Source organism: Hyalella azteca, unplaced genomic scaffold (assembly GCF_000764305.2).
Source record: "Hyalella azteca isolate HAZT.00-mixed unplaced genomic scaffold, Hazt_2.0.2 contig3273, whole genome shotgun sequence".
NCBI classification, from domain to species: domain Eukaryota; kingdom Metazoa; phylum Arthropoda; class Malacostraca; order Amphipoda; family Hyalellidae; genus Hyalella; species Hyalella azteca.
Genome location: NW_025933525.1, coordinates 219,601 through 271,053, shown reverse-complemented (window position 1 = coordinate 271,053; position 51,453 = coordinate 219,601). Strand labels below are relative to the sequence as shown.

The window sequence follows — 51,453 nt, the reverse complement described above, 5'->3', positions numbered from 1 at the left end:
GCTACAGACTGACGGCTGAACATGTCTGCGGTGACAGTAAACTACGTTGTACTGCTACAGACTGACGGCTGAACATGTCTGCGGTGACAGTAAACTACGTTGTACTGCTACAGACTGACTGCTGAACATGTCTGCGGTGACATTAAACTACGTTGTACTGCTACAGACTGACAGACTGAACATGTCTGCTGTAACATTAAACTACGTTGCACTGCTACAGACTGACAGCTGAACATGTCAGCGGTGACAGTAAACTACGTTGTACTGCCACAGACTGACAGCTGAACATGTCTGCGGTGACAGTAAACTACGTTGTACTGCTACAGACTGACAGCTGAACATGTCTGCGGTGACAGTAAACTACGTTGTACTGCTACAGACTGACAGCTGAACATGTCTGTTGTAACATTAAACTACGTTGTACTGCTACAGACTGACCGACTGAACATGTCTGCAGTACTTGCAGTGCTAAACTGTGACCTATATGCATGCGGAATGAAAATAATCTTTCCCTGAAGAGACATGATAACTATTGGAACTTGTGATGTCACGACTGTTTAATCTAATTTCACAGACATAAGAAATTTATCATATGCAAACAAGTTTTATTGTAATGACGTATTTACTACCTTGAATGAAACATTTGTGAACAGTTGAAGGCACGAAAAATGTATAATTCGAGTTGAAATAATTATATTCATCGAGGAATTTATAAGAGCAGCGCATTACCAGGACAGAAAGCATACAAGCAAATTGCTCTGCACATATCAGACGCACTAAATAAGTCAGGAGAATATATCGACATCAAATTGATGAATTCGCAACACACTCGGGGCACGTGTAAATTGTCTGATGTGGATGGAATAACAGATGTGGATGGAATAACTGATGTGGATGGAATAACTGATGTGGATGGAATAACTGAAGTGGATGGAATAACTGATGTGGATGGAATTACTGATGTGGATGGAATAACTGATGTGGATGGTAACTGATCTGGATGGAACAACAGATCTGGATGGAATAACTGATGTGGATGGAATAACTGATGTGGATGGAATAACTGAAGTGGATGGAATAACTGATGTGGATGGAATAACTGATGTGGATGGAATTACTGATGTGGATGGTAACTGATCTGGATGGAACAACAGATCTGGATGGAATAACTGATGTGGATGGAACAACTGATCTGGATGGAACAACTGATCTGGATGGAATAACTGATGTGGATAGAATAACTGATCTGGATAGAACAACTGACCTGGATGGAACAACTGATCAGGATGGAACAACTGATCTGGATGGAACAACTGATCTGGATGGAATAAATGCTTAGTATTAAATCGTGTACAGGAGCTAAAGCAAAGACAGCCCTGAACAGCTTCAGCAGGACGACAGACATTACAAGTGTTGTGTTAATATAGTGTTGTGATATATATAGTAGTCATTATTCTGCTTGCTTGTACATACTGTATTTCCAGCGGCACGGTGAACAAGTGTTACAATAATATAGTGTAATGGCTGATATTGTAGTCATTATTTACAGGTCTGTACTTCACTGGGAGAAGGAAACAAGTGATAGAAGAAAAAGGAACGCACACTTTACCAAAACAAAATAAATCGAAAAAAAGTTTGTGAACAATTCTTCGATATAAACTCATATTTCCATGGTAACTTTGATTAATAACCAGAATCCGCTGAAGTTTTCGCACCGTCAAGCAACACCCAGCCCCACAAGTCATAGGCAGAGGCATTAATGCATATTTTGTTCCTAATATTTTGTTCCTTATATTAATTAATGCATATTTTGTTCCTTATATTGTGCGAATATTTGATTAATTTTAGCATCAAGCCATCTGTGCGAGCTCAGCAGGTACAACTGAACATGAAAAAACTCGTGTTGTGGACCATCGATTTAATGACAACTAATTAACATACTACGAAAAAATTACACCAATAGCGTAGTTGCCCATCAAAATTCAAATACATTTGCCAAAAAACAGACAAATTAATATCACAAATAGTGATTAATAAACTATCATATTTTTGAACTCGATTGACGATTTCGTGACATCAAAAATTAATTTTATTACGCGAACGAATAAAAAACTCATCATGTACATGAGCTTTGAATATTTGTAGGAATGATTTGACACTTTGTTCAGAACAAATAATGTTCAACAACGGCCGTGCTGTCGCTGCGAGTTCATTGATTGAAACTTCAAGAATTTTTTCAGCGAAATCAAATCAATGATTTTTTTCTCGTTCTATTGATTGTCGATAAGACGCGAGTTCAGGAGTCTAGAGAAGTGGAGCTCAGTATCGAAATTAAAAGTTACTTCAGCGGCATTTTCTGCCCTGGACACACATCATATCATATATCATATCACATCATATCATATCAATGATATCATAGTGTCATGATAGTGATGTCGGCGCTGAAGAGTAGGCCTGATGTGGCCTGTCGCCGATTCTTGTACTTGTCGTGACTTGTTCAAATGAAGTCTAAAAACAGGTCCTTTGACCAGATCTTTTCATGACTGACGATAGTTTGAAATAGCTACTAGACTTCCACTTCGATATGGTGCTAGGCATTACAAGTCTGAACATATATTTTTCCATAGCTTTATCTAGTCTGTTCTTGAACGCGTTTATACTTGGAGCGCCAACGATGTAATTTCGGGGAGGCTGTTCCACATGTCGGTGCATCATTCTATGTTCAACTGGTCAACTTGAAGGGAATAGCTTGAAGTTCAACTGTTTTTTTTATTTGAATCACGATATTCTTGACTAGTTTGAACGAAACAATTATGATGATTATTGGAGAAAGTCGTATGATAAACATGGGAATATACATTGAAACTGATATTACCTGATATGTGATTACTGGCGAATGCTCATTAAACCCTTGCAAAATAAGAATTAACAAAAATAATAATATTATTTTTATTAATATAATAATAATAATAATAGTAAGACGTGGGGTAAAATTTCAAACGTCGCCATTAAAATTATAAAACTAATGCGATATAAATCTGCTGGAGCCCAACGTTCAGATATGAGCCGCAGGACAGACGTGATTACTGTCACAAGCCGGCGCTGTAAACACAGCTTTTGTTTCTCACAAAGAACTTCATACAAAAGACCGAGCCTCATCATGCCGCAGTGCAAGGTGATGAAGACATGAGCTGGCGGCGTCTTTAGTTTAGGTTGGGGCAAGTATGATATATACTTGGACTGCTGGACCAAGTATCAGAATGTGCATGGTATGTGGAACAGAGTGTATCCGAGCTCAACAGCAACAACCAACACCAAAGGCCATGGTTACAAACTAAAAACCTTCGGTGCAACTCACCCACGCGACAACACTTCTTCTCTCTTCATGTCAACGACAAGTGGAACAGCCTCCCTGATGAACGCTCCGAGCATAAACGCGTTCAAGAACAGATTTAGACAAACTTATGCTGATGCACATATCTTCAGACTTGCAGTTCCCCTTGCCTCACGGACACCGTTACATACAGTCGCATTCTAATTCAGCCTTAGTTTCGAAAAGATCTGCTGGTCAACAGACCAGTTTTTTATCTCCTGTTCACGAAAACAACCAGAATGTGCGACAGGCTAAACTTGGCTTATACTTCAGCACTGACACCACTATACTATACCATACTATCAAACATAACAGCTAAAAAGAGAATACTTTACAGAATAGCATAAGCTTCTGAAGGAAAATTTATAGGTACCTATTATACATAGAGAAGGTACCATCACTGAGGTGGAGATGATCAATGTCTGAAGAAGGTCAGCTTAAGTACGAATAGCTTTGACAACGGTCAATTTATCCGTAGACAAAGGGTGAAACTGAACGCGTCACGCCGTAACGCAGCTACTTCTTACAATTTTTTAAGTCCTCCATTTCCTTTTTTTGCTTATCACCTCACAAAATTGATAAGCTCAGATTCCAATTCTTATCAATACCGAGGAATATTATAGACCCTTGACGCATTACACAAGAATATAAGAAATATCCTGCGGATCCAAAGACCACTCCAGAGTCTGGAGTGATTTTATATATTGTTTTATTTCAGTCAAACTTCCGGAGTCTGATCATACCAGAAATACACCAGATTTTAGCAAATATACCAGATCAAAAACATACATGCCAGACACCATCTCAACGTACCAGATTTGTGAAATATGATATGGAAATATACCAGTTGCCATCGCTGCTTAAGACATGTCAGTCTTGGTTCAAATAAGCCTCACTGGAGTAACTAAAGAGCAACTGAAATTTGTGTAGACAGATTTAGTTCAGAACGGCTGATTACTTCTGAACAAAATAATATGCGTTTAATAATTATTTTTTAAAGACAACACTTCAGAACAATCCAGTGACTAGGATGTTACACATGTACAATGAATTTCTAATTTTATTTTCAAATATTGCAAAAAAAATATTTTTCAAAAATTTTTTAGGATATCAAAATTTTGTAAATTATCAAAATTATCTATTCTGTCAACTGATTCATGCATTGTCTCTGACTTTATGCAATTGTGCAAAATTTCAGATCTTTTGGACAGGTCAAATTGTGTCATATATGGATTATTTTTCAAAATTTTTTAAGACATCAAAATTTTGTAAATTTTCAAAATTATTTATTCTGTCAATTGATTCATGCATTGTCTCTGACTTTATGNGACAAAATTATTTTTAACTTTTTCAAATTGAATTTTTTTAAATAATTTATTCTGTCAATTGATTCATGCATTGTCTCCAACTTTACGCAAGTGTGCCAAATTTCAGACAGATTGGGCAGGTAGAAGCGTGTTAAATATCGATTATAAGACTTATAGCAGACAGGCAGACAGACAAACAAACAACAAGAAGTGAAGTTAAAGAGAAGTGTTGTAAAATAGTATGCATCCAATATAGATAAAATAGTTTATTCGGTCTTGGCTGGTAATTATAGGGAAGATGAGGTCTGCAAGCAACATTTTAAAAGCCGACAAGAACAGCCCATTTAGAAAATACTTTATTACCTCTGTCATCTGTCCATTGCTACTTTCCTCATCCCATTTATGGTGATAAGCGCATTCACAAATTCTAAACTATTAATGTCGTTTCAACACCAAGATTTGCTGAGCGACTAGTCGCTTAATATAGAAATGACCTCGTGATGAGCTTCTACGATATTAACGACGACAATAATTGACTCACCTGACGCGGGTCAAGCTCTCGGAGATGCGGCGCAGGCTCCACGGCCGCGGCGATGGCGATGTAGAGGACGGCGGTAGAGAAGGCGAGGGCGACACAAGGCGGCACCCGCAACGGCAACGCCACGAGCGCCAGGAATCCCCCAACGATCACCCAGATTAGGCCAGCGGGGTTAGCGGGGGTCATGATATGGGGGCCCGGATTAGGGGCAGTGGGGCCAATAATGAGGACTAAGAGGATTTGTATCGAGATGGTCAGCCAGACAAGGTAAGGTAACGCTCCCCATAGACGTTCGGGTAAGGTGATCCTGGCGGCCAGACCTGAGAAAAGCATCTGAAGGCCTCCTAAGAAGGCACCAGCAACGAGAGCAGGCACGTGCAAGAGACATGCAGACACAATGCACGTGTACACGGACAAGAAGAGACCCGCAGCAAGCAGGCAATTGAGGTCCTGTCGTCTCTGACGCCCGTGGTACACTTGGAAGAGTTGTTCGACGGCAGAGTCGACAAAAGTGCGGTGTAGACATCGTGGAAGCATTCTTGAAACCCTGCGCTTAGACAGGGCAAACTTTTCGAGGTGAATTACTGATAAAGAGGCTGTCAATACGTCTAGAGCGGCGCCCACGTTGCTAGATCTACCTCCGTCGGACATTGCATCGTCTCCCTCGAATTGATCAGCGGGGTCGCCTTCTGGATCTCCGCCCTCGCGGCTACCGCCATTCAAGGTGACGCTGCCTTCATCCATGCCTGGACATCGCGAGAAGCTTTTCCTGGCCCTCTTGAGTCGCTCACAGTCCATGGGGTTCTTCTCCTCCCTGGTACCCAAAAGACCATCTCCCTCACCTTCTATAGCCGTCGGGCCGCTGGCCTCCACATCCGAGGCTTCTTCAGTCATTGTGTCTTTTACGGCCAACACTTCGCGACGCGATATTGAGGAGTGAGTCCAATCATAGCTTTTGCCACTTCACATTTTTACACTGAGCTTTTTCTACGTTGCTCTTTTGCTATCTTGAACATAGCTGAATAAGTATTGCACGCAATTGCTTATGCAAGCACTAAACTTAGATGCCTAAAATCATATCATTATTAATAAGAAACATCCAAGTAGTATATTCGGACGCCACTTCTACTCAAATTCCCTTGTGAATACAAAAACCTATTACATCAATTTCGTTAATCTGCTAACTTTCAAATAAAAATTAGCAGATTAACTAAATTGGGCATGCAAATCCTTTAGAATAGCGGGGGGCAAGCTGCAGTTTTGCGGCATCGACGATCTCGCGACGATCAGAATAGAAATGCTATTTCGGTAGCAGTGAGAGTATCGCGGCGGCGTTTGTTGCAGACTAAGCTGCTTCTGTTTCACTTCTTAGCGGTGCACAGATGCTAGAAATCTTTGCCAACACCTGAAAGCGATTCAACAGCTTTCATTCGATGTCGAAGTTTTTTCTGATGAACGCGAATATAGAGAAGGTGAACACAAACCATGAAATGAATGCTCAAAACAGCTCACTTCGTGGGTGGCTAGCAAGCAGGTTGCGAGGACAGAACGAAACCCACGATAAAAATACGACTGTTAAGCCATAGAAAAGTTGATGAGCATGCATTTACTTGCACAATCCTACGTATATTTGATGTATTCTTAATCTATGGTCCTGAGATGATGCGCTTTTCAATAGAAAATTAAAACTCCTAGTCATATATTCTTATTTGTTGGCAGTGAGTTAAATAAAATTGTGTGATCACTTTATTCCTGAACATGTTTTTAATAGATAAATGAAAATACGCCGATAACCTCATAACTGTCAACAGTTTGCTTCTGTTGTTCGTTTTGTTAAGGTTTAAAAAGACGAAAATTAAAAGTTAATGGTAAGATGCACGGCTAATGATGGTCTGGCAATACTAGCACATAATTTTTCCCTGGCAACAAGTTGATTTGAGCCGCAGCACATCATGCGCTCATTTAGACAGGAAGTACATGATATGCGACCACAGGGGCCATACTTTCAAAACTCACTAAGTGAACGTAAGTACTTTCGTTCTATTTTCTTGTCTATGATTGGTGGATTTTGCTTGAAAGCCCGTCAATGATTGGCTGATGAACTTGCGATTTCTTAACTTTTTTGAAAGTATGGGCCCTGGCAGGAGAAGAAGGCTCACTAAAATATTTGTACTCGGAGTATAAATGACTGGCAGCGTTGCGCCGCACACGAAGTTCGTTTCGTTCAGTGGCACTTGGAAATGGGATTTGCGAGATGAAACAAAATTTACTAATATTGAGGCAGACTTACTTTGAGAAATATCATTTTGTTTTAATCCATATAGAGATTTAATTAGTTTATGTCCTCTTCCAACCAAGCACTTGAATATGATTATTCTGTAAATGTGGTGCAAGACAATGACAAACCGTGCACTATATTTTGCTTCGCGATACCGAGCTAGCGTAGTGCAGAAGTAGTTCAGTTCTAGTCAGTAACTAGTATCGTTACTAGCCAAAAGAGACTGTAGAAAGAAACGCAATTCATTGTGTGGTAAAGAAACTTAGTGTAGAGTTATTATATTAATTCATCGGTATAAAGTTTCTTCTACAGTATATGCTTGCGTATAAATAGCACGAGCGGCATGCAAGGCTAGCAACAACTCGGACAGTCTAACGCCCCAGACAGCGTTGTGACAAACCTGTACCTCCAATAAAGATGAACCGTGCCACTTTTATGTAGGTAGTGCGGTGATCTCGGATACTGGCATGCATCCGATAGTAAACTATCGTGTTCTAAGAAGTACCGCTATGCAGGGTAACTATCGTGGATAATATTTTCATTAGGTGAACAGTAAACAATGCAAGAGACGGAAGTGCATCTCATATACCTACTCTCTTGGTGTCATAAATGTCACCTAGATTTATTAAGAAATACGCAATGCGCGCTTAATTCTAAATTTTTGCATCGTCGAATGCCATAATAAGTAACTTGCAAGCATTCATGTATGAGCCCTTCGACGCCAAACATCCACTGGAAGTCATGACATGAAGCTGCGAACGTAGCCTATCCAAACCAATTCAAAACCTTCATTTCAACAATAGAATATTGTACATATCGTGACAGAATTAAAGCTCAAAAACAAGGGCAAGCGAAATTCGGCAATACTAGCTACTCTCTGTCACTGACTCCGGGCATTTCCAGCATCTCGACTCGATATCGCTACATTTGACTTGAAATTTAATTCTCAGAGCACAACTGTCACATCACCACTAACGTGGTGGCTACTGACAGTTACATTCCTAGCTATAGACGGCACAATCACAGCACAACTATCACAATTGCAACGGGGTATTGGACGCCGAAAGTAACCAACTGAGAGTGACGCACACCATGCCAGCCGGTGCCAAGAGGACTACTGCTAGCTGCTTTCCAAGCCTTGGCTCTTATGGAGAGCAGGCAAGAAGAGAGGCATGGCGCCCTCGGGAGCAGCTTTGATTAAAGAAACCTGTGCCCAGCTTCCAGCAAGTTCCTCGGTAGCTTTATACGAATCTTAACAGGATTATTTTATTCCAATCTTAACAGGATTACTTTCACGCGCATCCAAACTTTTATTTAGAATTCTAATCCGACGCCTTCATCAGCAATTCAAACTTGAGACTGGTTCTATAAGGCTAAATCATTTGGCCGTTCATCTTTCACCGAGTCTATATATTGCTTAACGAATTATGAAACAACAATTCAGTTAATTTTAATTCCGACCGAAGCATCCTTATGCTATATTTACAATCTCTTGCCTTTCTTAATTACAAGATTTCTTAAATGCCTCACTTTGGAATAATGTGAGACCGCCTCATGTACATAGTCTGCTTGACTTTTCTCTAACATTCCTTCCAATAGACTGAATACACTATAAAATATAGATAATTTGTAATACAAAACATGTACATGAGCTATTACAGACACCTTGTGCGTTATTTAATTTTTTTCCTTTACACGTAAATTATCAAAAACAGATTAAAAACTTCTGACATAAATAATAAAAAATAATAAAGAACGATCGTGTTCATATTGTAGGGAACGTTTTTCACGGTTGTTGACTTAGCGCTACCTTTCTCAAGACATTGTTACAGATGTGTTCAAGTAGTAGCTTATTCTGCTCGCAAATATACAGATAAAACACACAACAATGAACACAATACGCTTATCAAAATTTCCACAATCACTTGGCTGTATTGGTAGAATGTGTGTAAGCGAGAATATTGGAACTTTTCCCCATTCCGCTAACAGTTTATTATAAAATAATATAATGACCAAAACTGAAAGGCACACAGTTAATACAGATAAATTTTAAAGAAAATCTCTTAGCTCGCTATGATTTAAGAACGCGTATGTCTTTCCACAAAATTTTGCAGCATGCTGTTGTTTTAGCAAGCTCCGTAATCAATTCAACTAGCGGTTTAGACCAGTTATAACTCGCCTTATTATACATAGAACAATGAAATCCCATTTGAGTTCCATTACTAAAGGCGAAAAACTTCTCATTTGCCTCTCCTTCTCTCGTTCATATAAAATTTTTAAATGCCTATACAAAATCACAATACAATGTTTGTCCACCCTTCGCATTCTGTATGCATTTCTGTACCTGCACTTTGAACAGCATTTCAGCTCCCTAGCTCCAAGCGAACACAGAAAAAAATAAACACACGTACTTTTACACATATGCATAAAATATATGCAGATTGCCAGTCTTTAAACAATCACACTAACGGCAAACAAAATTAAATAAATTCCCAGTATAATTGGGTGTTAACTGGGCTAAATAGGTTTGGAAATCTGAGAATAATGTTATCTATCGTAAGTCGCGTCATATTGATTTATGCCACTTCAATTCAGTCATTTCAAATTTATTTAATATTTTGAAGCTAGAGTACGGTTACTAGCACCGTCCCGTTACATTTCACATTCTGGAACTTCCATTCGAATAGTAAACAATATCTTACATTCAAGGGAAGGATGTATTATATTTTAACAGCAATATAAACATGTCATATTGAAATAAGCTTTAAACTTATTCGAGTTGAAACTAACTTTATGTTCTTCTTCCTTTTAATGTTGTATTATTTCATCATGCGATGTTAAGAATCGGCGACAGGCCTACGGCCTAATAAACGCTGAAACCGCTATTATTATTATTATTATTATTATTATTATGAAGGTGAAAATTTCATGCACACGTTATATCCCACACGTATTGAGATTAATCGCTCTTTGACTCTTCCCCCGTTATATGCATGAGAGTTGTATGGCTACTAGAAGATGTCCAACTAAAATCGCCTAAAATTGATATTAGTTTATTGCTTAGGTTTGGTCAAGTTTAAAAATACCAGATAAGATGCATATCAAAGTTACGAATAAGTTTATTCAATCAACCGTGCGTGCGAAATGATTCAAATCAACAATTGTTGCGTGAATTCCGCGACCTTTTCGCGAAATGATAGGCGCAACGGAAGTTTGAGGTGGATGACATCATGCAGACGTCATTATGCGGCCTCTATTAAGCAAATGATGAAGATTGCGTTAGTTAACTGAGGAGAGATTAGTTTATTAACAGTTATACTTTTAGCCTGTTTATCTATTATTAAATATCTGTTAAAAGTCATTCCGCGGAAATCGGTAATTCATCAATTTTACGAATATCAATCATTTGGATCAATTTGAAAATCAATTCATAGCGTTTGTTCCACTACCCAAAAATTATAAATTCGGCCCCACATCTTTATTATAAGTCAGGCCGTGAAGCGGCTTTAGATCTTCCACCCAACACCATCTTAGACATCATTCACTGTCTCTGCCGGGCTCACAGTGCACTGAATGAAGTCCTGGCCAATGTGGTGAACTGTCCAGTTGAGTGCTCGAAGAAAAGATCCACTCTCCCGGGGCGGATAGCGTAGGGACTATACATTCAAAAAAAGTTAAGAGATCGTAAGTTCATCAGCCAATAATTGACGGCCTTTCAAGCCAAATCCACCAATCATAGACAAGAAAATAGAGTGTAAGTACTTACGTTCACTTAGCGAGTTTTGAAAGTATGGCCCTAGGTCAGGATTATGGACTCACGAGGTGTCTGTCCACAAGTCCTTAGAACATCAGTTGGAGGAGGTATCAACGTGGACACCAAACGGTCGTCGCGAACACAGGCTATCGCTCTTCGCTGCTTCACCGAAGTAGCAGCAAATTTGGATCGAGATCTGCGGCCTCCAATAAAAAAAACACGGAGTTTTGATTAATAAATAGAAAAATAATAATGACCTTCTCACTCAACTGCAGCCAAAGCACCGTTGTCACTGTCGCACCCCGGCATTCCTTTTCTTAGAATTTTATTAGAATCGCGGACTATTGAGGGCGAGAATTCCAAACTCATATACTGTAGATGTTGGGTTTTATCTACGGTATTACGGATTTGGGGCGTGTTTTAAGTTAACGATCACGCACGATAATGGAGCAATTTATTTGACCTTTTTATGTATAATACCCTTCAAATATCAAGCCATTTGATATCTGTTCAGAGCTGTTAGTTTGTTCCTTACTAGCCTGTGCGTTCTGGTGTACTAGTGAATTGCATTGTCTGATCGTTACTTGATTTAGTTTTTCTTGTTTTCTTGTTTGCACTGATTTTTCTACATTTATTGTGCAGATTTCCTCAATGGTTACAACTTATTATTCCTTCACGATCATAGCCAATGAAGCAAACCTAGTACAAAATTATTGATCCTCCTGTAATCACTTACAGTTATAGCTCAGCATGATAAGAGCCGGAAACATATGCTGACGTTCTGAGCGTACCGAATGTCTTTCGAGGAAGCCGTAACACAGGTGGATCAAAAATTCATTGTAAATTATTAAAAGCTTACCAGTTCAGTTTTCTAAAACTAAATATTTAAATTGCAATACAGTATTTACAGAAAGTCTTTACTATATTTATGTTTTGTTTTAATTCGTTGCATGGCATTTTCAGAAATGTGATAATTAAACAAGGGCACATATTTCCGTAGATTTAATTGAGCGTGATAATCTTTATAACATAAGTACATAATATACATAGTAATAGCGGTTTCAGCGTTTAGTAGGCCGTAGGCCTGTCGCTGATTCTTAACGTCGTAGAACATTCACAGCATATTGCGGTCTCGAACTCGCAGCTCACTGCCACAATTCTGCTGTGCTTATCTGCCGCGCCTCTGCTTAACCGCCCGGCTTCCTCGCCGATTCTAACCACGCAGAAAATGGCTCACAGAGCTGTGGTCGAACCCGCGCCTCTCTGCGCCAATCACTGTACTATGAACTGCAACCACATAACATAACATTGTGATGTCGGCGCTGAAGAGTAGGCCTGATGTGGCCTGTCACCCATTCATGTAACTTTTCCACAGTAGACCTAATAGCATGTCCTTTGACCGGTTCTTTTCAAGACTGACGATAGTTTGAAATTCCTACTAGACTTCCACCGGGTTCGATATGGGGCTATGCATTTCAAGTCTGAACATACATTCCTCCATATCTTTATCTAATCTGTTCATGAACGCGTTTATACTTGGAGCGTCAACGATGTAATCGGGAAGGCTGTTCCACAAGTCGGTGATTCGAAGCGCAAAGAAATGTTGTCGCTTGGAGGAGTATCAATGCAGTTTTTTTAGTTCATAGCCGTGGCCCACGGTGTTGAATCATGTTTCAAATTTTAGTAGCACTTCTGGGACCTTGTATAAACCATGGGTATACTTGTATACTTCAATGAGGTCCCCACGCAGACGTTGACAACATATAACATAACATAGTGATGTCGGCGATGAAGAGTAGGCCTGATGTGGCCTGTCGCCGATTATTGTATTTTTCGTGACTTGTTCACAGAAGATCTAAAGCCGTGTCGTTTGACCGGATCTTTTCAGGACTGACGATAGTTTGAAATAGATACTAGATTTCCACCGGGTTCGATATGACGCTAGGCATTTTAAGGTATATGGAAGCTTTAGTATCTTCAATCTTTCTTCGTAGGATTTGACCTTCATGCCAGGAATTAACATTGTTGCACGTCTTTGAGCACTTTCTACTCAATTTTTGTCCTTTTCAAGTTTTGGTGACCACACGGCGTTTCCAAACTCTAGGTTTGGGCGCGCGGCAGCAACAAACAACAGCTTCATCGCTTTTGCATCTAAACGAACTCGTAGGAGCGTCTGATCAGTCCAAGAAGTTTGTTGGATTTATTAGCTTGCGTTTCAACATACCTAGAAAAATTCAGCTCCTTGTCAACATAAACTCCCAAATCTTTTTCCACACTAGACTTTTAAAACATTACTCTCTCGTTGCAACCTTGTCTTCTCATACGGTAATCATGCTCTTCTTTGTTCTTTCCGATGTGAAGTATTTAACACGTGCCAGCATAAAAACGCAGATGCCACGTCTCAGCCCAGTTAACTAAACTGTCAAGATCATCTTATAATTGCACTCTGTTTGACGCATCCTTCACTGTATTATAAACTTTTGTGTCGTCGGCTTACATGGAGCACACGCTTGACACTACTTCTGGCAGATCGTTTATAGAAGCAAAAAACAAAACAGGCCCAAGAACGCTTCCTTGTGGCTCGCCACTGCGCAGCGATGCCCAGTCTGACACGGTTCCGTTAATTCCCAAAGTCTTCACTTTACGCAACAGCCGCTCATGCGGAACATTTTCGAAGCCTTTTCAAAATCGTGGTACAATGCATCCACTGGTTACCTTTCGTCCAGCAGGCGAGTCCAATCGTTCAACGTAGACAAGAGGCTAATGGTGCCGGATCAACCGGCGATTAAGCCATGTTGACAGTCTCATAGCCTCATAGGAGATGGTGAACAGTCAAGTAATCGATAATCCTATTTCTCACAACATATTGCATTACCTTACAAACAACACTTGTCAGACTTCGAGGTGACTGGGCGCTCCTCACTATCTGGAATACTGTTCAAGCCCTCATCTGTGAATACAGTGCTAAAGAACTGATTAAGAACGTTAGCCTTGCCCTCATCATAGGATATCTTTCGTTGTTCTACTTTCAAGTCAGAAATAACGCCGTTTGCCTTGCAATTCGAGCTAGTGTACAACAATAAGGTTTTATTTTTTTTTATTTTTTTTTGGCAATATTTTTTCGAAGTTTTTAACTGTAACGCGACAATTTTTTAGCTTGATTTCAGGCTTTTGCATACAGGTTATAATCAGCATTGATGCGAGTTCGCAAATAACGCTTGTAGGCTTCCTTATTGGTTTCCAGCTTAGCTAGAACTATACTATCCATCCATTGAGTTTATTTTGCTCTACCGAGCTTAATTTTAGGTCCATAATTTTTTGGCTCAAAGACATTAACAATGTCCTTCAGAAATGACCACGAATCAGCCACATTTATGTCTTTAATACAGTTCGAAATATTTACTGATCAGACGCTCCTACGAGTACCTAGATATAGAAATGATGATGCTGTTGTTCACCTCTGTAGTGCGCCCGAACTTAGAGTTTGGAAACGTTGTGTGGTCACCGAGACTTGAAAAGGACAAAAATTTAGTTGAGAGTGTTCAAAGACGTGCAACAAGGATAATCCCAGGATTAAAGGGCAAGTCTTATGAAGAAAGATTGAAGATTATGAAGCTTCCCGCAGTCTCCGTTATCGTCGCCTGTGTTACGTGTTTACGTATTGATCAAATTAGAGTAGAACTACTATGTTCGGGTTCCAAAGGCCGGATCCCTTGTGAATCAAGTCACGAAAAGTTCAAGAATCGGCAACAGGCCATGGGCCTATGTCTTCAACGCCGACACTTCTATTCTATTCTATTCTATTAAAGGGCAAGTCTTATGAAGAAAGATTGAAGATTATGAAGCTTCCCGCAGTCTCCATTATCGTCGTCTGCGTGGTGACCTCATTGAAGTATACAAGTATACTCATGGTTTGTACAAGGTCCCAGAAGGATTACTAGAATTTGAAACAAGAACCAACACCAGGAGCCACAGCTATAAACTAAAAAAACTGCGGTGCAACTTATCCACGCGACAACATTTTTTCTCGCTTCGAGTCACTGACATGTGGAACAGCCTCCCTGAAGATATTGTTGATGCTCCGAGTATGAACGCGTTCAAGAACAGACTACTGAGACTAGACAAGGCCATGCATGAGCATATGTTTAGTCTTAAAATGCCGCGTACCCTACGGAACAACTGATATCTAGAAGCGATTTTTAATCTACCGTCCGTTGAAAAGATCTGATCAAAAGGCCAGTCTAGCCAAGAAAAGTACATGAATCGGCGACAGGCCTATCCAGGCCTATTCTTTAATGCCGAAGATATTATACTATACTATACTATACTATACTATACTATACTACTTCAAAAAGTAAATCATAGTCACCTTTCGCAAAGTTCAAGCGTTTAAACATTGAACTTCATCGCTAAGACAAGATGTACGTAAGCATTATCGGTTTGAAGCATTATTTGTACTAAATGGATTTGGTTTGAAATATTCGACTTTATTTCTATAAATTTCCACACACTTACCTCCGTTATTTGTAAAAGCGGAAAACGGAATAAAAAGCGCGCGAAAATCGTAGCAGGATGATAGAACTGATTCAGTCGTGATTGCGTGAGTTCGCAGCCGTATACTAGTAGACCCAGCAAATTAACTCTCAAATCAGCCCTGGACCGGCCTGGAGCCAACATCAATCTTCTACGTGCTTTTGATTCCGTGAACCACTGTCAGCATATTAATGTTGAGCGGAGACTAGAGGAAGGAGCTGGGCCAGCTGGCTGCTGGGCCTGGCCGAATGAATGGTGAGGCTAACCATTCAAGTTTCAACTAGGCTAGCTCATTCCTCCAGGTGAGCTCCAGCCTTCTTTTCAAAAGAGAGAAAGTCTACATTTTTTATACTCTCGATGCTACTTGTTCAATCAACTGAGTTCCTAATAGAACCAACTGCCGGTAAGCGCCGGCGGCGGTCCGCCGTTAGAATTAATTTTACTCTAATTTGAACACTCATCTGAATCTGATGAGTGAGAAAAAAAATGAAAATTTAACCAAAGTAATACGTGACGCAGACTACGCCCATTGTATTACGGTGTACCGGTTGCGTGGGGTAGGGGGTAGGGTAGATTTGGTTTGATAATTGATTATTATTATAGGTATGTTTAGATCTATTGGCTAGGGTAAACGCGGTATATTCCGACATCGTAGGTAATTCCGTCACCTCTCCAGCTTTTCCTTTATATTAAGCTTTGTTTTAGTTCCATGCGNAGGTGATACAAACTTTGATCTTTGATGACCAACAAAATATAACTTTTTAATAGGGAGACTTCATGTTTATTATACTACAAGTAATGATCTTTATTTAATTAGAGCCGTATTGCCGCGCGTCCATATTTAAACTATTTTAGCTTTCTAAAGTACGGCGCACGGCGCATTTTTTTTACCAGGATAGTACGGCGCACTGCGCAGGTCGTTAAAATGATACAATAAATTCTCGTGCACCTGGCACATCTTCCTGACCATGGCATCAGTATTGATCATTGGGCATCGGCTAAAACGATCGTAAATCGTGTGCGCTTGTGTCGAATGTCGATTTTTATTCATTAGGCATCGGCCACTTTGATCGCAAAGAGCGCACATCAGTGTTGAATGATCATTGGGCATCGGCTATATAGATCGTAAAGCACGTGTGTTTGTGATGATTGCCAGGCCTCAATCGTAAAGTACGTGTGCGGTGTGCGGGCCGTGTGCCTGTGTCGATCATGCAGCATCATAGCATGAGGGTTACACTTCCGTTTTTAGCAAGCATATTGGCAGCTTTCTTCCCTGGCGTACTGGCGTACATCCGAAAACGAACCTCCGGCGGCGGCGTACACGCTGCACCTTCCTGACCATGGGCCGGACAGGGAGTTCCATATTCAATGGCCAACCACCAAAGGAAAGATTTGGATGTCAGTTTTGCTGTTTGGGATCTGCAGGTTCTGTTGGTGCCCTCCTTGCTGTGCATCAGTTAATCAATATTCAAGTATTAATGTCACTTATTTGCTTAAATCGCAAGTTGACTAAAAATTTGAAAGCAAAGAAAAGTCCACAAAAATTCATATCTATATAGAAAACGTGCTTTGTACCTTGCTCTGTACAAACTTTACAAAGCTAAGTCTTAGACTTAGTATCAATAATTGTTCCTACCCAATTACCCAAAAGTCCCAAAGTGGTAAACACCATCTTGGCCATCCTTGAAAGCAATAACTTCCCTTTTTAGCCACCCATTATGATCCATATACTGGTATTGTTATTAAGCTTATAATTATAACATAAAAAATAACATTTCCAAAAGACAAAGAAGCTGAAAAATTAAATGTTTAGAAGTGTTTAGATTAGATTAGATAATTTTAGATTCTATCAAAAGCTTTTGGACTTAATTGAATGATTTATCTTCCTTTTTCAGTTGCTTGCTTTCTGGAAATGCTAAAGGTCTGGCTTCCGTACCAGCTGAGCTTGGGAAGTTGGGAGCTTCAGTAGCCTTATACTTATGCATTATTAGTGCTCATTTAGGCATGAGGATGAGCTTACTGAAGTAAACATTTGAGGACTATATATAATCAATGAAATGAAATAATCACAATCAGACTAAAGATTTAGGCAGTAGAGATAGAGTATTAAATATCTTTTAATTCCTGTTTTCCATTTACTTTTTCATCATTTCTAGGTATATTAAACTAAAAATGAGCAGTAAAACTCAAATTAGTGTATTTAATAATAATAAAAAAATGTGTGATAGTATTGATCCTCAATACCTGAAGTTGAATGAAGATGACGTCATATGCCCCATATGCCTATGCATTTTGGTGGAACCAGTGACAATGCAATGCAAGCACAGTACATGCAAAAAATGCTTCCTACAGATCTTACAAGAGTCTACTCTCCAATGTCCAGTCTGCAGATGCAGGTATTTTTCTAAATTAGACCTTTTAGATGGCAATGAATATTTTTAAAAATTCAGAGTTATCAGTTTATTTTTTTAACTATCAACCAATTGGGTATGGAAATTAAAATGAAAATGTGAAAGTGATTTTTTTACAAATTTGCTATATATCTCAAAGAAAGGCCTCTTATTTTTCAGAGCATCTGTATAATAAAACCTTATGAATTCATAATATATTTTTATTTATGGTTCCTGACACTGTCAGATCTTCATTAATTTATGACCTCTTTTCAGAATAGGAAATTTTGCCCGTCGTTCAATGAAGTCAAAAGAACTTGTCAATACAAGACTCTGGAATGCTATTAAGGAGCAGTTTATGAAGAAATTGGACCTGGAACAGTCAAAGAACTCGCCTAAAGTTTTGTCTAGCAGTGGAACTTGTGAGTTACTAATTTAGAAAATATGAATATGTGCTAAATGTGAGACGCAGAGTGAAGAATTGTTGATGAAGTATTTATGTACTATCAAGTAAACTGAAAACTTATTTGTTACTGTACTTAAGTGGAGGCGCTCCAATAAAAATGATATTCCTTGTTAATAAACTTGAAATGCAACTTTTTAGTAAGCATTAAACTGCTGTGAAAATGTTATGTACCAATATTCATAAATAAATTTATTGCTGCTGGTAATCAATAATTTTTATTGGATGTGTAAAGTATTATCCAACAATAATATTTGATAATATATATCCTAGCAGCAAATCAAGCTACAATATCATGATGATTTATTGATTAGAGCATCAGAAGATGCAGCTATGATATAATTTTTTTCTCGGTAGTCTTGCAATCATGTTCTTTAGTATTTATTTTTCATAATTGAGCACATGTATTTACCGAACTCACAACAGGTGGATTAGAGTGTGTTGCAGTGAACACTGCCAAACCTGGAGAAATTTTGAAGGAGTTTAAAGACCAAGCCCTGCAGTTATTAAAGCTAAATAAGGTATGAACCGACAGTTTGAGTTTATGGAAGGATATGGAATATACAAGCATCCAGTACATAAAAAAAATCTCTTGTACAATTTTTGCCGATTGCCAGTGTAAGATTTGCTTGCTCATTTTTTGTAATTAGCCAAAACTTTAACTGGCTTTTCTTCCATGTCACCATTAAGAAGAGCATACATTTTTTTATTTGAATTTTACTCTTATGTTCAATGTTGAATTACAATTTATTCTTGACATACTAGACTAATTTTAATTCCTAAACTTATCCATGTATACATCTTGCACACAATCTTCTGTAGATCTTATTCATGACAGGCAATGGATCCAGGCCGTCTAGAGCAGGAAAAAAATGATGAACACTTGGCTGCCTCTCTCAATAATAACCTCAACAGCCGTGCCTGTATAACTCGCAAAGCTTCCAAGCAAAAGAGTATAATAGACAAAAATCGATACAAGGTCGGGACTCCAAATGATAATGAAGCTTTAGATGCCCTGAAAAGAAAGGGTTTTTTCACTCCTAAAAACTGCATCAGTTCACCTCCAGACCAAGAAGAAAGTGATGTTTCTGATGGTATGAATATTGAATTAAATTATTTCCTAGCATTACCCATTACAAACCTGACATATTAATCTTTCAACAATCTACTTACTACAAAAATATGATGAATGATATAATTGTTTCTAAATTTTATAATAATATAAGTTTTTTTTTTTCTTTAAGAAAATTGCTAGTTCTGATTTTTAATTGAATTTTAAATCTAAGGAAACGCATCAGAGACAGAAATGCCTACTAGAAAGTCTTCACGACAGCTCTTCAAAGAAAGAAGCTGCTCTTCAGCTCCAGGTAAATTACATTATCAATTTTAATTGTCTTAAAAATAATTGATGCTCACTAGTAATGACTCAAAGACAATGCATTAAAGATAAATTCAAGCTCCTTGGATCATCTAAAACCACCACCAAACATTTATCCTAATAAATGTGTGAAGGTGATCTAATTTTCTTTCATCAAACATTTTGATTCCAGGATGTCACTCTCATGAGAAGGTTTAGACTTTGCTGCATAGTGGTGATAAACATCTTAGATAGATCATGATTGCCCATAAATTTTCTGACTGATTCCTTTTAAAGTATTTTTAAATTATTTTTTGACAAATAAAAATTCAATCTAATGAATAATCTATCTTTATGTATGAAAATGTGGTTAAAAATTCATCTGTTAGTTAAAGGAGACCGTCGGAATACAACAAAAGGAAGTCTGAATGCTTGTCACTCAGCATCTCATAGGACCAAGAATGAAACATCTTCAGATAAGAGGAAATCTTCTACAGCAAGCCAACAGTTCCCTGGTCTCCGCAAGCGGCCTAGACTTGCCGGCACTAGCAATTTGTCCGTCTCTTGCCATGAATCGAGTGGTGATGAACTATCAGCATCACAAAACTTACGCTCAGACAGCAAGATGACATCAGATAGAAGTATGAATAACAGCACTTTGAATAAAGCTTCTTCGTCAGTTAGAAAAACCTCTATTACATTAACAACGAAAAAAACAGCTACTGTGAGTGCTAAGAATAGTAACCAGATTGGTGAAGGAACAGCTGGAGGACCAAATGAGTCTCGAACTCCAGGCGGCGGGTCGAGTAGCACCACCAGCAGCCCTGGGACTTCAGGCCATGGCAGTGACGTTGGGCCTCTTGCTCAGCCGACGGCTACAAGCCCTCAAGACCCACTGTCTGACGATGTAGAGGACATACTAGCTCTCTTCCAAGATATACCAAATAATGAGGTGAGTTTTCTTTTGATCTTTTAGACTTTTCCAGCAATTAGATATTGGCAAGATGGGGTATATAGGTCTTTTTACAACACTTTGCTTCAGCTTCACTTCTTGTTGTTTGTAGGTCTGCTACAAGTATTATAATCAATATTTAACACACTTCTACCTCTCCAATCGATCTAAAAGTTTGCACACTTGCGTAAAGCTGGAGACGATGCATGAATCAATTGACAAAATAAATAATTTTAGAAATTTGAATTTTTTTTAACAAAGAAAATTGAAAAAAATGTATATTTTTTATTATGAAAATAAAATTTGAAATTCACTGTACATGTGTAATATCAGAGACACTGGATTCTTACGAAGTGTCGTCTTTAAAAAGTAAATTTTAAATGTAATTTTTAAATGCATATTGTTCTTCTGGTATTTCTGGAGAAAATTTTAAATGCTAATGCTTTTATTCTGAAAATCCATGTTTTGGTCTCTTTGCTTTGTGAGCTTGGAGTTGATAATAGAACGAACTATAAGGATGATTCTAATCAATGAAATGTTTTCTTTTATTTCAGATCTCTGCCCTAATAGCCGAGCAAAAGGCTCTTGAGACGCAGCTCAGACAGGAGGCCGAGGATGCTAAGCTTGCGCGACTGCTGCAGAAACAACTGTCGAGAATAATAGTGAGTCTTGTTTACTATTTTGCTCGTGTACAGCTATACATATTGGTATTCGCTATGTTTATTATTTTGCTCATGTACAGCTATGCATTTTGGTATTCGCTATATTGTCTTGCAAAAATCTCTTAGACGTTAGTTGTATCTCTTGTCATGGCCAGCAGTTTCTGCTCGCCAATACTGATCAGTATTCGCTATATTGCCCTGTAATAAACCCTTTGACACAAGTTTATAACTCTTGTGTTTGCCAACAGGTTATAATTTGTTTTGTGTGAGATTTACATCTAAGTAAATAATTTATCACTCTCGTATAGTTTATGCGATGTCCACACCATTGGACTATAGCGTGTAGCCTGCTGATCATGCGCACTCTTTAATGCTGCTCTACGACCGTCACTATAGAAGGTTTCGTCTACAATAGCGAGGTATTGTTCCAAATTTGAGTAATAATTAACTCATGATCTGGAGTAATATTCGAGTCTTCTCTCTGCGCCAGGTTGACCGCACTAAAGGCTCAGGCGAGGAGTACAGCCTGCGGTGTCGTCGGGACAGAAGCTCTGCCCTCACCTCTGGAGTCTCCCGCAGAAGCGCCCAGACGACATGTCAAGCCTGTACAACCGTCAGAAAGCGACAGTCTTCCTCACCTTGTTACTAACGTATCGTAACCACCGTCAGAAAGCGACAGTCTTCATCGCCTTGTTACTAACGTATCGTTATCGTTAGTAACGTGTTACTAACGTAACGTAACGAATGCTCTATAATATTTTAAGAATGTGAGCCAACCATTTCTCTAAGTTTAGTTTGGCATCACTTCCGCCATTAAAGAAAGGACTGATTTAGTTAAAACTGTACGCGCTATAATAACGGATACGTGTATATACGTTGCCTTTTTAGCTAATGAATATCAAATTAATCGAGGTATTTTAGTATTAGTGCGCATTTCAAAGCTATGTTTTCATTGGTTATAGTCGCGAGCTCGCCTCTATTCCATGTTTCTTGAGAACAGGTAGCAAATAGGGCGTGTATGCGCGTGGTTAAAACTACAAAATAGCTAATTGTGCAATGGAAATAGATTATTGGTGTAAGGCATTTTGTTCTAGGCCAAAGGATAGCTATAGACCTAGGTTACTTCTCGTATGCTTATCGAATTCTCGTATGCTTACTTAATTCTATAGTACAAATAGGAATCTCCTTTACGTAGGAAGGATATAACCTTATAATTTTCTTTGCATGCCGGTCTGACGGAGGATGAATTTTTTATTCGCCGGTAAAAATTTACATCAGGCAAGAATATATCTCCTATTACTAGTTGAGTAAATCATATCTCTGACCCATGCATGGAGTGTAGAGCAACGTGGGTATTGGTTAATCAAGGAGAAATAGCACATGTAATTTATATTCAACCAAAACATAAAAATAGGCCACATCTCTACCGTAAAATTATATATTACAATGCAAAAGGGGTTTATTTAAAGCTTTTAAAGGACATGTTTTCGTTTGAATAACACGATAAATGCAACTAGTAATGGGCTGGAATTCAGTAACCCCCCTTCCCTATCATGTATCATTGTTGTCGACCTTGTCATTCAGCATTCTGTAAAGAAGGAATGCCGTCCTGCAGCACGGCAAAAGCGATGTCTCCGTTAATGTTTGATATGAAACATATTGATGCTGCTTATGACACTGCAACATAGAAAGCTGAACACAATCGTGGACGGAACAACTATTCAAGTTGGTATCACTTCTATTCAGAGCTAATTTCGCGTCAGTGGTTCCCAGAAAGTACCATCTCAAATAGAAGCGTTTAAATAAAATGCAGGAGTTATAATTAGTGCAGCCGTTATGTTTACTCCACGCCGAAATTTATGGGAGTCAAAAACAACGCCAAGCATTGGGATGATATCAATGCCCACACCTACCCTACTTTTTTTTTGTTTGAATGGTGAGTGTGGGAGGCCTTTAAAAAAAAGCACGAAAATTAAACGAAATAATCGACTAAGAAATATCCGTCAGGTACACGAGCCATATAAAATCTGGCTGTAGAATACGCGAGACAACAATTTATTATCATAGTCTGCATAAATCGGACGTTCGCCCTGAATTTAAAAGCAAAGAAAACGTCAATTAAATTCATATCTCCGTTTCGAGCGCAGCTACCTCAAATCTTTGAACTGATGAAGGCGCTTACATGACGTTTCCTTGGCTTTTAAAATATTCAATAAAATTTGGAAACTAAGTTAAATGGAAGAAAGAACGAGAGTCATCATGATGGGATTAGTCTTTCTGCCGCCGGAGAAAGTTGCGATCATATTTTGCACGGTAGCCAAGAGATTATAGCAACAATTTTTTTTTAAGAAGTTCAAGTCCGTATTCGGCTGACTTCGTGGACGTACGGGAATCCGCATACCCAACATGGAAAGCGCGTACATTGATAGGCTTACAAAATCTTGATTGGCACAACGAAATCCTTCAATTATTGTTTTATCATTAGCTCTGCATTGAATAAAAATAACATTAAATTTGTCCTGCAAGACATACGAAGCCAAAAACGTTTGGTTTAGTGACGAAATTTAGTCCGTAGTCTATATAAATAGAATGGGAGCTGCGAAATAATTTAGCCCAGCAAATGACTGCTCACGACTCTTTAGTGGAGTATTACGTCTCCATATCGTCTGGTTGATGAATTATTTATCTTGTTCTGTGGCATAAAACTCACGGCCGAACTGCCGTCTCGTGGCGTTTGGATGCAAAATATTTGTTTTCGTTCGACTGTTCAACATGAACATTCGGGGACCAAAGGATAAACTCGCACCTAAACCATGATTGCGTTGTGGAATTGCAGCTTATCAATAACACCTGAACGAGGAGGACCTCTAGAGTTACTATTCCTCATCCTCCTCTCCCGGGACCTTCCATTGCGCCTTCTTGCCTGCCTGGTAGAGCGTCTCCAGCTCTTCTCTGAAGACGCCGCGGGCCTGAAGTTCGCAGTACTTCTTATAGAGCGCCAAAGCCGTGCGCGCGTCCTCGATGCTGTCGTGCGTCACGCTCTGGATTTTCAGCTCTGGTGTGATGAAGGCGGATAATTTAGGAGAAGAAATTAAAATAATTGTTATCTGACACCGCGGTATCAAAGATAACTTTTTAGTGAAAAATCGACGAAGGCGGATAATGGATGGTTTAGAAGACGAAATTAAACTAATAGTTATCTGACACTGCGGTATCAATGATATCTTAGTGAAAAATTGTTATAAAAATTTATATCGCTTGTAACAGAGAACATGTGCAGGCAAGCTCGTTCTCGAGAAAATATTTAGTAGTAGTAGTTGTACAAAATTTACCAGCGCTTCAAGTAGCAAAAAAAAGTGAAAAAAAACATTCGAGCCGGATTCTCTTAGAGCTTATAAAGGCTATAAGTTACAAGACTTGGAGAGATTTTCAAAGGCTAATGAAAATGAACTGATAAGTTCGTCTTCGGTCTGATAAGACGAAGACGAACTGACCGATTCGGTCAGTTCGTCTGATAAGAAAAAATGCTAGAGAAAATTTACTTAGGAAATGCCAGGCGAGGAACTTGAGAGACAACATCCTGTTGTGGGGCATGTGGAAGAGATGCACAGTGTCGAGCAGCTGCTGAGGCGGGACCACCATATTGATCACTCTACAAAACAAGTGTTATTGTTACCTTATTAAGTCATTACAATAAAAATATGGCTTGAAAACAACAAAATCCGATGAAAAACAAACGAGGGCGTTCCCTTCTCGTAAGCCTGGAAGATTAAACTCAATGGAACTTATAACTCGAAACAAATTTAATGAGCCTCATGATCGACACGAGATACATGATGTAAGCCTCCAAAAATGTCCATTAAATGTTGGCTTATCAAAATTAAAGACACTTTAGGGAAAAAAATCGAAGAACATCTCTCGTAAAGGCAAGAGTCTGTGGCACGAGTAGCAATTGGACTAGAGTCCGTTATTATGGTTGGATTATATATGCAGAAATATTTCACAAGCTGGCAAAAAACGTTTTAGGAAATAACCCAAACCACCTAGAGTTGATATGGCGTCCATACAACCAAACTTTAAAATCAATTCAATAATATAAATAATTAAAGAACATCTCATGTGATAAAATCAAAGGGTACGTAAATAACTTCTAACCTGAAGTCATTCTTAAGTCCGTGACCAACAAACTTGACGCCCTGCGAGACCAAGTATCGTAGCTTAACGTAGGTGCTCTTGAGTTGCGTCAAGTGTTTCTCTGAGTACATCGCGTCCAAGTCACCGGGCTGGATTCCTGAGAACTGCGTGAGGTAGTCAACCACCTGCTCCTGGGTGCTGATGTAGTCATCGAGGAACGGCGTGCCTTCCAGAGGTCCTTGTCTGCAAGTGTAAACAAGTCCTTGTCTGCAAGTGTAAACAATGTACGATCTCTAGCGCTGCACGGTGTGCCTTCTAGAGGACCTTGTCTGCAAGTGTAAACAATGTACGATCTCTAGCAATGCACGGTGTGAATTCTACTTAACGGTGAACGGTCTCTAGCGATATACTTTTATTCCTTTTTGTTAAATGGTTCGTAAATTGGACAGTACTGCAAAAATTATAGGGCATCTTAACACGTTGACTCCGAAGTGGTACATATGCGTACCACAAAATGTATTTCTCCAGGACGTAGTGATGCATAATTCAGGTTGCCTAAAATCGGCCAAATCCGAGAACAAAAAAGGTCGATTAATCAATATATACTAGTTTATTTGTAGGTTCCGCTATAAAAATTCCATTTATTTTTTTTTTGCAGTATTCAAAATTTAATTAGGAAGTACCCCTATCATAAATTTTAGCCGGCCAACGCAATTGAGAAAAACTAAATAACGGACCTTGTCCGGAAAAAATGACCGTCTGGCAACCCTGTTTAAAAACAGTACAAAAAATGAAATAATAGCACAAGATGAAGCAATCGGAGTCAAAGTGTTAATCATGAAATTTATTATTTCGATAATTTTGTCAATAAAATTTTGAATTCATAAAGAGACAGGTATTTACTGGTGCAAACTGATGACGGAAGATAATCTACGGTAGATATACCAAACTTATTTAATTATTATAATTATCTACCAGACTTATTTAAGTATTATAATTATCTACCAGACTTATTTGCACATAAAGATGTTCAACAAATAATACTAGCACATAAAGATGTTCAACAAATAATACTAGCACATAAAGATGTTCAACAAATAATACTAGCACAAATAACTCAAAACAAATACTCCTTAGGGAAGCACAGAATCAGACGCACCGCTGACTCATTTTAATGATGTTCAACAAATAAAACATGCACAAATAACTTGAAAAAATATAACTCAGTACTCACTGCAGTGAGTGACAGAGAGCGCATTTTCTCGTAGACGAAAACTTGAGATCACGGACGGACAAACGGACAGACAGACAGACGGACATGGCGAGCACAATAGTGCATTTTTTCCATAAATTAGAAAATGCGCTAAAAATACTAAGCCCTGAATGAGACGCACCACTGACAGGAAGTTCGTCTTCGGCAAGAGGGACGAAGGTGAGCCTCTTGACAGGCGTGCCCTTGTCGCTGAGGAAGGCAGCTCTTGTGATGGGACACGACGGTGTGAGGGAGGCTAAACTTGAGGGTAACGTGCGCTTCATCCAATACAGAACACAAGGCTGCTTCCACACAGGGAACCATAGCGCCTCTTGTGTTGTGATGGGCACGATGCTGCAACACAAGAGCTTCTATGAGTTGTGTAGTTCACACAGAGAATCTTTGTATGCTAGTTAACAAGCTAGTTATGCTGCAACGTAAGAGCTTCTATGAGTTGTGTAGTTCACACAGAGAAGCTTTGTATGCTAGTTAACAAACGGCGACATTTAGGCTATGAAGAGTAATAAACTAGCTCGTATCAGAGAATCTTTTCCTTCTAGTAATTACAACTTTATATTTAAGATTAGTGATCCGTAACATTTAAAACCGTGTCCTGGTAAATGAGAGCCGTCGTTAACAAATAAATGACTAGCGTCACTAAAAGGAGTGACCATCGGTAGAGAAACGATGGATATTACTCAAGAGGATTCCATTTGGGCCAAGTTTTCAATTCTAATCCATGTCATCACATACAGACATGCATTGTTTACACAAGCACCTGATGTCGTTGAAGAGATACCAGCATTGTTTACACAAGCACCTGATGTCGTTGAAGAGATACCAGCATTGTTTACACAAGCACCTGATGTCGTTGAAGAGATACCAGCATTGTTTACACAAGCACCTGATGTCGTTGAAGAGATACCAGCATTGTTTACACAAGCACCTGATGTCATTGAAGAGATACCAGCATTGTTTACACAAGCACCTGATGTCATTGAAGAGATACCAGCATTGTTTACACAAGCACCTGATGTCATTGAAGAGATACCAGCATTGTTTACACAAGCACCTGATGTCATTGAAGAGATACCAGCATTGTTTACACAAGCACCTGATGTCATTGAAGAGATACCAGCATTGTTTACACAAGCACCTGATGTCATTGAAGAGATACCAGCATTGTTTACACAAGCACCTGATGTCATTGAAGAGATACCAGCATTGTTTACACAAGCACCTGATGTCATTGAAGAGATACCAGCATTGTTTACACAAGCACCTGATGTCATTGAAGAGATACCAGCATTGTTTACACAAGCACCTGATGTCATTGAAGAGATACCAGCATTGTTTACACAAGCACCTGATGTCATTGAAGAGATACCAGCATTGTTTACACAAGCACCTGATGTCATTGAAGAGATACCAGCATTGTTTACACAAGCACCTGATGTCATTGAAGAGATACCAGCATTGTTTACACAAGCACCTGATGTCATTGAAGAGATACCAGCATTGTTTACACAAGCACCTGATGTCATTGAAGAGATACCAGCATTGTTTACACAAGCACCTGATGTCATTGAAGAGATACCAGCATTGTTTACACAAGCACCTGATGTCATTGAAGAGATACCAGCATTGTTTACACAAGCACCTGATGTCATTGAAGAGATACCAGCATTGTTTACACAAGCACCTGATGTCATTGAAGAGATACCAGCATTGTTTACACAAGCACCTGATGTCATTGAAGAGATACCAGCATTGTTTACNCCTACGCCTGCAGTAATACAAGTCGGTACTTAGGATCTCGTCGCCTGAATGGTCTCCTACGCCTGCAGTCATACAAGTCGGTACTTAGGATCTCGTCGCCTGAATGGTCTCCTACGCCTGCAGTCATACAAGTCGGTACTTAGGATCTGGTCGCCTGAATGGTCTCCTACGCCTGCAGTAATACAAGTCGGTACTTAGGATCTGGTCGCCTGAATGGTCTCCTACGTCTGCAGTCAAGTCGGTACTTAGGATCTGGTCGCCTGAATGGTCTCCTACGCCTGCAGCCATAAACAAACGTCAGTATTCAGAATATAACTAAATAATATATTTAGTGTCATTAAATAAGATATTTATTATTATTCAACAAGACATTTCTGACGAAAACAATGTACCTCATTCCTATCGCAGTTGTCGTACAAAATTGATTGTAAAAGCAGCAACTTTATTTTGGAACTTTGAAATGGAGAACTTTGAAATGGAGAAGAAATTTAACATATAGCCATGTAAGATATAAATTCATAGCCATGTAAGACATAACTTGACAGCCATGTAGAACATAACATATACCCATGTAAGACATAACATATACCATAGCCACGTAAGATATAACTTTTCAACAGGGCAAAAGCCGTCCATGACCTGGGCACAAAATGCATGCATGCTACGCTGGCTTCAAATACCTCGTCAGGTTCGATGTTTTTGAAGCAGATGTCACCATCTTCCTTGAGCAGAACTCTGAGACCCGGCGGCACCCACGCGTGGTCCATGGTCGTCTCCAGCAGACTTAGAATGTCACCTGAACCTGCGCATGATCATGTCTATGTCAGATGACATGGTCTCCAGCAGACTTAGAATGTCACCTGAACCTGCGCATGATCATGTCTATGTTGGATGACATGGTCTCCAGCAGACTTAGAATGTCACCTGAACCTGCGCATGATCATGTCTATGTTGGATGACATGGTCTTCAGCAGACTTAGAATGTCACCTGAACCTGCGCATGATCATGTCTATGTTGGATGACATGGTCTCCAGCGGACTTAGAATGTCTCCTGAACCTGCGCATGATCATGTCTATGTCAGATGACATGGTCTCCAGCAGACTTAGAATGTCACCTGAACCTGCGCAAGATCATGTCTATGTCAGATGACATGGTCTCCAGCAGACTCAGAATGTCACCAGAACATGAACATGATCTTGTCTATGTTACATGTCTATCTATTCATATCGTTCGCAATTGAAGACAACAGACGTTGCTTTCTTGAGCAGTATCTTTGAATAATACCAATGCTGAGTTCAACAATATTTAACTTGAAATTCAGTATAACGAAGATTCACCAAGGATAGTTTCGAGTACTAAACAGCACATTGTGCATTAATGACCTGTGCAAGTTTAAAATAACATTTATTATGACTATGTTAATGAGAAATTCATTTTCATACAAAATAAATGATTGGAGCATATCGTGTCTGCTAAATTTAACAGATAAGAATAAGTTACAAATGCCACGAGGAAGAAAACGCAACAGATTTGAACATGACATGCCTGCTAAATTAAGCAATAAAATAAGTCACAAATGCCACGAAGAAGAAAACGAAACAGATTTGAACATGACATCCTGACTGCTAAATTAATTAAATAAAATAAGTTACAAAGACCACGAGGAGAATATCGTCACCAGGCACATAAGTGGGCGGGGCGCTGCGGTCGTTGGGGCGGCCGGGATGCCAGAATTTGCAGTCCGGCCTCACGCACATCCCGCGGTACCGGCACATCTTGACGCTCCCGGCCGGCGGGACCGCTTTATGAATTTCAATTATTGAAGAGAGTCAATAATTGAAGAGGGTTTGGGACATTAAAATCAGTGAATAAGGGAACAAGAGGTTGTTAAGTTCATCTAAATGAAGAAAGAATAAAAAAAGAATTAAAATTGTATGTTCACTATGATGGTCAAGAGTTTGATGCATATATTAAAAACACTTAATATGTTGTAATTAAAGCTAGAATCTTTTAAGGTAATTGGAAATGATAATGTCAAACATAGTGACATCTTCACAATCAAAAGCAGGCAGAATCACTGTTGTTCTGACAGCACATGCGACGACATTAGTTTAAACGCACTTATAAATTCCATCAAACACATCGGTCTCCAGTTCTCTGCCTTCGTTTCGACCGTAAGCATTGTTCTACTGTGAAGTATTTTCATTGATCAAATTAAGCAATATTTTTGATGAAGACAAAATGCCAAATCAAAATGCGGTTCCCAAAATTTGACAACATAAATCGACGTAGATATAATGGTTTTAACAAAACCTTACGTGATTGAACAGTTTATTTCTGGCTTAATGAAGTACGATGCAAAATAAAGAATGACACCAACGTTGCTCAATTCATTAATTCATTATTCAACAACGAGTAGTAGAAATACTGTTTTTTGTGAAAGTAATTTCAATTCATCATTCAACAACAAGTAGTAGATATGTTTTTTTTGTGAAAGTAGCCTAGGTATGCATTGGGTTGTATGCAGTGGTCAACTAACCTGACTTAGCTTAACCTGACCTAGCTTAGCCTGACCTAGCTTAGCCTGACCTAGCTTAACCTGACCTAGCTTAGCCTGACCTAGCTTAACCTGACCTAGCTTAGCCTGACCTAGCTTAACCTGACCTAGCTTAGCCTGACCTAGCTTAACCTGACCTAGCTTAGCCTGACCTAGCTTAACCTGACCTAGCTTAGCCTGACCTAGCTTAACCTGACCTAGCTTAGCCTGACCTAGCTTAACCTGACCTAGCTTAGCCTGACCTAGCTTAACCTGACCTAGCTTAGCCTGACCTAGCTTAACCTGACCTAGCTTAGCCTGACCTAGCTTAACCTGACCTAGCTTAGCCTGACCTAGCTTAACCTGACCTAGCTTAGCCTGACCTAGNTATCGGAAAAAGTGTTGCTTGAAGAAACGTTATGTTAATGCCGAGCGGTTCCATATGGAACCAAGCTATATTTTTTCACATACAACGAAAAATAAATATATGAGAATATTCTCTGTTTATTACCATCACAAATGATAATATTCTCACAAGGAACCCCCAAAAAATTCAGTAAATAATTCTCGTCATTAATGGGTTAACCTAACCTAACCTAACCTGATTTAGCTTAACCTGACTTAGCTTAACCTGACTTAGCTTAACCTGACCAAACTTGACATTACTCAACCTAACCTCACCTGAAGCAGCGGCAGATGCCGCGCCGCTTTTGGCGTCCTCGTCAGCGGTCGCCTTGGGCGCCTCGCAGGACTTCTTCAGCACGAGCCTCTGCTGCTCCTGCCAGTACGACAGATCCTGCGCACCATCACAATGTTTATTATTATCATCACAAACAGCGATCACTTACAATATTTATTATTATCATCACAAACAGCAATCACAATTTTTATTATTATCATGGCAAACAGCGATCACTTACAATACATTATCATCACAAACAGCGATCACTTACAATATTTATTATTATCATGATAGGTTTGGGATGCAATATGTTAGGGTGGGGTGCAATATGTTAGGTTTGTACACAAAATGTTAGGGTTGTACACAATATGTTAGGGTGGTACACAATATGTTAGGGTGGGGTGCAATATGATAGGGTTGTACTCAATATGTCAGGTTTGTACACAATATGTTAGGGTGGTACACAATATGTTAGGGTTGTGCACAATATGTTAGGTCGAGATGATCGCACACTTGTGACATGCCACAGACCTGCGGGTTGTCCACGCCTGTGCAATATGTTAGGGTGGGGTGCAATATGTTAGGGTGGGGTGCGATATGTTAAGGTGGAGTGCAATATGTTAGGGTTGTACGCAATATGTCAGGTCGAGATGATCGCACAGTTGTGACATGCCACAGACCTGCGGGTTGTCCACGCCTGTATTGAGCACCAATGTGTTGGGGAGGGACTGATAAGAACGCAGCTGTTGGTGGGGCAGATATTTCCTGCACTCGTCACAATAGGAAGTCTTGCTGATGCTCTGACGCACACCAGCCTCCACCACCGCGCTGAACGGCACAGCTCCCATCGCTCCATGCCTCAGCTTCAGCTCTGCGCATATATTATGTATGTCAAGCAGATGCATCTCAATATATAAGAGAGGTAAACAAATATCGCAATATCTGCAGTTATTTGATCTGCAGCATTACTGATCTTCGTCTTCATTAGAAACAAACATAACTGATGAGATGAAGAGAGTACATTACAGATTTTCCCGGGCAAATTCTGGCACTGCAATTTAAGGGGAGCATCTACCCCAAATTTTATCTTGGTTATTTACAGACAGATCACTTTGAAACTTGGTAGGTATATGTAAAACAGAATTCTAAGACTTTTTTCTTCATGTGAATTTTTCGAAATGGAAGAAAACGTGAAATTCTTAGAAAACGGCCAAAAAGGGGGTACCGTAGAAATCTATCTCCTATAGGATTTTCAAGTTACAACATCTAGACACATATCATTCGATGCGTAAAAACCATTTCTATAATTCGTAATACGAGTTTTTTAATTCTCATTTTTGTAGTTGTGGGGGCATTTTTCGTAATTTTTTCGGAAATTTTTCGATTTTACCCCTCGCCACCCCCTTTTTGCAGAGTAAAATCCACACTATAACGAAATAAGAAAAACGCGTACTATGAATTGTAGATCTTTCTTTTTCAAATCGAACGGCATATGTCTCATTCTTGTAGCTTTAAAACTGTAGGAGGAGATAGGTTTGCAGTGACAATAACTAAGTTAACTTTTCAGTAGAGCCCGACAAAATCGCGCGCGCCTCGAAATAGACATTCGAGGGTGCAAGGTTGCAAGACTAGACGATACTGGAGCTCAATTTCTGTCAAGGATGGTGCGAACGACGGCACGAGAACCATCCCATATCACTTCAGGCGGATAACTGAAGCACAGCGTGTTCAGACTAGCTATTTAAGTGGACTGCCGGTAATTTCGGCCTATCTTAAATGTTGAACAACTCCACCACCCATAACCCTTTCTGGATATGTCGTGAACGCATAAATCAACGTACAGTGATGATTTTGGTACCGTTGGATAGGTCAGAATGTCAGCTTTAAGATGAGACTAAAAACCGGAAAAGCCAAAATTAAAAATTTTATGGTAGACGCTCCCCTTAAAACGTTATGTGCGGCACGGCCAACCGGTATGAGATACGCCCTGAATACGACATAACCGAGCATAATGTGTTAAGCCACACCTATAGGACGATATCGTAAACATGCTGCATCCAGACGAGCAATGACCTGGGGCCATACTTCCAAAAAAAGTTAAGAGATCGTAAGTTCATTAGCCAATCATTGACGGCTTTTCAAGCAAAATCCACCAATCATAGACAAGAAAATAGAACGTAAGTACTTACGTTAACTTAGCGAGTTTTGAAAGTATGGCCCCTGCTTTACAAGTTACTGTATTAAAATAATGCGATGATTGCCAACGGATATCAATAATGACAACATTTTAGACACTGGTAACAAGTTTATAATAATATCTTAAATTTGGCAAACAAGAGGGAAATGTTATGAGCTACTGAATTAAAAATAGATTTAAAGGTCAATTAGGGCACCAAGGATAAAAAGTTTGTGTACATCATATGCATCAAAAGCAGTTGTAAGCAAGATTTAATTATAAGCAATGAGTCACCAGGCATGGTCTCCTGCAGGGACAGGTTGTGCAGCAGCGCCGTGGTGGGGGCGGTGAGCGTGTGACTGCAACGGCTACAGCGCTGCACGCGTGACACGCCACACCCGAACACTGCATCCACAAGGTTCATCTCTGCTGGTGACAAAAGTCTTATATTATTGTTATCTTCCAAATGATCAGAAACATTAATACGATATGTCATCACGAAGAGATTTATCTTCTTAGTAATAATGAACAAGGGTACTCTACTACTCTATATCATAAAGATCATTGGTATTCTCTTATATGTTCAAAAATACATTCTCGAGATTGCACTTTCCCCAGCGCCTTGTGACTTTCACGTACTGCAGCACATGCGCTGAGCTTTTAAAAACTTGGCTATACATATGGTGGCAGGAAGCAGACTTGGATCCCTTAAGTTACATTAGCTGAAGGCTGTAAATCAAACTTGCATGAAATAATGGGTTTTTTGATAGAACGTCAAGCTTTGCACACGAATGCTGTTGTGTTTTTATGTTGTAACAGTCAAGAGAAAAGCGTCTGGTCGTATCATTCAAAGAGCTAGAAGATATTTCCTCATCATAGCGATTTAGAAGTTTGTAAAGCGAATTGTATTCTGGTTCATTGGATGAAGGGAACAATTCCGTGTAAAGGAAGAGTAATAAAAAAGAATATTTATGAACTCACCGTCCGAGGTGCCAGCAGCTTCAGCCTTCTCCTTGAGCTCGGCCTGCAGCTCGTTGCTGAGTTGCTGTAGGACAAAACAGTTCCAGCCCTGCAAGTTACACAGCAATTAATACAATTATAACTAAAAACAAAGACCAGCACAAGATCTGTTCAATAAAAAAGTTCCAGCCCTGCAAGTTACACAGCAGTTAATACAAATACAACTAAAAACAAAGACCAGCACAAGATCTGTTCAATAAAACAGTTCCAGCCCTGCAAGTTACACAGCAGTTAATACAAATACAACTAAAAGCAAAGACCAGCACAAGATCTGTTCAATAAAACAGTTCCAGCCCAGCAAATTACACAGCAATTAATGCATAAACTAAGAGCGAAGACCATCACACGATCTGGTCAACAAAACATGAGTAACTCCTCGGTTCAGAGGCAAAAAACATATAGGAAATTCACATGACAACAGCACTGCTCCTGTTCATCAAATCGACCATCCTTCACACGTGATCGGTGGCTCTACATCAACAATATCACGAACACGAATATACAGAATATGTACATACTATGTAAAGTCGTTCACAGAATAACAAGTTTATAACAAGCTAAAAACACGTTAAACATCAGCAACTGTCACAAATAAGCAGGAAACATTGTACACTTGTTCACGACCGCAGGCGTTTTAAGGTGCTGAGTATTAGTCAAGATCCCGGGCACGAAAAGAGCTGGGTTTTGTCGTCAGAAACATCGCATTAACTCACCATTATTTTGGAAGGCAGGTTCACTTTGGCTCTGATGTCGGTGTCAGAGAGCGTTAGACTCATGGCCGACGCCTCAGGGATGGTTCTGAAGGCACGGAGGAAGTTAGCAGCATTGCAGGGCTGCCCTTGGTTCATGCTGATGTCCAGCATGTGGAAGAGGAAGCCGAGCTCGCACGCCAGGCAGAATTCTCGGGAGCATAAGTGGGAGAGGAGACCGGCCCGTAGAGGAGGCAGGTAGTAGAAAATCTGGTGCAAAACGAGGTGCTATAAGGAACAATATATACTGTATATTCATTGACTTCTATGATCAACAGTTTATATTATAAAATAGGTAAATAACCTAATGTACTCTAAATACAGTACACGTAATACTTTAAAAAAGTCAACTTGAATTAGTCATTCTTATTATTTTCCACAGAAAGATGTCCGAGGTGAACACATGTGGACGACAAATAAAGAAATTCACACTTATTCAGAGTTATCGCTGATTGACGAAATATTTTCAACGTATCATAGAGCAATCAGTACTTGCTTAGAGGAAATACCTTCAAAATTTGAATAATTCTATAACGTCAACCAAAATGGATGGACATGCGACCATTAGCTGCCACCTGCAGACTTGGGCACGCACCTGCAGCATGGCGTTGCAGCAGGAGTTGGGCACCAACCTGCAGCATGGCGTTGCAGTAAGAGTTGGGTAGGGACATGTCAAGCCCCGAAAAGCTCGTCCTGTTGTAGAAGTCAAAGTCGAAGTCATCGATGCCGAGCTTTCCATACTTGATTTCAATTCTTCGATAATACGGCGGCACCTTGAAGCTCACGCTGCTGTCGCTGCTGCTGCTGTCAAGACCATTCTTCTGGCGTCCCCGGTACGACTTATACGGGACCTGGGGACAGACATGATATGGCTTACATGGGACCTGAGGACAGGCATGATATGGCTTACATGGGACCTGGGGACAGGCATGATATGGCTTACATGGCACCTGAGGACAGGCATGATATGGCTTACATGGCACCTGATGACAGGCATGATATGGCTTACATGGCACCTGAGGACAAGCATGATACCAATGTATGAAATATGCTTCGTGCCAGCAAGCCTTACGATGAACAATACACTACCCCAAGAAATGATCATATAATTAATATTGTCAGGAAACGTAGCATGATTGCAGAATTTTTGCAGAAAATGTTCTTGATTTACATAAAGATGAATCACAAGCAAAAGATTGATTCCCTTTCATTATAGAAGATTGATTCCCTTTCAGAAGTATGTGATGGCCATTAAGTAACTATTAGATAGCCACAAGTATGTGGCATGAGTTACTCACAATGTTGCGATTGTGGCCCAGTATATGATGCCATTAAGTATTTGATATCTGCTTAGTATTAGATAGCCACAAGTACGTGACATGAGTTACTCACAATGTTGCGGTTGTGGCCCAGGGTGTTGGGATGGTAGCCGACTGGTCCTTGCATGTTCATGTTGGCCAGAATCTTCGGGTCGACAGGAGGAGTTGGTCTGATCAAGAATATTTATATTAGCACGGTAGTTTACAGGTCTAGGTAGAAATAATGTGTACTACCACTGTAGTCTAGGCATGGTAAGTACATAGTACCACATCGCCAAGGTTTATAGGTCTGGGTTGAAGTAATGTGTAGTAGCACGGTCATCTATGCATGGTAGTTACATAGTATCACACTAGGGCCTGAACGTAAGAACGAGGGTTAAGATGTGAGTTCACATTAGGATATAATGTAAATTGACCTCGAGCTTATAAAAGGAGCAAGAAAAAATATTTTCGTCAAGTAATGACCAAGACAAGAGGAGCTGGTGAACAAGTGTCAAGAGTTACAAGTACTTGACAGCCATGAGGTGTGGGGGCCAGTCTGACAAGAGTGGCTGGTCGGCAAGTGTCAAGAGTTACCTGTACTTGACAGCCATGAGGTGTGGGGGCCAGTCTGACAAGAGGGACTGGTCGGCAAGTGTCAAGAGTTACCTGTACTTGACAGCCATGAGGTGTGGAGGCCAGTCTGACAGAAGGGGTTGGTCGGGGATGGCGAGGGGGATGGACCCCAAGGGGGTGAACTGATCTGTCATGGGGATTGAGGGCGCTGGCTCTACATCGCTGGGGTATGGCGACTCCTGTGGAATAAATTTTCAATAAAATAAGTGGTTTGCAATATAAAATAAAGCATAAGTGGCAACGCAGTAAAGAAATAGCAGTAGCAGAGGAAAGACAATATATTGCACTAAAGGAATACATGAACTAATGACAATGCTTCCTGTAGAAGTTGTTATACGTGGGCTACATATAATAAGGTTATGAATTATGATATATATTGGCTATATTATAGAACTATATTAGAGAAATAAAATAACGCCATGACCCTGAAGAAGTTGTTGTAGGTGGACTACATATAATAATGTTTTCATTATGAAATATATTAGGCTATATTATAGAAATAATATAAGGCCATGACCCTAGAGAAGTTGTTGTAGGTGGACTACATAAAACAAAGTTATGCATTATGAATTATATTAGGCTATATTATAGGAATACTTCAAGGCCATGACCCTGGAGAAGTTGTTGTATGTGGACTACATTTAACAAGGTTATACATTATGAAATATATTAGGCTATATTATAGAACTATAAGAATATATAAGGCCATGACCCTAGAGAAGTTGTTATAAGTAGGCTTGGCGCCCTGCGTCCAGAGGTGCACGTGTCCCGCCGTGTCCCCGAAGAGCACAGCCTGAGACGACGTAAACACATCTCTGACCACACATCCATACATAAAACGAATCTCTGACCACACAATCACACATTAAACGCATCTCTGTCCTCACCACCATACATTAATTGTACCACAAAGTAAAGTATTCAATAATTCCATTAATTTTCATGAACTTGTCTTTTGACAATGCTAGGGCGTAATTTAAAAAATATATAACTCAGTACTCACTGCAGTGAGTGACAGAGAACGCATTTTCTCGTCGACGAAAACGTGAAGTCACGGACGGACAGACGGACATGGCGAGCACAATAGTGCATTTTTTCCATAAATGAGAAAATGCGCTAAAAAGGATAATAGAGTTCATATAAATATATGTATTGTTGAAACCTGCTTGGCATGAGTGTGCAGCAGAAGAAGAGCTGTCTCAGGCTGCATAATGTCAAGCATATTCCACATTCCTGTGTTGGAGACGGCAGCGATGCAGCTCGACATGCCGGGGACGAAGCGCAGAAGATAAGGTGGTACTGAACACCGCAGTGGCACTGACACTTTCATCATACGCATGTCGTACACCATCAGTAGCTGGTCCTCAATCTCTCGGCCCATCCTGTACACAATACAAATATCTCAACTAAACTACTAAAGTGCAAGATTACAATATTCCCAGCCTCTTCCATACAATGGATTAACATTATTCAGTTGATAAAAGGCTCATTATCGTTTTGTCAGGCTTATTTTCATGAAAAAATCAAGTGAGTAGAAAAACTCTTGCAATAATAAATTCATAAAATAAAATTGTACAATGACAGTAATGTTCATTCAAACGTTTCAGCCGATCTCAATCATTTGGATCACCAAAGCAAGGCCTAATTACACAACAAAGGCCATAATACAAGCAGCATTATGTATAGTATACAAGCATGACAGAAGGGGTTGGTCGGGGATGGCGAGGGGGATGGTCCCCAAGGGGGTGAACTGATCCGTCATGGGGATCGAGGGCGCTGGCTCTACGTCGCTGGGATATGGCGACTCCTGTACAATAAATTTGCAATAAAATAAGTGGTTTGCAATATAAAATAATGCAAATTTGCAATAAAATTAGTGGTTTGCAATATAAAATAATGCAAATTTGCAATAAAATAAGTGGTTTGCAATATAAAATAAAGCATAAGTGGCAACGCAGTAAAGAAATAGCAGTAGCAGAGGAAAGACAATATATTGCACTAAAGGAATACATGAACTAATGACAATGCTTCCTGTAGAAGTTGTTATACGTGGGCTACATATAATAAGGTTATGAACTATGATACCTATGTATTAGGCTATATTAGAGAAATAATATAACGCTATGATCCTGGAGAAGTTGTTGTATGTGGGCGACATATAATAATGTTATGCATTATGAAATATATTAGGCTATATTATAGGTATAATATAAGGCCATGACCCTGGAAAAGTTGTTATACGTGGGCTGCATATAACAATGTTATACATTATGATCTATATTAGGCTATATTAAAGGAATAATATAAGGCCATGACCCTGGAGAAGTTGTTATACATGGCCTATATATAATAATTTATGCATAATGTTATATATCAGGCTATATTATACATAGAACTATGAGAATATATAAGGCTATGACCCTGGAGAAGTTGTTATATGTGGGCTTCATATAACAAGGTTATGCATTATGAAATATATTTGGCTATATTATAGAACTATGATAATATAAGGCCAAGACCCTAGAGAAGTTGTTATAAGTAGGCTTGGCGCCCTGCGTCCAGAGGTGCACATGTCCCGCCGTGTCCCCGAAGAGCACAGCCTGAGACGAGGACGACACCGCCATGCACGTCACCGCTGCTGCCACCACCATCGAGTTCTGTGGCACGTACATTAAATAATTATTCAGTTAATAACTTCATTGTTAAATCAAGTTATAATATAGCTGTTTATTTAATTATTCTAAACACCACTGCCACTAATATCGAGTTCTGAGGTACGTATAACATCAAATAATTATTTGTTTAATACGTTCATTGTTAAATTAGTTATAATTTAACTGTTTAGTTAACTATTCTAAACATTACTGCCACTAATATCGAGTTCTGAGGTACGTACAACATCAAATAATTATTTAGTTAATATCTTCATTGTTAAATCAAGTTATAATATAACTGTTTAGTTAACTATTCTAAACATCACTGCCACCACCATCGAGTTCTGAGGCAGGTTCTCTTTCTCGACGAGATGAACGCCCTCACAAACAGACCATCCAGAACACGGCACTCCTAACGTCCTCANCATTAAACACTACTTTGACCACACTGCCAAACATTAAACACTACTTTGACCACACTGCCAAACATTAAACACTACTCTGACCACACTGCCAAACATTAAACACTACTCTGACCACACTGCCAAACATTAAACACTACTCTGACCACACTGCCAAACATTAAATGCATCTCTGACCACACACCAAACATTAACACGTTGACTCTGATTGCTTCATCTAGTACTATTATTTCATTTGTTGTACTTTTTTTAAGCAGGACGGTCATTTTTTCCGGACAAATTCCGTGATTTAGTTTTTCTCAATTGCGTTGGCCGGCTACAATTTATGATAGGGGTACTTCCTAATTAAATTTTAAATACTGCAAAAAGAAAATAAATGGAATTTTTATAGCGAAACCTACAAATAAACTAGTATACATTGGATTATCGGCCTTTTTGGCCTTTTTTGTTCTCGGATTTGGCCGATTTTAGGCAACCTGAATTATGCACCACTACGTCCTGGAGAAATACATTTCGTGGTACGCATATGTACCAATACGTAGTCAACGAATCTCTGACCACACAATCAAACATTAAAAGCATCTCTGACCACACCATTAAACATTAAATGCATCTCTGACCACACCCCAAACATTAAACGCATCTCTGACCACACCGTCAAACATTAATTGTACCACAAAATGAAGTATTCAATAATTCGATTAATTTTCATGAACTTGTCTTTTGACAATGTGAGGGAGTAATTTCAAAAAATGTAACTCAGTACCTACTCACTGCAGTGAGTGACAGAGAGCGCATTTTCTCGTTGACGAAAACACGAGTTCACGGACGGACAGACAGACGGACGGACGGACATGGCGAGCACAATAGTGCATTTTTTCCATAAATGAGAAAATGCGCTAAAAAGGATAATAGAGTTCATATAAATATATGTATTGTTGAAACCTGCTTGGCATGAGTGTGCAGCAGAAGAAGAGCTGTCTCAGGCTGCATAATGTCAAGCATATTCCACATTCCTGTGTTGGAGACGGCAGCGATGCAGCTCGACATGCCGGGGACGAAGCGTAGAAGATAAGGTGGTACTGAACACCGCAGTGGCACTGACACTTTCATCATACGCATGTCGTACACCATCAGTAGCTGGTCCTCAATCTCTCGGCCCATCCTGCAAACAATATAAATATCTTAAAACACCTACTACTACTTACTACTACTACTATTACTACTACTAATACGCAGTGGCACTAACACTTTCATCATACGCATGTCGTACACCATCAGTAGCTGGTCCTCAATCTCTCGGCCCATCCGATGCACAATAAAAATATCTTAACTAGGTAGTCTACTAACGTGCAAGGTTTCAATATTCTCAATATATTCCGTACAATTGATCAACATTATTCAGTTGATAAAAGGCTCTTTATCGTTTTGTCAGGCTTATTTTCGTGAAAAAATCAAGTGAGTAGAAAAACTCTTGCAATAATAAATTCATAAAATAAAATTGTTCACTGACAGTAATGTTCATTCAAACATTTCAGCCGATCTCAATCATTGGATTGGCAATCAAAGGCCTAATTACACAGCAAAGGCCATAATAAGAGAAGCATTATGTATAGTATACAAGCAGCACCTGAGCATATAGCCATACAAAGCAATAAAATATACAGCAAAGGTCATAATACGAGCAGCATTATGTGTACCTAGTATAGAGAGAGCACTAACTGCATTATAGTTTCAGTTGAGACATAGAGAGCACTAACTGCGTTAGTTTCAGTTGAGACATAGAGAGCACTAACTGCGTTAGTTTCAGTTGAGACATAGAGAGCACTAACTGCGTTAGTTTCAACAGAGACAGAGAGCACTAACTGAGTTAGTTTCATTTGAGACATAGAGAGCACTAACTGCGTTAGTTTCCTGTTGAGTTTCAAGATCAAACTCGACAACGGTAGGCTGGTGCCCCCCCAGCAGCACTCGGTTGGTGTGGTGTCGGTAGCACAGCGTCTGCAGGTTCTCGAACTTATCACTTCTGCAAATGACATATAAAAGGTTTGCTTAAATGTACAATAACTTAAGTAAATATACGGAATTGAAATCATTTATTTTAAGACATTCAAGCGTCAAAGTACAATGAATTGGTAACTTAGAAGACACATCACATGAGACACAGAAAAATATCATTACAAAAACAATTGAATATCTGCAAATTACAATGGCAGACTCAATAATTCATTAATGATGCATTGGGCAAGGGATTAAACACATATTAGCTATAAGGCAAGCAATAATTATGTCAACATAAATAGAAGAGGCAAGAGAGTAAATAGAAGCAGCAAGAGTAAGAATAGAGTAAGATATAAGGTATATAGGCAAGGAAATGATATATAAGGTAAGATATAAGGAGTAAGATATAAGGTATAGGCAAGTAATAAACAGGAAATTTATAATAGCAAGTAGTAAACAAGACATTCTTAATGGCAAGTAATAAACAAGACATTCACATTGGCAAGTTATAATCATAACATTTATAATGGCAAGTGATAAACAAGACATTTATAATGGCAATTAATAAACATGACATATCAAATGGCAAGCAACAAAAAACTATGAGTTATTCACAGGTATTGCAGTACCTGTAAGTGTATTGCGGCAGACCGTAACGTGAGCGCAGACTTAGAGTGGTTGGAGTCAGACATAGCAGACCAGCATCATGGCTGAACATGTCTCTGATGTCTTCACTCATATGCACCTGCACACACCATAATACTTTTATTATGTCTATTACACCATGATACTCGTATTATGTCTATTACACCATGATACTCATATTATGTCTACTACACCATGATACTCATATTATGTCTATTACACCATAATACTCATATTATGTCTATTACACCATGATACTTGTATTATGTCTATTACACCATAATACTCATATTATGTCTATTACACCATGATACTTGTATTATGTCTATTACACCATAATACTCATATTANCCTAAGATACTAGCCTGAAATGATAGGTCCTAAGATACTAGCCTGAAATGATAGGTCCTAAGATACTAGCCTGAAATGATAGGTCCTAAGATACTAGCCTGAAATGATAGGTCCTAAGATACTAGCCTGAAATGATAGGTCCTAAGATACTAGCCTGAAATGATAGGTCCTAAGATACTAGCCTGAAATGATAGGTCCTAAGATACTAGCCTGAAATGATAGGTCCTAAGATACTAGCCTGAAATGATAGGTCCTAAGATACTAGCCTGAAATGATAGGTCCTAAGATACTAGCCTGAAATGATAGGTCCTAAGATACTAGCCTGAAATGATAGGTCCTAAGATACTAGCCTGAAATGATAGGTCCTAAGATACTAGCCTGAAATGATAGGTCCTAAGATACTAGCCTGAAATGATAGGTCCTAAGATACTAGCCTGAAATGATAGGTCCTAAGATACTAGCCTGAAATGATAGGTCCAAAGATACTAGCCTGAAATGATAGGTCCTAAGATACTAGCCTGAAATGATAGGTCCTAGGATACTAGCCTGAAATGATAGGTCCCAAGATACTAGCCTGAAATGATAGGTCCTAAGATACTAGCCTGAAATGATAGGTCCTAAGATACTAGCCTGAAATGATAGGTCCCAAGATACTAGCCTGAAATGATGTGTATTTGGTGGGATTGGTTGCATGGTAGTAAGATGTCACGTGGCCCTGCAAAAGAAGTACATAAAAAAGCATTAGCATGTTCAATACTCTGTATTGTATGCTCAATACAAATACATTTTTTACAAAACTTAATATACCAAATGTAAAAGTATACTGGTACATCAGTGAGCATTCATCATAAAAAGCATGAATATATTAATTGCCACACACAAGATATGAGAAAACTTTGTCCAAGTGACAAACATTTTATTAAATTAATTATCAGGATATTTTAAATCAACTTTAAAATAATGAAATTATTACTTTAAAAAAAGGTTAAAAAGTGAAGTGGAACACTCACCGCGGCATTGCCAGCCCATGCAAGTTCTTCCATGGTATCAAAATGAACAGCATTCACAAAATACTGATCCCCGCCATCCATTAAAATTGTAGAGCTTTCCTGTCATAAAATATTATAGAAATTAAAGTTACACAAGTGAACATGTGAACAGAAATGGAAGAAAAAAATTCAACTCAGGTATTGCCTACATAATAAATCTCTCATTAAACACTTTACATAGTATCATGTCACTCATATCAGAATTTATATTCTTTAATATAAAGTTATAACTATAAATTAAATTAACAAGGATTAATCATTAGATATGAATGGAATCTTTGGCAGAATTAATAATAGTACATTACCCACTGCATATGTGGTAAGTTAATGCTAAATATTAATGCTACTCAATGCTCATACTGTGACTTGGTCGACTTGTAGCAGGGTTGGCGATTTTTTTTATTTTTTTAAAAAAATAAAAAAAATCAAAAATCAATGATTTTTTTGATTTTTTCATGATTTTTTTTATTTTTTCAGCTTTTTTGTCTTTTTTGAGGTGTTATTTTTTATGTTGCAATTAGCCTATTAACAATAACAGTACATGGATCATAATGGATGGCTAAAAAGGGCACTTATTGCCTTCAATAATGGCCAACATGCCAAGGTGGTGTTTACCATTTTGGGATTTTTGGGTAAACAATTATTGATCAGTCTATTCATTAGCTTTGTAAAGTTTGTATGGAGCAAGGCAATGAGCTAAATATTGACCATTTAACTGGCTTCAATATACAAAAACACTTCAGGAATGCAGATCTCCTAAACATTGAAGAGTCACATAACAGATAGGAAGATGATTGCACAGTGCACAGCACTATCAATAGATCTACTAGTTTTATGTCCTATAAATCTACCAGACTCTACCCTCTATACACACCGACTAGTAGTGACTGAGTGACTGACTGCACTGTTCCCATTTAATTCAGACCAATAAAGCAATACTAAACATAAACTGAACCAAACAAACCTCATACGACTTGAAACAAGACTTAAGTTATGAGAAAAGCTAACACTGTTTGAAATAAACATGTGCACAATTCAAATACTTTATATCCATTCACTGCATTTAATTATTTTATATATAGTCTTATAATTGTAATTGTTTTGTTTCTAGTTTTAAATTCGCATATTTAAAGATTGAAATTAAACAATTTAATTAGAATACCGGTACTTGTATTAGGGTGGAAAATCTTTCTAATTGCCTATAAGGTCAATACAATCTCAACCTCTCAATATATAGGGTGGGGCAAAACCGTTTGAGCAGTTTTGAGGTATAATAAAAGAGCAATGGAGGTACATAAAGAAGAAAGTTCATTTTCCTAGAGGTTAGCATAACATACCATTTAGGATACTTATGTTTTGAAAACAATATCTGGAAGATGGGGGCCGTTAGCTGCAACACACTGTTGGAGTCATTCTCAGAGGAGGGAGTAACCGTAACAGTTAGTGTGGCATTGTATAAAGAAATTAAATAGATAATAACTGAACCAAATACCTTAATTTCACAACAAGCACAATAACTTGAATAAAAATAACAACAATAAAATGGAGCTATAATATACAAAATGTGATTGTTAATACAGGCAATGCAATCAAACACAAACCTGGAACTCTCCACTTGAGCCCTGAGTGCCATACTCAGCCTCGTCAATCTCACTGCCATGAAGCAGTGAGGGATCACCAATTGTTTCACTGCCATGAAGCAGTGAGGAGTCACCAATTGCTTCACTGCCGTATATATGCTCGCCATAACCTGCAATAGAAAAATTATATCCTTTATTCTATTTTTCTCATGCTACCATCAAATGGGGTAATAAGGGACAGGCAGGGTAAATCGGTACAAACAGTCCTCTGCCACAATGTAAAAATGTTATAGCAGCAAAACTAATTGAAATGTTGCAAAACTAAAAATAGTGGCATAGACTTCAACATTTTTCTTATATATGTAGCATACAGGAAGTTAGGAAATCATACATTTACTGGCTCTAAAAAATCCCTGAAAAAATATTGGAAAGTGATAAATTGAAAAAGTACTTCTGCTAAGGTCTTTCATAAAAAAAATATTAACCATCTTAAAAAAAATTTTATTGAAAAAAAAGTTGCAGACAGGTGTCAGCTTTAAAACTTTATTAATTGAATTTTTGTACCTCAATCCAAAACAAAATGGCACCCATTTCCACACAACAAGGTAATAAGGGACACCCCTAAAAAATGTATTTAAAGTAGAACCTCAGTTAGCAAAGGCTCCAATTAACAAAAAAAAAAAATGATATGAAGCTTGTAGTGGACAAGGTCATTGTCAATGCTCAATGGCTTGTCCATGGATACAGTCAGTGGTGGGCACAGATCTGTTAATCTGCTAATTAGCAGAGCTAGCCAACTTTTTCCTTGATGGATTAGCTTTTCAGCTGACTTTGAAAACCATTAGCAGACCAAGTAGCTTCTGCTAAATTTAGTTTTGCTAGCTGGCAGTCCACTAAAAATGTTTAAAAATCTTTTCTGATAGGAAATTCAGGTGTTATTATTAAATGCTACGTATTGTTAGCAGTGTGCCACACTGATGGCTGACTACGTCAACATATGTACATCAACCAATCATGTCGTGTGTTTCTGCTAAATAATGTAATAGCACAAGACAAGATTGGTTGCTGCAGCATTGTATAATTCTGCAGTTCAATTCACTTTGGATGTTAATCACATAACACAGCCACAACAGGCCTCAGAACCTATTTGGAAATCTCCTTGTCAATGCTACAACATATTAAAAGTTCAGCTCTCTAGGTCTGTTTTTGAGAGTTTTAGAGCCCCAAAAAATTAAGAAAAAGCAAAATTGACATACTAAAAGTTAGCAGATAGCAGTAAATTCAGCTAAATTTTTTGCCTATTAATCGGTTTAGTGTTGCAATGATTGAGTACGTACCTACACTCTGCATGCTTCAAACGTTTTTAAAATTAAGTTTTATTTCAAGTGTGCCAGATAACCCCATTTCCAGGGGTAATTTGGGATGCTTTTCTTTTGCATCAGGCACCTTACAAAAACAATAAGGAATTTTTTCACAGATGTTTCATGGTAAGAAGTTATTAACAAAAAATGCTCATAATTGTCCCTTATTACCCTGTTTGATGATACCGTAGTACTGCTACAGACAATCCTGCAGGCTCCAAAACAGTAGGTATACGTATTCTATATAAATAACATATGTCAAAGTATTTAAGGTAATTAATCAAAATTTTGAGCAAAATAGTTAAAACCTGCAATACTTTAGATAAACTCTAGCAATATATAGGAAAATGCAAATAATTTTGAAGCTCATCTTTCCCATTAAAATTTCCAATTTCTCAGGGCCTACAGAAGAGAAATAGCCCCAAAGCATTCTGCTGCCACCTCTAAACTTTGTTGATGAGATGGAATTCTTTGGGTGAAACGCAGGTCCATCCCGACAGAGAGAGGATTCCACTCTTGGTCAATAGACATCAACTTTTGATATGAATAGGCATTAACTTTTGATATCAATAGGCATTAACTTTTGATATCAATAGGCATTAACTTTTGATATCAATAGGCATTAACTTTTGATATCAATAGGCATCAACTTTTGATATCAATAGGCATCAACTTTTGATTAGAACTGTCCTGACTTAGAGCTGTCCAGACTTAGAACTGTCCAGATTTAAGAACTGCCCAAACTTAGAACTGTCCAAACTTAGAACTGCCCAAACTTAGAACTGTCCAGACTTATAACTGTCCAGGGGCCATACTTTCAAAAATCACTAAGTTAACGTAAGAACTTACGACATACGTATGTTCTTGTCTAAGATTGGTGGATTTTACTCGATAGGCCGTCAATGATTGGCTGATGAACTTACGATCTCTTAACTTTTTTGAAAGTATAGGCCCTGGACTTATAACTGTCCAGACTTATAACTGTCCAGGCTTAGAACTGTCTCAACTTAGAACTGTCCAGACTTAGAGCTGTCCAGACTTAGAGCTGTCCAGACTGAAGCTGTCCACACTTAGAGCTGTCCAGACTGAAGCTGTCCCAACTTAGAACTGTCCAGACTTAGAGCTGCCTAGAGCATACAAGTGATAGTTTCTAAACAAATGAATGATATTTATTAGCAGAATACAACAAAATTTCATCAATATTTTTATTCATAAACAAAGGCTGATCTCAGTTATGGACTTCTTAACAGACAAGCTTTATAAGCTTTAACATAATAATTACTTTTCACATTTAAAAGTATACATAGATTTTTAGCAGTGGATATAAATTTTAGGAAAACTATATGTGATGAGAATATATAATCAGTAAAAACTCCATAACACTGCACCATGATTCCAATAAATAATCAGTAGAAAATACATTACACTGCACCATGATCCCAAGAGAGAAACACAGATTTAAAAAATCTTTGATTAGAATAATTCTGAAATAACAAAACATAGAATAAAGATATCCTAAAATTTACACATAAAACATCCAAATTACATAAAACACCAAAAGCTATAATGAAAAATGAAAGGCAAAACTTAATTAATTATTAGAAATAAAACAAGTGTATAACAAAACAAAATGTTAGTTAATCTTCGCCTGACTATCAACTTTTATGTATAATAGGGTATTCTTACCAAGAATTTCATCATGAAGATTGTAAGGAACTGCAGAGAAATCCATGCTTCAACTGGAATGTACATGAACAAATGAANATATTGCTGTTTGCTACACTCATATTGCTGCTTGCTACACTCATATTGCTGTTAGCTACACTCATATTGCTGTTAGCTACACTCATATTGCTACTGGGAAACTATCTCCTCCTACAGTTTTGAAGCTACAGAATTTGGAGATATTCCATTCAATTTGCAAAGAAAAGACCTAGAGGATGATCTTTGCTTTTTTTGAATTTTGTTATAGTTTTGAAAATATTTCAAAAAAAGTGGGGAGGGCAGGGGGAAAAATAAATAATTTGCAAAAAATGCCTTCTCACCCACAAAAATTAGAATTTCAAAAAAAGCTTCAACCAATCAATAGATATGGTCTTTAAGCATCAAATGACATGGGTCTCGATATTGTAGCTTGAAAATCCCAGGAGGAGATAGTTTTCTATGGTACTCTTTTGTTTGTTTTCTATGAATTTCACATTTTCTTTCATTTTTAAAAAAATTACATGAACAAAAAATCTTAGATTTCTGCTTTACACATGTGTACCAAGTTTCAAAGTGATCTGTCTGTGAATAAAAAGTTTTTTTGGGGACTCAGACTCTCCCCTTTGTGCTCAAAGCTGATTGGGCATTGAGATGGCTCATATTGTCTGCCCTGTTTGCCACTTCATTACCCTTTACACCACAGGGCTCTGGCACCCATTGTAGTACTGTGGAGGCTTGTCTTTTGTGATTTAACTCTTGAATTTTGAAAACGTACTCCCTGTATAAGGGGCTCGAGATGTTGTGGATGGCTTTACCTTATGATGAGTTCGGGACTTCCTAGTCCCCGGTCACGCTGATGCACCGCCTTGCAATGCTGACCAGGAATCTGATAACAGCATAATATTCTCTGAGCTGAGCCTTGGGTCCAAGCAGCAGAACTGCAAGGCCTTGAGTATTGCAAAGAGTTCTGAACCAATGACTGTAAGGGAAGGGTTCAGCTTCCATGTAGTGGCAGTCTGAAGACTTGGTATATACATGGCAGCAGCTGTAGAACAATTGCTATGCTTTGATCCACAGTGTAGGTATATGTGGACATAGGATGGAAAATTTTTGTGGCAGTATTTGTTGATGGTACCCCTGTTAATGGCTTAAGGATCATCACAGCTGCAGGTGCTTTGGGTGGAGAGCTGAATGTGAGGTTCCAAACTGAGATGCAGAGGAACAGGAGAGTTGTTAGGTGTTGGAATTCTTTCAAGCTGGGTATTGTCCAGCTGGTTAGGAGGCCTCCGGCTCTTGTTGCAAAGAAGCTATTGGCAAAATTAGGTTTTGAAACTCCCAACTTCATGGAAAATTGCATTTCCCAATGTACCCTGAGGACAACGCAGAATTTTTAGTAACCATTTTAAAAACAGGCAGTCAAACCTGATCTCTAAAGGAGGTACTATATAGGCTTCAATCTCCAGAGAAGTAATAGGAGATGTGTTTTGGGCACCATGAACACTTCTTAATGCACTGGACTGTATAACTTGCAGTTTTTGTGTGTGTTTGGCAAAGATATCATGAAGTTTGAACAAAAATGCTGCCATACTCAAATTTGGTGTGGATAAAACCGATATATACCTGCTGTAGTAGGCACCCCAGGTGCTGCCCCAGAGTGCTCGCAGAAGTGCCACTTGGCGGAGGCCCTCCTTCAGGTAAGAAATGTGTGCCTTAAATGTCAGCTTTGTAGTGTCAAATATCCATTGAATATAATAGTTATGCCAATTCACACAAAGGAACTGAAGCCAGGGCCCAAGACTCTCTGCACAGGGACGT

At 38.7% G+C, this 51,453-nt stretch overlaps 2 protein-coding genes across 3 annotated transcripts; one reads left to right on the top strand and one right to left on the bottom strand.

The window, feature by feature from the left end:
• The first annotated feature begins 17,939 nt into the window (after positions 1–17,939).
• Positions 17,940–23,089, top strand: LOC108678322 (E3 ubiquitin-protein ligase rnf168-like). Of its 2 annotated transcripts, none has more exons than XM_047879523.1 (8): positions 17,940–18,179; positions 18,450–18,595; positions 19,063–19,157; positions 19,475–19,730; positions 19,923–20,003; positions 20,389–20,945; positions 21,500–21,607; positions 22,098–23,089. In XM_047879523.1, the coding sequence occupies exons 1-8, from the start codon at positions 17,956–17,958 to the stop codon at positions 22,254–22,256; spliced, it is 1,626 nt and encodes a 541-aa protein (XP_047735479.1). In that variant the 5' UTR covers positions 17,940–17,955; the 3' UTR covers positions 22,257–23,089. The 2 variants fall into 2 exon arrangements, with proteins under 2 accessions (XP_047735479.1, XP_018022192.1); XM_018166703.2 differs by having other exon boundaries at positions 20,383–20,945.
• A 467-nt stretch (positions 23,090–23,556) lies between these two features.
• Positions 23,557–49,691, bottom strand: LOC108678318 (PAN2-PAN3 deadenylation complex catalytic subunit PAN2-like). The gene is made up of 27 exons (XM_047879525.1): positions 49,621–49,691; positions 46,595–46,743; positions 44,955–45,053; positions 44,603–44,659; positions 43,578–43,693; positions 42,795–42,973; positions 41,893–42,029; positions 40,391–40,528; positions 39,572–39,678; positions 39,034–39,253; positions 38,584–38,664; positions 37,905–38,050; positions 37,330–37,426; positions 36,570–36,788; positions 35,902–36,147; positions 35,150–35,237; positions 34,463–34,594; positions 32,673–32,863; positions 31,992–32,106; positions 30,453–30,575; positions 29,412–29,574; positions 28,943–29,050; positions 27,940–27,981; positions 27,120–27,347; positions 25,763–25,984; positions 25,150–25,259; positions 23,557–24,662 (listed from the first exon to the last, which is right to left on the bottom strand). Exons 1-27 carry the CDS (start codon positions 49,664–49,666, stop codon positions 24,484–24,486), a joined length of 3,738 nt encoding a protein of 1,245 aa, XP_047735481.1. The 5' UTR covers positions 49,667–49,691; the 3' UTR covers positions 23,557–24,483.
• Between the last annotated feature and the right edge of the window lie 1,762 nt (positions 49,692–51,453).

What these genes read in the sequence shown, in the direction of transcription:
- LOC108678318 (XM_047879525.1), bottom strand. Translation starts at nt 49,666, where the DNA reads ATGGATTTCTCTGCAGTTCCTTACAATCTTCATGATGAAATTCTTG. An exon ending in CCAAATACACATCATTTCAG is followed by an intron (nt 43,694 to 44,602) that starts GCTAGTATCTTG and finishes TGGTGTGTGCAG; the next exon opens with GTGCATATGAGTGAAGACAT. An exon ending in CCTGCAGGAGACCATGCCTG is followed by an intron (nt 32,864 to 34,462) that starts GTGACTCATTGC and finishes ATATATGCGCAG; the next exon opens with AGCTGAAGCTGAGGCATGGA.
- LOC108678322 (XM_018166703.2), top strand. Translation starts at nt 17,956, where the DNA reads ATGAGCAGTAAAACTCAAATTAGTGTATTTAATAATAATAAAAAAATG. An exon ending in TGTCCAGTCTGCAGATGCAG is followed by an intron (nt 18,180 to 18,449) that starts GTATTTTTCTAA and finishes ACCTCTTTTCAG; the next exon opens with AATAGGAAATTTTGCCCGTC. An exon ending in TTTGTCTAGCAGTGGAACTT is followed by an intron (nt 18,596 to 19,062) that starts GTGAGTTACTAA and finishes AACTCACAACAG; the next exon opens with GTGGATTAGAGTGTGTTGCA.